Source organism: Rhinoraja longicauda, chromosome 8, assembly GCF_053455715.1.
Source record: "Rhinoraja longicauda isolate Sanriku21f chromosome 8, sRhiLon1.1, whole genome shotgun sequence".
NCBI classification, from domain to species: Eukaryota; Metazoa; Chordata; class Chondrichthyes; order Rajiformes; family Arhynchobatidae; genus Rhinoraja; species Rhinoraja longicauda.
Window position 1 is genome coordinate 69,671,219 of NC_135960.1, and position 71,387 is coordinate 69,742,605.

At 47.9% G+C, this 71,387-nt stretch overlaps 2 protein-coding genes and 1 non-coding gene across 3 annotated transcripts; 1 reads left to right on the forward strand and 2 right to left on the reverse strand.

Moving 5' to 3' along the window:
- Window positions 1–23,058: 23,058 nt before the first annotated feature.
- Window positions 23,059–32,692, forward strand: LOC144596344 (coiled-coil domain-containing protein 89). The gene is made up of 7 exons (XM_078404591.1): window positions 23,059–23,223; window positions 25,901–26,373; window positions 27,241–27,371; window positions 27,796–27,932; window positions 30,219–30,295; window positions 31,598–31,697; window positions 32,534–32,692. Exons 1-7 carry the CDS (start codon window positions 23,179–23,181, stop codon window positions 32,618–32,620), a joined length of 1,050 nt encoding a protein of 349 aa, XP_078260717.1. The 5' UTR covers window positions 23,059–23,178; the 3' UTR covers window positions 32,621–32,692.
- Window positions 32,693–37,194: 4,502 nt separating this feature from the next.
- On the reverse strand, window positions 37,195–45,211 carry atp5f1b (ATP synthase F1 subunit beta). The gene is made up of 10 exons (XM_078404188.1): window positions 45,103–45,211; window positions 43,329–43,511; window positions 42,985–43,159; window positions 41,986–42,107; window positions 41,249–41,433; window positions 39,936–40,094; window positions 39,707–39,829; window positions 39,306–39,518; window positions 37,539–37,740; window positions 37,195–37,427 (listed from the first exon to the last, which is right to left on the reverse strand). The coding sequence occupies exons 1-10, from the start codon at window positions 45,203–45,205 to the stop codon at window positions 37,330–37,332; spliced, it is 1,563 nt and encodes a 520-aa protein (XP_078260314.1). The 5' UTR covers window positions 45,206–45,211; the 3' UTR covers window positions 37,195–37,329.
- LOC144596408 (small nucleolar RNA SNORD59) lies at window positions 39,593–39,665 on the reverse strand. Its single transcript, XR_013547602.1, has one exon. It is a non-coding gene; the product is annotated as a small nucleolar RNA SNORD59 (small nucleolar RNA).
- Window positions 45,212–71,387: the final 26,176 nt, after the last annotated feature.

The following is a 71,387-nucleotide window of genomic DNA, read 5'->3' on the forward strand; positions in this document are numbered from 1 at the left end:
CAGTTTAGTTCATGTTAGTTTAGCTCAGTTTAATTTAGTTCACTTCAGTTTCGTTTATTCCGTTTAGTTTACCAGTTTAGTTTAGTTTAATTCACTGCCATTTACTAAAACAACCCTCCTCAATCTGTTTTGAAATCCAAACTGGAATTCTAATCACACATTAAGAAGGTTATTAAATAAAATATTTATATATTTTCTCTCTCTCTGGGTGTATCGCCTCTCGTTTTCCAGGACATTTTCCCGGGTCTTATTTACCTAGTTTCCCCGGAGTAAATGTGATCAGTCCGTATTGCTTTCTAAATTCGAAGCATTTGATGTTGTTTGAGGCGGAGACGTACTATGCGGGTTTATGAAGGCTGTTTGTTGGCGTTGGTTAGTCGGCCCATTGCAGTGTTAACCGGCTGGTGTGTCTTGTGTCTGCTCTACCTCTCGCAGTGGGCCGTGTGTCGTGTGTCCCCTATACCTCTCGCACTGGGCTGTGTATCTGTCTCCTATACTCTCGCACTGGGCTGTGTATCTGTCTCCTATACCTCTCGCACTGGGCTGTGTGTCGTGTGTCCCCTATACTCTCGCACTGGGCTGTGTGTCGTGTGTCCCCTATACTCTCGCACTGGGCTGTGTGTCCCCTATACTCTCGCACTGGGCTGTGTGTCTTGTGTCTCCTATACTCTCGCACTGGGCTGTGTGTCTTGTGCCTGCTCTACCTCTCGCACTGGGCTGTGTGTCTTGTGCCTGCTCTACCTCTCGCACTGGGCTGTGTGTCTTGTGCCTGCTCTACCTCTCGCACTGGGCTGTGTGTCGTGTGTCCCCTATACTCTCGCACTGGGCTGTGTGTCGTGTGTCCCCTATACTCTCGCACTGGGCTGTGTGTCTGTCTCCTATACTCTCGCACTGGGCTGTGTGTCTTGGGTCCCCTATACTCTCGCACTGGGCTGTGTGTCTTGTGTCTCCTATACTCTCGCACTGGGCTGTGTGTCTTGTGTCTCCTATACTCTCGCACTGGGCTGTGTGTCTTGGGTCCCCTATACTCTCGCACTGGGCTGTGTGTCTTGTGTCTCCTATACTCTCGCACTGGGCTGTGTGTCTTGGGTCCCCTATACCTCTCGCACTGGGCTGTGTGTCGTGTGTCCCCTATACTCTCGCACTGGGCTGTGTGTCTTGGGTCCCCTATACTCTCGCACTGGGCTGTGTGTCTGTCTCCTATACTCTCGCACTGGGCTGTGTGTCTTGTGTCTCCTATACTCTCGCACTGGGCTGTGTGTCTGTCTCCTATACTCTCGCACTGGGCTGTGTGTCTTGTGTCTCCTATACTCTCGCACTGGGCTGTGTGTCTTGTGTCTCCTATACTCTCGCACTGGGCTGTGTGTCTGTCTCCTATACTCTCGCACTGGGCTGTGTGTCTTGTGCCTGCTCTACCTCTCGCACTGGGCTGTGTGTCTTGTGTCCCCTATACCTCTCGCACTGGGCTGTGTGTCTTGTGTCCCCTATACTCTCGCACTGGGCTGTGTGTCTTGTGTCTCCTATACCTCTCGCACTGGGCTGTGTGTCGTGTGTCCCCTATACTCTCGCACTGGGCTGTGTGTCTTGTGCCTGCTCTACCTCTCGCACTGGGCCGTGTGTCGTGTGTCCCCTATACTCTCGCACTGGGCTGTGTATCTGTCTCCTATACCTCTCGCACTGGGCTGTGTGTCTTGGGTCCCCTATACTCTCGCACTGGGCTGTGTGTCTTGGGTCCCCTATACCTCTCGCAGTGGGCCGTGTGTCTTGTGTCCCCTATACTCTCGCACTGGGTTGTGTCGTGTGTCCCCTATACTCTCGCACTGGGCTGTGTGTCGTGTGTCCCCTATACTCTCGCACTGGGCTGTGTGTCTTGTGCCTGCTCTACCTCTCGCACTGGGCTGTGTATCTTGTGCCTGCTCTACCTCTCGCACTGGGCTGTGTATCTGTCCCCTATACTCTCGCACTGGGCTGTGTGTCTTGGGTCCCCTATACTCTCGCACTGGGCTGTGTGTCTTGTGCCTGCTCTACCTCTCGCACTGGGCTGTGTGTCTGTCTCCTATACTCTCGCACTGGGCTGTGTGTCTTGTGCCTGCTCTACCTCTCGCACTGGGCTGTGTGTCTTGTGCCTGCTCTACCTCTCGCACTGGGCTGTGTGTCTTGTGTCCCCTATACTCTCGCACTGGGCTGTGTGTCTTGTGTCCCCTATACTCTCGCACTGGGCTGTGTGTCTTGTGCCTGCTCTACCTCTCGCACTGGGCTGTGTGTCTTGTGTCCCCTATACTCTCGCACTGGGCTGTGTGTCTTGTGCCTGCTCTACCTCTCGCACTGGGCTGTGTGTCTTGTGTCCCCTATACTCTCGCACTGGGCTGTGTGTCTTGTGTCCCCTATACTCTCGCACTGGGTTGTGTCGTGTGTCTCCTATACTCTCGCACTGGGCTGTGTGTCTTGTGTCCCCTATACTCTCGCACTGGGCTGTGCGCTATGTGTCTTTTTTTTCACCAACAATAAATGTAATAAATTATTACAAGAATAATACAAAACAATACCAACAGCCCACCACCATAGTACAAAGTAAAACATATATTATTAATTGCCAAATATATTTAGTATTAAACAACTTGGGGCTGTTGTACCTTTCCCAGTGGGGTGTGTGTGCTGTGCATGTTCGGGTCTGCTCTACCTCTCCCAGTGGGGTGTGTGTGCTATCCATGTTCGGGGCGGCTCTACCTCTCCCAGTGGGGTGTGTGTGCTATCCATGTTCGGGGCGGCTCTACCTCTCCCAGTGGGGTGTGTGTGTGCTATGTATGTTCGGGGCGGCACTACCTCTCCCAGTGGAGTGTGTGTGCTATGTATGTTCGGGTCTGCTGTTCTCCCAGTGGGCTGAGTGCTTGGGTCTGCTCTACGTCTCTCAGTGGCGGGTGTGTGCTATCCATGTTCGGGGCGGCACTACCTCTCTCAGTGGTCGTGTGTGTGCTATGCATGTTCGGGGCGGCTCTACCTCTCTCAGTGGCGGGTGTGTGCTATCCATGTTCGGGGCGGCACTACCTCTCTCAGTGGCGTGTGTGTGCTATCCATGTTCGGGGCGGCTCGGTGTTGGTACGGCACAGCACCGGGGTCAGGTCCTGGCACTGCAGACAGCACGAGGGCCGGATCAGCATATGCAATGAGCTTCCTGACACCTCCCCGTCACCCAGCTCACCTCCCCCTCCCTCCCCATCGGCCGCCCGGCCCGGCCTGACCCGACCCAGCCCCCCACCCCCATACCTCCCAACACCCCTCGGAACTTGTTTTAAAAAGCTCTGTAACTTTGATGAATCTTTGCTTTCTCTTGTTGCCCTTTGGTTTTATTGTTGCCGACTTGATGGAATTCTTGCCCGCCGCTTCACAGCGAGTGTCGGGCTGAGCAAATGTGGCCAGCTGTGTTTCTTTATGAAGCTAGTGATGGAACGGATAATCCCGCGGGAAGGGCCAGCCCAGGGATCGCGCCCAAAGGGGTTTAACGTTATAATGAAAAAGCAAATGCCAAGGAGGTGGAACTTGCGTTTGCAAGTCTGCCCAAGACATGCACAGACGATGTGTCCGGATCAATGTGCAGGCAGAGTTTAAGATTCTCGCTCTCAGTCGGAAGAAAGGTCTCGACCCGAAACGTCACCCATTCCTTCTCTCCAGAGATGCTGCCTGTCCCGCTGAGTTACTCCAGCATTGTGTGTCTATCTTCAGTGTGAAAGATACATTGCCCAAACGACTGACTAGCACCGTTACGGGCTTGCCTGATTCTCATTAATTTGTCCTTGTGTAAATTCGAGATAAAACAACCAACCAATTAAATAATAGAACGATGGAAACGAATCGAGATGCAAAAACGGCATTTCAAAGTACACTACCGAAATGCCTCCATCTAGCTGGACGAACTGTTGCGATGGATTTTGGAGCTGGCGTTATCATTAAACGTGTTGTCCAGCTCTGTTTGGAACCGCGGTTCCTTCACATCATCAGGTCAACGGCGGAGCTAGCCAAGGCTTTGCGAATGGCCCCCAGAGGACTTTATTATGTGTGGGAAGGAACTGCAGATGCTGGTTTAAGCCGAAGACAGACACAAAAAGCTGGAGTAACTCAGCATCTCTGGAGAAAAAAAAATAGGTGACGTTTCGGGTCGAGACCCTTCTTCGGACTGAGAGTCACGGAAAAGGGAAACGAGAGATATAGACGGTGCTTTAGAGAGATATTGAACAAATGAATGAAAGATATGCAAAAAAGTAACGATGATAAAGAACACAGGCCATTGTTAGGTGTGTGCTTAGGTGAGAATGAGTTAAACACAATGAGACTCGACAAGACGACTTTGAAGCTGGTACGACTTGGGTGGGGGAGGGATGGAGAGAGAGGGGATGCAAGAGTTACTTGAAGTTAGATAAGTCAATATTCATACTGTATATATATCAATATATATTGTTTGCTGACTGCCACTCTTCCTTTGCAACAAACTGCATTATACAGAGTCACTTTGAAGTAAACGCTATGAGGTTAGAGGATAGGAGGTAGATAGAAGAATACTTGGATTGCTTTCTCTGGAAAGCCGGGGGTTACGGGAAGACCTGATGGAGATATATAAAATTATGAGAGGCTTAGATAGTGTAGACAGTCAGAACCTACCCCCCGCGATGGAAACATCAAAGACTAGAGTGCATAGCTTTAAGGCGAGAGGGGCAACATTTAAAGATGTGTGGGACAGGTTTTGTTTTACACAGAGGGTGGTGAGTGCCATGGGTGGTGGTGGAGGCGGAAACCAGAGTGGCGTTTCAGAGACATTTAGATAGGCACATGGACATGCGGGGAATGAAGGAATGTAAATTACATGCAGGCAGATTAGAGTTGGTATTGGCATCATGTTCGGCGCAAACATTGGAGAAGAGGTAGGCCATTTAGGACTGAGATGAGGAAATATGTCTTCACCCAGAGAGTTGTGAATTTCTCTGCCACAGAAGGCAGTGGAGGCCAATTCGCTGGGTGTTTTCAAGAGAGAGTTAGGTTTAGCTCTTAGGGCTACATGAATCAGGGGCTATCAGGGAATCAGGGGGAAAAGCAGGAACGGGGTAGTGATTTTGGATGATCAGCCATGATCATATTGAATGGCGGTGCTGGCTCGAAGGGCCTACTCCTGCACCTGCCTATTTTTCTATGTTTCTAGTGCTTCTATTGATTTGGGCAAGGGAATACCGGGTGTCGATTATAAATTTCATCGGAAGATTCTTACCGAGAGATTGATGTTAATGATTTATTTGAAAAAGTAAAGTTAAACCAAATGCCATTATCCAGTTATTTCTAGTGCCTTTTATTGCCCACCCTCGTGTAGTTGCGGAGATTAACATGAAAGCGGGACAATAAACGGCGCCCGAGAACAAAGTTAATTCCAGCTGAAGAAGCCCACGTTACTGGATTAGTGGAGACGGTTAATTATTAATGGCAGCAATGAAGATTCCCTTAAGTCAATCAATGGAATGGACTTGCCCCGTGCCCCCTAGAAGATGCTCTACCGGCAATATCTTCCAGAGAACCCTTACCTTAGCAGAAAGTTTGAACATTATTTGGAGTTTAAATGATAATTAAATGCGAGTCGAAATCGCAAAGCCACTCCGGCGTCAGACGCCAGGGCCACATGCATGACCAGTTATAAGCACTCGTATTCGAGGATAATCGGTTTGCACAGTTGTATTTGTTGTTGGGTCAACGGAATCTGCCTTCGGTGTCGGCATTCGTTAACGAGGTAGATCCTTCCAGTTAAACCTACCCTGAGGAATGAAATAGTCAGCCGTCGTCAAACTACTCACCAGCCACCAACTAACCAGCTAACCATGCTGAAAAAGGGCGGGTGACATTTCAGGTCTGAAGAAGGGTCCCGACCAGAAACGTCACCTGTCCGCCTTCTCCGGGGATGCTGCCTGACCCACGGAGTCACCGCAGCACTATGTGTCTATCTTTAGACAATAGACAATAGGTGCAGGACGAGGCCATTCGGCCCTTCGAGCCAGCACCGCCATTCAATGTGATCATGGCTGATCATTCTCAATCAGTACCCCGTTCCTGCCTTCTCCCCATACCCCCCGATTCCGCTATCCTTAAGAGCTCTATCCAGCTCTCTCTTAAATGCATTCAGAGAATTGGCCTCCACTGCCTTCTGAGGCAGAGAATTCCACAGATTCACAATTCTATGACTGAAAAAGTTTTTCCTCATCTCAGTTCTAAATGGCATACCCCTTATTCTTAAACTGTGGCCCCTTGTTCTGGACTCCCCCAACATTGGGAACGTGTTTCCTGCCTCTAACGTGTCCAACCCCTTAATAATCTTATACGTTTCGATAAGATCCCCTCTCATCCTTCTAAATTCCAGTGTACACAAGCCTAGTCGCTCCAGTCTTTCAACATATGACAGTCCCGCCATTCCGGGAATTAACCTAGTAAAACTACGCTGCACGCCCTCAATAGCAAGACTTTGGTATAAAGCCAGCATATGTGGTTCCACGGTTCTACATCAGCTAACCGCCGTGACTTTAGGGAAGAGACTCGGGTTTTTACTTCGATAAAGTCCAAACCCAAAAGGTATTAAACAGGCTGTAAGGATGCGGGAATGCGCAGAGAAGTGGCGTTGAGGTAGAATATTAGCAAGGAAGCGCAGGTGCTGCCTTCCACAAAAGGACACAAAGTGCTGGAGTAATCCAGCGGGTCAGGCAGCGTCAGACAAATGCCACCTGACCCGCTGAGTTACTCCAGTGCATTGTGTCCAAAGTATCATAACCGAGATCATAATGAATGACAGAATGAGCACGAAGGGCCGAAAAGCCTACTCCTATGTCTAATACACTTAAAGATTAAAAAATAGTTATGAGTCGTTTGCAAATTACCCACCAATTACGTAAATATGCCAGGACGAAACCGTTCTATTTATTCTCCGTGGAGTTAACGGTGGAATCATCCAATTTACGGCTCGTTCGCTAAAATGTTAAAGTTGTGCAGGAAGAGATTGCAGATGCTAGTTTAAACCGAAGATAGACACAAAGTGCTGGAGTAACTCAGTGGGGCGGACAGCATCCTTGGAGAATCGTCTCGACCCGACCCGAAACGGCACCTATCCACGTTCTCCAGAGATGCTGCCTGACCCGCTGAGTTACTCCAGCACTCTGTGAAACGTCACCTATCCATGTTCTCCAGAGATGCTGCCTGACCCGCTGAGTTACTCCAACACTCTGTGAAACGTCACCTATCCATGTTCTCCAGAGATGCTGCCTGACCCGCTGAGTTACTCCAACACTCTGTGAAACGTCACCTATCCATGTTCTCCAGAGATGCTGCCTGACCCGCTGAGTTACTCCAACACTCTGTGAAACGTCACCTATCCATGTTCTCCAGAGATGCTGCCTGACCCGCTGAGTTATTCCAGCTTTTTGTGTCTGTCTTCTGCTAATAAAAGATGATGGTTGGAAATTTCAATCAACCCGATTCTTCTTGGTTTCTTAGATTCCATCTGCTGATAACGTTATCGACTATTTTACACGCGTTAAATCGGTAGAAAGCATCGCCTATCTTCCGTGTATCCCAGCCTTCTTGCAGTCAAGAGTGTTTGATTGTCATATGTACCGGCCACGGAACGACGAGTTCTTACTTGCAGCAGCTTTACAGGCGAGTTAATGCAATAATATATACAGACATAATAATCAATAATACAATAAATTAATAGCAGTAATGCTAGATAGTCATTATGGCAAACATAACCATAATAATAAAACCACAGTCTGTCCTGGAACTAATGAGAGTTGGAAAGTAAGGTATCGGATACTTCTGATGTTTAAAACGTTGTTAAGATACTGCAGCCCAGGAGATAGACACAAAGAGCTGGACTAACTCAGCGGGACAGGTGAGCATCTCCTAAGAAGGGTCTCGACCCGAAACTTCGCCCATTCGTTCTCTCCCGAGATGCTGCCTGACCCGCTGAGTTACTCCAGCATCTTGTGAATAAATACCTTCGATTTGTACCAGCATCTGCAGTTAATTTCTTATATTATCTCCTGGATCTTGTATCTTGTGGTCATTACTTCCGAAGAGTCCACCAGGGACTATACTGGAAGTATCCAATACCCACTAGAGACAATTTTTAACACTATCCTACACCCACTAGGGACATTTTTTTTAAAACATTTAGCAAGCCAATTAACCTACAAACCTCTGGAGAGAAGGAATGGGTGACGAATGAAAAAGGTACCCCTGAGGTTAAATCTTAAATCTCTCCCCTCTCTCCAGTCTGAAGAAGGGTCTCGAGCCGAAACGTCGCCCATTCCTTCTCTCCGGAGATGTCACCTTTCCCGCTGAGTTACTCCAGCTTTTTGTGTCTATCTATCTTCGGTTTAAACCAGCATCCGCAGTTTAGTTTATGCTTGTCGGTGTACCGAGCTGCAGTGATTTTGTTGTGGAAAGACTATGGTGCTTGCATTGAAGCGGATACATGATCAAGGGAATAACGTTTTGTGTAACATTATGTCCAATGGAGTCCGATTAAAGATAGTTCGAGGGTCTCCAATGAGTTAGAGGGAAGGTCAGGGCCTTTCTCTAGTTGGCGAGAGGATGATGGTTCAGTTGCCTGATAACAACGGAGAATAAACTGCCCCCGAATCTGGAGGCGTGCGTTTTCAAACAGGTCCCGCTGCATTAACAGCTAACCGACTGGAGTGTGTGTGGTTCAGGTAGAACGGGCTGCGAGGGCAGCTGATCAAAAATCCCTGAAGAAGCTCACTTGGACAGGCCATTGAAGCCTTGGCCTCACTTACCATGCTTTGCCCTGCTCCTCCTCTCTTCTAGCTTTCTCCCTCCAATCAGCCTCCAGAAGGATCCCGACCTGAAACGTCACCTATCCATGTTACCCAAAGATGCTGCCTGACCCGCTGAATTACTCCAGCACTCTGTGAAACGCCACCTATCCATGTTCTCCAGAGATGCTGCCCGACCCACTGAGTTACTCCAGCACTTTGTGTCTTTCATTTAAGGCTTCGGCGCGCACCTCGTACATTAAACAACCCCCGTCCAATTGTTTCTGGATTTTTTTTCCAGAATCAGTTCTCTGAAGAAACTATTTCTGTAAAGCGCAAAGAACTGGTCGATGTAACTTAGATGTTGTGTAAATCGCATATCAGTCCATCCGTGCCACAACGGCCAAGATATTAAGTGTTCTTTCTGCGTTTAGAATTGTTTCGAGTTTACAAGGACATTTGACCTACGTTTGCGGTTAAAGGACATCTCATTTACGAGTACTGAAAAGATTCAAGAAAGTTATTCAAGGAAGACAATTCAGCTGTCGGAGAAGTAATGAACGTGGAGGTGCTGGAAATCCTGAGCGAAACATCCTGAGCCATTTAGAACGGAGATGAGGAAGAACTTTTTCAGTCAGAGTGGTGAAGGTGTGGAATTCTCTGCCTCAGAAGGCAGTGGAGGCCAGTTCGTTGGATGCTTTCAAGAGAGAGCTGGATAGAGCTCTTAAGGATAGCGGAGTGAGGGGGTATGGGGAGAAGGCAGGAACGGGGTACTGATTGAGAGTGATCAGCCATGATCGCATTGAATGGCGGTGCTGGCTCGAAGGGCTGAATGGCCTACTCCTGCACCTATTGTCTATTGTCTATAAACACTGAGCGCTGGAGTAAATCAGCGGGTCAGGCAGCATCTGTGGAGGGAGTGGACAGACGACGTTCCGGGTCGGGGCCCTTCTTCAGACGGATCGGGACAGGTTCTCTGGGGGAGTGCTGGAAGAAATCTTTCCTCTGCGTTGGCAAGGACGCCACCACCGCCGGCCTCGGCTCTCTGCATTCCTAAATAGCCTGCCCGAGTTTATCTCGCTTCTGAAATCGAGTTTATGTCCGGGTCAAACAATTTACTTGCACCGTTAAATACTCCCTTGAACTTTGTTTATTCCAGTGCAGACATTCCCAGTCGGCAGAGCTTCTCCGTGAGCTTATCACGAGTTAGAGTGAGGTCGCTATTCGTGTAGCACCTTGGCGGGTGCCAAAGGTTTTCACAGGCACCAATGCGCTCTTGAATTGTGATCATTATTGGATAGTTAGAAACATAGAAAGTAGGTGCAGGATTAGGCCATTCGGCCCTTCGAGCCTGCACCACCATTCAATATGATCATGGCTGATCATCCAACTCAGTATCCTGTACCTGCCTTCTCTCCATACCCCCTGATCCCTTTAGCCACAAGGGCCACATCTAACTCACAAGGGCCACATCTAACTCAGCGAGGACCGCCGGCGTCCTCACGTTGTCCCAGAGACTACTGTCTGACGGTGTTCATACGATCGTTTTAGAGGATAAATCGCGGCCCAGACATGAGAGAACAAATCCGCGCCTGTTTTGTTTCCAACAAAAGACATTTCAAAGTCTTTGAATTAAAAGACATTTAGACAGGTACATAGATAGGACAAGTTTAGTGGGACGTGGGCCAAACGTGGGCAGGTGGGACTAGTGTTTTTTTTAGTTTTTTTTTAGAGATACAGCACAGAAACAGGCCCTTCGGCCCACCGGGTCCGCGCCGCCCAGCGATCCCCGCACACTAACACTATCCTACACACACTAGGGACAATTTTTACATTTTGCCCAGCCAATTAACCTACAAACCTGCACGTCTTTGGAGTGTGGGAGGAAACCGAAGATCTCGGAGAAAACCCACGCAGGTCACGGGGAGAACGTACAAACTCCGTACAGACAGCGCCCTGAGTCTCGGCGCTGCACTCGCTGTAAGGCAGCAACTCTACCGCTGCGCCACCGTGCTGCCCTGTTGATGGGGCATGTTGGTCAGTGTGGGCAAGTTGGGCTTGTTTCCACACTGTCCGACTCTGCGAGATAGTTCCTGAGTTAGTGTGCCCTTAGCTTGAGAGATGGCCCCATAGCAGAAGCGTCCACGTCGCGGGGCTGGAAACGGCAAGTGTCCTGAGCTAATCCTGCTACCACCATCATCTACTGTACAAGTGATGGCTCCCACTGATTGTCGCCGGAAGCTTGCGCCCTTTTCACGACGGACGATGACAGTGATGTAACATTTGAATGATGGGCAACACGAAAGAAGAAGCTTGAGGGATTAGTTGCCCCTTTTAGTTGAGAGAGTGAACAGCTTGTTGGGATCCAGAAGTCCACAGTAGGGAAGGGCATCAGATTCGCCAGATCATTGAACTTCTAGCAGCACTGGAAGTGTTTTTCTCTCAGCAAACATTTTCCTACAAATGGCGCGATAACAATGTTTTCATGGATTGATCCCCATTAAAAATCCAATTGTTTCCAGGAAATTTTAAATTAAATTGTATGTGCATGCCCACCGAGTAACCGAACAAAATAACTATCACAATGGGATGAGTGGCTTCCCCTTGCACCTTTCTCTTTTGTACTGATGAATGATGATGTCTTCCTAATCAGTTGAATCTTCAATGTGCATGCACAGCCTTTGGCCATCTGAGGAAAAGAATGATTGAAGACGGAGACCTCAAATCCCATTATAAAATAAAGCTGAGCAAATTGGTAGTTCCTGTGAGTCGTCATGGTCACAATAGCAGCATGGTCCCATGGAACATGGCTCATTCCTTACCACTGCAGGGGGCATTTATTCAGATAGCCTGATTTGTCAACGGGGACAGTGTGGAGAGAGTGTCCAGCTTCAAGTTTCTGGGCATTCACATTTCAGAGGACCTAACATGGTCCAATAACACTGCTGCGCTGGTCAAGAAGGCACAGCAACGACTGTTCTACCTAAGAACACTGAAGAAGTCTGGTCTACCCCAACAGCTGCTGACGGCCTTCTACCGCTGCACCATAGAGAGCATCCCAACACATGTCATCCCTGTGTGGTATCTCAGCTGCACGGAGGCAGAAAGGAAAGCTCTTCAGCGGGTAGTCCATAGAGCTCAGAGGACCATCGGAACATAGCTACCAGCCTTGGAGGGCATCTACAACACACGATGCCTCAGAAAAGCCACCAGCATCCACAAAGACTCTTCACACCCCAGCAAAAGTCTGTTCGAACTCCTTCCATCGGGCAGACGATACAAGGCCTTCTACGCCCGCACCTCCAGACTCAGGAACAACTTCATCCCCAGGGCCATAGCTGCTTTGAACCGGTCCTGCTGAGCCGAATGGTCACATTGCACAGTGAAACGGCACAGATCTACTTGCACTTTATTCTGTTTTAAAACTGTTACAATTTGTTTCGTTGGGTTGTTTAAATTAATACTGACTAGCTAATTAATTTATTGCATCGTATGGGAGGCGCAATCCCAATCTCGTTGTACCCCTGTACAATGACAATAAAGATATATTGTATTGTATTGGTTTTCTTTTACATAGAGCAAGTAATGAAAAACAGTGTTTCCAAGATAAACTTTTTTATCACATCCGTATAAGAAAAGAGAGAACTTTTCTCAAGGGAGTAAACAGAATTTTGTTTCCTGGACCAGTCATACGTGCCTTGATTGTTTAAAGGGGGTGAGAAGATATCCGGATAGCTTTTGGGACAGGGAGGTCCAAGAGTTAAAAGTCCTCAAACATTGAAGCACAAATAGAGCAATACTTGTAACATGAGTTACCGTGGAAATCAAAATTGGAAGCAACAACTATATAATCTTCTAGAATGTTTGGGCAGTACACAGAAAATGTAAAATATGTATTGGGCAAGTGGGCTGAGGAATGGTTAATGGAGTCTAATACAGAGAAGTGCGACGTGTTGCATTTTGGGAAGTCAGAACGGGGCAGCATCTTCACAGGGTAGCACCTTCACAGGGGAGTGTTGCGGAGCAGAGGGATCTAGAAATGCATGTACATAGTTCCTTGAAAGCAGTGTCACAGGTAGCTCAGTTGGTACGAAGGCTTTCGGCACATTGGCCTTCATCGGTCAGAGTACTGAGAATAGAAGTTGGGTGGTCATGTTACAGTTGTACAAAACATTGGCGAGGCCACATATAGAGTATTGTTTTCAGTTTTGGTCACCCTGAGATTGGAAAGATGTTGTTAACTGGGAAAAGGCGCAGAAAAGATTTACGATGATGTTGCCAGGACTCGAGGGCCTGAGCTATAGGGAGAGGCTGAGCAAGCTAGGACTTTATTGCTATGTAGCAGAGGAGGACGAGGGGTAATCTTGTAGTTGTATAAGATCATGAGAGGAATAGAGTCCTTTACCCAGAGAAGGGGAATCAAGAACCAATAGGGCATAGGTTTCAGGTGAGGGGGGATTTACTAGGAGCCCGAGGGGCAACAATGTGTGGTAAGTATATGGAACAAGCTGCCGGAGGAGATAGTTGAGGCATATACTATCAAAATGTTTAAGAAACACTTAGATAAGTACCTGAATAGGAAAGGTTTAAAGGGATATGGGGCAAGCGACCAAGATGCCCCATCTAAACTCGTCCCACATGCCCGTGTTTCACCCATCTCCCTCCAAATCTTTCCTATCCAAGTGCCTGTTGAAATCTATATACTAAAACTCTCGTTTGTTATCTTGTTTGTGACTGAACTTCAGCCAAAACGGTACACGATAGCGCGACAATTTTAGGCCCACCTTACTCATCATTGTCACTTTAGTGATAATGCAAGTAGTTTTATTGAAATCGGTCTTACATTTTTAAAGTTATTCACATTTTAAAGTTTAAAAGGAGGGGAGGGGGAGGGGAGGAGTGAAGGAGGGGGTAGTGGGGGAGAAGGGAGAGGGGACTTGAGGAGATAGGGGAGGGGGGGGAGGGGAGGGTGCTGCACCAATGCAGGAGAGGTTTGTGCCCAACGGGTCCACTTGGTCTAGTATCTTTTAAATGTTGATATTTTACCTGCCTTGACCACTTCCTTTGGCAGCCCGTTCCATACACCCACCACCCTCTGTGTAAAAGTTACCCCTCAGGTTCCCGTTAAATCTTTCCCCTCTCACCATAATCCTATGCCCTTAATACATTTGCAGTTGACTCCCTATATATAATATCATCCCAGCCAATAACTAAACGCCGACCTCACTGTATTGCAATATTTATTGTTTGTATTTTAATAAAGATAGATCCCAAGAAGATATAGACAATAGACAATAGGTGCAGGAGGAGGCCATTCGGCCCTTCGAGCCAGCACCGCCATTTGATGTGATCATGGCTGATCATTCTCAATCAGTACCCCGTTCCTGCCTTCTCCCCATACCCCCCTGACTCCGCTATCCTTAAGAGCTCCATCTAGCTCTCTCTTGATTGCATTCAGAGAATTGGCCTCCACTGCCTTCTGAGGCAGAGAATTCCACAGATTCACAACGCTCTGACTGAAAAAGTTTTCCCTCATCTCAGTTCTAAATGGCCTACCCCTTATTCTTAAACTGTGGCCCCTTGTTCTGGACTCCCCCAACATTGAGAACATGTTTCCTGCCTCTAACGTGTCCAACCCCTTAATAATCTTATATGTTTCGATAAGATCCCCTCTCATCTTTCTAAATTCCAGTGTATACAAGCCTAGCCGCTCCAGTCTCTCAACATATGACAGTCCCGCCATTCCGGGAATTAACCTAGTAAACCTACGCTGCACGCCCTCAATAGCAAGAATATCCTTCCTCAAATTTGGAGACCAAAACTGCACACAGCACTCCAGGTGCGGTCTCACCGGCTGTCTTGACCTCCCAACTACCTCAGTGGAGACCTTTGAACTATCTTTAATTGGACTTACACTAAACATTATTACCTTTATCCTGTATCTGTGCACAGCGGACGGCAAGATTGTAATCATGTGCAGTCTTTTCACTGACTGGATAGCATGCAGCAAAAAAGCTTCTCACTTTCCCTCTGTACACGTGACAATAATAAACGAAATTAAACACATTCAAAGTAGATTCCCTGTTTCTCGTCAGTGAAAACTACCCTTCAGTCAACCTGTAACCATTCCCCCTCTATTCTTCCCCGGTTACTAACGCCCCCGCTCACACAACTGCAATGAATGGTGTACGCAGATAAAGAGCTTTCAAAAGCCATCGAGGAGTCAGAGGGTCTGAGAATGATGCTCCTGATAAAGAACGGAGGGTCTGTGTAACATCTCCACACCAGGCCGTACTCCAGGTCAGGTCGTAGCCTCTGCACCAAGCATCAGCCTTCCATCACCTGCCACACAGGGACGTTTGCTTTCTCTGCTGATCATATTATGTTTCACCATCTAGCTTTTTAAACCAATTGTAATGTCAAGAGCTCAATCTTGCAAGAGTAAAAGAGACTTTTAAAATGAGGGTCCAATACAGCTTCTGTCCTTTTAATGTGATTGCCTTTGACATGTATGTAAAAGACAATCACATCAAACGGACAGAAACTGTATTGGGCCCTCATTTTAAATCTCTCTTTTAGAGATGAAAGGCCTATCACACAAACATTTACGAGTATATGGCCTGTGGTCTTATATTGGACAGTTTTGGTTTGAACAATGGTCCTCAGCAGGCATCTCTGCCAGTGAAATGAAAAAGGTTAAGTAGTAATATACAGAACAAGAACTGTTCTCCAAATTGTCCACAAACGATGGCTACCCAGTTTTAAAAGCTACGTGAGTATCTGCTCCGTGTTATGTAAACTCTTCTCTTTTTTTAAACTGATAAGATCATGGACACTGACTGTTAAGGATGAGGTATGTGCTGTGAAAAGTAAAGAGTTGGGACCTGGTGCACGCTATAAATAAAATAAATGACAAGTCAAATCATACTAGGATCTAAAGTGCAAATATGTGAGAGATGTGGCCAAGAAAATTACTTGAATGCTGTTTGAGAGTCTTGCATAGATAGAGAAAAATAGAGGATAGGTGCAGGAGGAGGCCATTTGGCCCTTCGAGCCAGCACTACCATTCATTGTGATCATCATCCACAATCAGTAACCCGTGCCTGCCTTCTCCCCATATCCCTTGATTCCGCTAGCCCCTGGAGCTCTATCTAACTCTCTTTTAAATTCATCCAGTGAATTGGCCTCCACTGCCTTCTGTGGCAGAGAATTCCACAAATTCACAACTCTCTGGGTGAAAAAGTTTTTTCTCACCTCAGTTTTAAATGTCTCCACTTTATTCGTAGACTGTGACCCTTGGTTCTGGACTCCCCCAACATTGGGAAGTTGGTTAAGTTAATACAGTCTGGTAACGTTTGTTCTGCACTCACCTGGACTGCTCACCTACTGTGCAATGTTATATAAGAAAATAACTGCAGATGCTGGTACAAATCGATTTATTCACAAAATGCTGGAGTAACTCAGCAGGTCAGGCAGCATCTTGGGAGAGAAGGAATGGGTGACGTTTCGGGTCGAGACCCTTCTTCAGACTGATGTCGGGGGTGGGACAAAGGAAGGATATAGGTGGAGACAGGAAGATAGAGGGAGATCTGGGAAGGAGGAGGGGAAGGGAGGGACAGAGGAGCTATCTGAAGTTGGAGAAGTCAACGTTCATACCACCGGGCCGCAAACTGCCCAGGCGAAATATGAGGTGCTGCTCCTCCAATTTCCGGCGGGCCTCACTATGGCACTGGAGGAGGCCCATGACAGAGAGGTCAGACTGGGAATGGGAGGGGGAGTTGAAGTGCTGGGCCACCGGGAGATCAGTGGCGTTAATGCGGACCGAGCGCAGGTGTTCAGCGAAGCGATCGCCGAGCCTGCGCTTGGTTTCGCCGATATAGATGAGTTGACATCTAGAGCAGCGGATGCAATAGATGAGGTTGGAGGAGGTGCAGGTGAACCTCTGTCTCACCTGGAAAGAATGTTTGGGTCCTTTGATGGAGTTGAGGGGGGAGGTAAAGGGACAGGTGTTGCATCTCGTGCGGTTGCAAGGGAAAGTGCCCGGGGTTAGGGTGGTTTGGGTAGGAAGGGACGAGTGGACCAGGGAGTTGCGGAGGGAACGGTCTCTGCGGAATGCAGAGAGGGGAGGGGATGGGAAGATATGGCCAGTGGTGGGGTCCTGTTGTAGGTGACGGAAATGTTGGTGGATGATATGTTGTTCCTTGCAGGTAGGTTAGTGAGTATTACACTAATAATTTCTGTATCAACATTTCAGAGAAATGGGGGCAGCATTTATACAGTTTCTAATAACCAGGACAATTTATAAACTTTTAAAATTTCTGATCCATGTTTTTCCTTTCATGGTCTGCTTCGGAGGCTTCCCAGCTTACTGCCTTGAAACCACTTGGTGTTGTTGAAAATATTTTTAATGGTGTAATTTTATGAACCAATTTGAAATATTATGTAGCCATCTCATTGTAAAGCCAACTGAAAATCAAACCCATGATTGCACAAACAGAAATAAGGTCATATAGCTTGATAAAGCCATACAGCATGGGAACAGGCCCTTCGGCCCAACTTGCCAACGTCGACCTGCATGCCCATCTACACTAGTCCCACCTGCTCGCACTTGGCCCAAGTCATCTAAACCTATCCTATCCACGTGCCTATCTAACTGTTTCTTAAAACAATGTTTCTATTGAACTGTTAATTCCCGGAATGGCGGGACTGTCATATGTTGAAAGACTGGAGCGACTAGGTTTGTATACACTGGAATTTAGACGGATGAGAGGGGATCTTATCGAAACATATAAGATTATTAAGGGGTTGGACACGTTAGAGGCAGGAAACATGTTCCCAATGTTGGGGGAGTCCATAACCAGGGGCCACAGTTTAAGAATAAGGGATAGGCCATTTAGATCGGAGATGAGGAAAAACATTTTCAGTCAGAGAGTTGTGAATCTGTGGAATTCTCTGCCTCAGAAGGCAGTGGAGGCCAATTCTCTGAATGCATTCAAGAGAGAGCTAGATAGAGCTCTTAAGGATAGCGGAGTCAGGGGGTATGGGGAGAAGGCAGGAACGGGGTACTGATTGAGAATGATCAGCCATGATCACATTGAATGGCGGTGCTGGCTCGAAGGGCCGAATGGCCTACTCCTGCACCTATTGTGGACCGCAACATCGGGAGTTCGCAGGTCCCTGGCTGGCGACCGGTTTTTGGGAGCTCCAGCCGTAGCAGCTTCGACCGCCCCGAAGCGCGAGGTACGATCGACCCGCTCGCAGGCCCTTTATCACCCTGCGTGGCTCGGCCGCAGCACTTTCCATCGCCCGGTGGGGGCTCAGGACTTTCATCGGCCTGCTCGGCTCGGCCCTGGGACTTTCCATCGCCCAGTGGGGGCTCAGGACTTTCATCGGCCTGCTCGGCTCGGCCCTGGGACTTTCCATCGCCCGGTGGGGGCTTCAAAAAGTTGGGAGCTCGATCACCTCGTGGCACCACGGGAGAAGAATGAGGAGGAGATAAGACTTTGCCTTCCATCACAGTGAGGGTATGCCTGGAGCAATCGCTGTGATGGCTGTTTGTGTAAAAATTGTATCTGTGTGTCCTGTGCTTTTTGTTGTCTACTGCCAGACCCTGACGTGAGAGGACGCTGGCGTTGTTTATTCGCCGCTTTTCCGTTAGGATAGTTTGTCTGTTTGTTTTTATGTTGATTGTTTTTGTAAAGCGCTTTGAGCACCCGATAAGGCGCTATATAAAATAAATGCTTATTATTATTATTATTATTATATTGTCTATTGTCTATAACATTTACTTGGTTTTAACTAATTTTTAAATAGAACTAAAAGCATTATGCTATTTATGAACAGTCACAGAATTAGAGCACAGAAAGAGACAGCCCGGCCCACTACATTTACATTAGCTCACCACCAGGACAACTCTCGAGTTTCCCCACCACCATTTTCTCTGTATCCATGCAAGTTTTTGAGCACCACATATTTTTCCCATCCTCGGGAAGACCACACAGACCTCCACTATCCAGAGATGCTGCCTGACCTGCTGAGTTACTCCGGCATTTTGTGTCTATCTGCAGGCTGTGCATTCCAGGTTCCAAACACATGCCGCACAAAGATGACTTTTCCTTGCACCGAGATTAACTCGCTTCCACTTTATTTAATACCTCTGGTCCTCAATTTCTCTGCCTGAGAGAACATACGCCCACGGTCCACTCTCTCCTGACCCCAGTTCTATCAAATCTCTCTTCCACCTTCTCTTATCCAAACTAAACAGCCTCAGACTCTCCCAGATCAGTTTGGTTTAGAGATGCAGCGCGGAAACAAGCCCTTCAGCCCACCGAGTCCGTGCCGGCCAGCGAACCCTGCACATTAACACAAGCCCACACACACTAATGACAATTCACCCTTTTCCCATGTATACAAACCCAAGCCAATTAACCTACAAACCTGTACGTCTTTGGAGTGTGGGAGGAAACCGAAGATCTCAGAGAAAACCCACGCGATCACGGGGAGAACATACAAACTCCATACAGACAGCACCCGTAGTAGGGATCGAACCCAGGTCCCCGGCGCTGCAAGCACTGTAAGGCAGCAACTCTACCGCTGCGCCACCATTTATCCTTGTAACTTCAACCCTTATCACAAGAGGAGTACAAAATCATGAGAGGAATAGATCAGGTAAACACAGTGTAGGAAGGAACTGCAGATGCTGGTTTACACCGAAGATGTACCTAAAGATAGATTTACCTAAAGATAGACGAATTGCTGGAATAACTCAGCAGGACAGGCAGCATCTCTGGAGAGAGGGAATGGGTGACGTTTCAGGTCGAGACCCTTCCTGGTGAGTTTCATTGTCTGTATAACTCATTATCACCTAGCCAACAGCCAACAATGGACCACTTCCTTGATCATCGTTACTTTATTTGCATATCTTTCATTTCTTTGTTCTATATCGCCATCTATATCTCTCATTTCCTTTCTCCTCTCAGTCTGAGGGAGGGACTCCCCCGAAACGTCACCCATTCATTCTCCCCATAGATGCTGCCTGACCTGCTGAGTTACTCCAGCAATTTGTCTCTATCTCTAGGTAAACGCAGTCTTTTTCCAAAATTAGGGGGAATTGAGAACCAGAGGACATAGGTTTAAGATGAAGGGGGAAAGATTTAATAGGAACCTGAGGGGTATCTTTTTCCACACAAAGGATGGTGGGTATATGGAATAAACTGCCAGAGGAGGTAGGTGAGGCAGGTACTATCACAACATTTAAGAGGCATTTAGATATGTACATGGATAGGACAGGTTTAGAGGGATATGGGCCAAACGCAGGCAGGTGGGTCTAGTGTAGATGGGGCATGTTGGTCAACAGGGCAAGTTAGCCAAAGGGCCTGTTCCACGTTGTATGACTCTATGATTAAAAGCAATTCTCAGTTTTTTTGTCTGGACCTTCTCCAAAAGCTTCATATTCTTCTTGTACTGTGGTGATCAGAATTGAGCACAATATTCCAGATACTTATAAAACTGCAGCATGAATTCCCTTATTTGTTACTCCCAATGGCGTCACTAATAAAGCCCAGAATGTTGCATTCCTTCCTGATCATTTTCTCAACCTACCAATGTTCTGTGCACCCGTACCCACATCCCTTTTACAACAGAATACTTTATTCTATACCTCTACTCTTGTTACTACACCAGAGCTACCTGCACTTCTCTGCTTTAAAAAATATCCATTGACTTGTCCTGCACTGCCTTCTGGCAATGAATTCCACAGATTCACCACCCTCTGACCAAGAGTGATACAGCATGGAAAGAGGCCCTTGGCCCAACTTGCCCATGCCAGCCAAGATGCTCCATCTATCTGTGGAATTCTCTGCCTCAGAAGGCTGTGGAGGCCAATTCTCTGAATGCATTCAAGAGAGAGCTGGATAGAGCTCTTAAGGATAGCGGAGTCAGGGGGTATGGGGAGAAGGCAGGAACGGGGTACTGATTGAGAATGATCAGCCATGATCACATTGAATGGCGGTGCTGGCTCGAAGGGCCGAATGGCCTCCTCCTGCACCTATTGTCTATTGTCTATTACACTAATCCCACCTGCCCACGTTGGGCCCATATCCCTCTGAATGTTTCCTATCCATCCATGTACCTGTCCAAATGTTGTTATAGTACCTGCCTCAAATACCTCCTTTGGCAGTGCATTCCACTTCCATAACTGCACCGCCATCATATAAATCACATTCATGTCAACATAGCAGCAAATGTGGCACAAACGCCCCAAAATGCAATGGCTGATCCCTTACCACATGTAATTCTGCACTTTACCTCATGAAATGGGTGCTGGGATGTTGCGATTGGCTCCAGATGGCAAAGGTAACACAAAATTTGCCGAGGGGCAGGAACATCATGGAATCTCCCTGTCAAACGTGCAGTTTATTCTTGGGCTGCAATTAAAAGGAAATAAAACTAAAACAATATATTGACCATAAGTATTTGAAAAGATAAAATACATGTTATTGGTTTAGGTAAACAAATCACATAACACTTAGGCCAACTCAGGTACAAACTATACATTAGCAAGGTCACACATAGAGACTTCACTTCCCCTCAGAAGCAAAAGCAAGTAGAGGCATGTGTAGAGTTCTGGACCACGTTGTGACTGAGGGGCCAACTTCTCCTTGCCTGGGCTTGCCTGGTTATTATGCTCACAACCTTATAAAGAATTGGAGTACCCAATGTGCATGGTCAGTGTGACCTGAAAGACACAATTGAAAAATGTTGATGACAAGATATGGTCCACTTGCAGGAGGCTAATTGCAACAGGGAAAAGAAGATAAATTATTTCTTTGAGCAGTAAATAATGGCCAAGTGAGTGGAGGTCGGACCTCTGACTGCAGGCCCAGCCTCTCCCCACCCCACCTCATTGCCATGACACCACCACTCACACCACAGTCTGAAGAAGGGTCCCGACTGAAACATTACCTACCCATGTTCTCCAGATGCTACCTGACCTGTTGCGTTACTCCAGCACTTTGTGTCTGTCTTTGGTATAAACCAATAACTGCAGTTTCTTCCTACACACTCACCCTCACTGGTCTTGATCTACCGGTGCGGAGGTGTGCTTGTCTAGCGGTCTACAGGTGTCGCAGAAGTCCCTCCCTACCTCCCTCTTCTCTCGCCCTCTCTTGCTCCCTCCCTCTCCACCTCTCCTTCCCTTCTCCCAATTCTCTCCCACCCTCCTTCCCTCTCTCCTCCCTCCCTCTTCTCTTGCTCCCTCCTTCTCCACCTCTCCTTCCCTTCTCCCAATTCTCTCCCACCCTCCTTCCCTCTCCTCCCTCCCTCCCCTCTCGCCCTCTCTTGCTCCCTCCCTCTCCACCTCTCCTTCCCTTCTCCCAATTCTCTCCCACCCTCCTTCCCTCTCCTCCCTCCCTCCCCTCTCGCCCTCTCTTGCTCCCTCCCTCTCCACCTCTCCTTCCCTTCTCCCAATTCTTTCCCTCCCTCCTTCCCTCTCTCCTCCCTCCCTCCCTCTTCTCCTGCTCCCTCCCTCTCTCCTGCTCCTTCCCTCTCTCCTCCCTCCTTCCCTCTCTCCTGCTCCCTCCCTCCCTCTTCTCCTGCTCCCTCCCTCTCTCCTCCCTCCTTCCCTCTCTCCTGCTCCCTCCCTCCCTCTTCTCCTGCTCCCTCCCTCTCTCCTCCCTCCTTCCCTCTCTCCTGCTCCCTCCCTCCCTCTTCTCCTGCTCCCTCCCTCTCTCCTCCCTCCTTCCCTCTCTCCTCCCTCCCTCCCTCTTCTCCTGCTCCCTCCCTCTCTCCTGCTCCTTCCCTCTCTCCTCCCTCCTTCCCTCTCTCCTGCTCCCTCCCTCCCTCTTCTCCTGCTCCCTCCCTCTCTCCTCCCTCCTTCCCTCTCTCCTGCTCCCTCCCTCCCTCTTCTCCTGCTCCCTCCCTCTCTCCTCCCTCCTTCCCTCTCTCCTGCTCCCTCCCTCTCTCCTCCCTCCTTTCCCCTCTCTCCTCCATTCTTCCCTCTCTGCTCCATCCTCCTTCCCTCTCCCTCCTCCCCATCCCTTCTCCTCCCTCCTTCCCTCTCTCCCTCCTTCCCTCCCTCTCTCTCTCCACCTCTCCTTCCCTTCTCCCAATTATTTCCCTCCTTCCCTCTCTCTTCTCATTCTCTCCTGCTCCCTCCCTCTTCTCCCAATTCTTCCCCCTCTCCCCCCCCGGTCCTTCCCCCTCTCCCCCCCCGGTCCTTCCCCCTCTCCCTCCCCCCCCGGTCCCCCCCCCCCCCCCCGTGTGTGTGTGTGAGTGTGAGCGGGCCCGGGGCCCGGGGCCCGTGTTTGACGGTGGGGGCCGCCGTAGTTCTCTCTGTCTCTCTCGGTCGCCACTGGCAACGCGACGGGCGGCGGTGGAGGCGGCCATGGAGCGGCGGGACCTGCGGCAAATGGTGGAGCAGACCCGGCAGGTGAGGGTCCTCAGGGTCAGGGGCCTCAGGGTCAGGGGCCTCGGGGTCAGGGGCCTCAGGGTCAGGGTCAGGGGCCTCAGGGTCAGGGGCCTCAGGGACAGGGGCCTCGGGGACAGGGGCCTCGGGGACAGGGGCCTCGGGGACAGGGGCCTCGGGGACAGGGGCCTCGGGGACAGGGGCCTCAGGGACAGGGGCCTCAGGGACAGGGGCCTCGGGGACAGGGGCCTCGGGGACAGGGGCCTCGGGGTCAGGGGCCTCGGGGTCAGGGGCCTCAGGGTCAGGGGCCTCAGGGACAGGGGCCTCAGGGACAGGGGCCTCAGGGTCAGGGGCCTCAGGGACAGGGGCCTCAGGGTCAGGGGCCTCAGGGACAGGGGCCTCAGGGTCAGGGGCCTCAGGGACAGGGGCCTCAGGGACAGGGGCCTCAGGGACAGGGGCCTCAGGGTCAGGGGCCTCAGGGACAGGGGCCTCAGGGTCAGGGGCCTCAGGGACAGGGGCCTCAGGGACAGGGGCCTCAGGGTCAGGGGCCTCAGGGACAGGGGCCTCAGGGACAGGGGCCTCAGGGACAGGGGCCTCAGGGTCAGGGGCCTCAGGGACAGGGGCCTCAGGGTCAGGGGCCTCAGGGACAGGGGCCTCAGGGTCAGGGGCCTCAGGGACAGGGGCCTCAGGGGCAGGGGCCTCAGGGTCAGGGGCCTCAGGGTCAGGGGCCTCAGGGTCAGGGGCCTCAGGGTCAGGGGCGACAGGGGCCTCAGGGTCAGGGGCCTCAGGGTCAGGGGCCTCGGCAGGGTCAAGGGCCTCGGCAGGGTCAAGGTCCTCAGGGTCAGGGGCCTCAGGGGCCTCGGCAGGGTCAGGGGCCTCAAGGACAGTGGCCTCAGGGTCAGGGGCCTCAGGGTCAGGGGCCTCGGCAGGGTCAGGGTCCTCAGGGACAGGGGCAGGGGCCTCAGGGTCAGGGGCCTCAGGGTCAGGGGCGACAGGGGCCTCAGGGTCAGGGGCGACAGGGGCCTCAGGGTCAGGGGCCTCAGGGACAGGGGCCTCAGGGGCGACAGGGTCAGGGGCCTCAGGGACAGGGGCCTCAGCAGGGTTAGGGGCCTCAGAACCGAGTGGGGCACGGACCGGGGTCAGGGGCCTCAAGGACCATGGACAGGGATACCAGAGTGGGGTCGAGGGACTCAGTGACTGGGGTCATGGTCAGGGACCTCTGGGGCTGGGGTCAAGGTCTTCAGGGCTCTGCGACTTTGAGGGTCAGGGACATCAGGGACTGGGGTCATAGTCAGTGTCTTCAGGGCTCAGGGTCTTTGGGGGTCAGGGACTGGGGTCATGGTCAGGGACCTCAGGGGTCAGGGACATCAGGGGCTGGGGTCATGGTCAGGGACCTCAGGGACGGATCAGGGACTGGGGTCGTGGTCTTCAGTGGTCAGGGACCTTAGGGGTCAGGGACAGGGATCTCAGTGTCAGGGTCCTTAGGGCTCAGGGACCGGGACTTCTGGGTCAGGGACTAGGGTGCTTAGGGGTCAAGGACCTCAGGGACCGGGGTCAGGGTCCTCTGCCTCCTGGCAATGGATCCTGGCACACCACGACAACCTATGCCTGGGCTGGGCCACGTGTCCACAGCGATCACAAGGCCGGGTCCACCTGTGCACGGTACTCCCTGACCGCAGGACACTGGGCTCACAATGCCAGTGTCGAACACTCTCTGCAGCTGAACTGGGCTTGGATTGCAAGCCATTATTGCTCACAGTGACTCTTCACTTGGAGCCCAAATGCGAAACAGTGTGCACACTATGGTGTCTGCTCCCGAGATCATGCCTTCACACTGATCACTTAACTTGGCACTCTCACCTGACACAAGTCACAGGAGCACAATTAGGCCAATTGGCCCATCAAGTCTACTCCGCCATTCAATCACGGCTGATTTGTCTTTCCCTCTCAAACCCTTTCTCCTGCCTACATCGCACAACCTTTGAATAGGGAGAATGCACTGATTGTGCATGCAACAATCATGAAAGCCGGCCCCTTGCGGATTGATATGTTCACAATAATCCTTAATTCAGGGTCTAACTCGAGGTAGCATGGTCACTGAATTTAGAGCACTAACCTGAGACACTGAACTCACATAGGTAACTTAACCTGAATCAGTGTGTCCATAATGATCAGAAAACCCTGGCCAGGGGTGGTGGTGGAGGCAGATACGATAATGGCGTTTAAGGTTTAATTAAACGTGGATATGTGGGGATATGGATTTGACTTTAGTTTATTGTCACGTGTACCGAGGCACAGTGAAAAGCTTTTGTTGCGTGCTAATCAGTCAGCGGAAAGACAATACATGATTATAATCGAGCCATTCAAGTGCACAGATACATGATGAAGGGAATAATGTTTAGTGCAAGATAAAGCCAGTAAAGTCCAATCAAAGATAGTCCGAGGGTCTCCATTGAGGCAGATAGTAGATCAGGACTGCTCTCTAGTTGTTGATAGATAGTTCAGTGCCTGATACCAGCTGGGGAGAAACTGTCACTAACCTGAATCTGGATCATGTGTTGGCAGAGGAGATTAGTTTATCGTGGCATCATATTCAGCATGGATACAGTGGGCCAAAGGGCCTGTTCCTGTGCGTTACTGCTCTGTGTTGTATGTTCTATCCCTGTGCCGAATTGATTCAGAGCTTCTTTGCATTGTTTAGGAAAGCGATTCTTTGTCTGTCACATTGGAGAAGTTACGCGGATTGTCCCAAGAAGATAAAACAGAGGCTGCCATGTTGCGATCTAGAATAGATGAGCAGTCACAGCTCATCTGTATACTCAAACAGCGAGCTGATGACTTCATTCGACGCTGCCAAACCTTGGAATCAATTAACGAGGAGGTGGAGAACCAGGGCGAGAAATTGAGGCAGCAACTAGAGGGTGAAATGAAGTTGTCAGCCCGGCTGGAGGAACGCTTCATGGATCTGGCCTTCAATCACCAAGAAATCATCAAATTTAAGGATGAATATAAGAGACAGAATTCGATGCTTAGTGAAGAAAATGAAAAACTTCAGAGAGAAAACAAAAATCTCTTTTGTAAAGCCCTGCAGGAGAAAGAAGTCCAAATGCTGAAGCTGTCCAGTGAAGTGGGAGAATATCTGAAACAACGCAACACTCTTGAACAAGAGTGCAAGTAAGCAACACAAATTACATATTTACAATCCAAAATGGCTAACAATTCAACCAAACAAGTATTCAACTTGTTACTGTAATATTTTTAGACTCAAATTTAAACATAATCCCTAACCATAACTGGAGTAATTCAGAGGGTCCGATTTCTCCCCCCAACTACAAGGGTCCTAACCTGAAATGTCGCTGATCCACGTTCTCCAGAGATTCTGCAAGACCCGCTGAGTTACTCCAGCACTTTGCGTCTTTTTCTGTAAACAAGCATCTTCTGCAGTTCCTGGTGTCTGCATCCCTGACCATAACCCCAACACAGTGCTATCGCCATCTTGTGGCCTGCACCAAACATGATTGTGTGGCTCTAAAGCCAGATTGAATCCCCATTATGACGAAGGCTAAGACAATGAGAGAGTGTGGAGCCTAATTTGGACAAAGTGGATTTGCATGAAGGTCAAAGCGGCAGTCTCCAATGAATCTCAGCACAACAGGGATTATACCTCTGCCCACAGCTACCTTATCCCTGGAATCATGATTTAATGATTGCTGATAATGCTCAGCAGGGAATGGAAGTACTGCACATATCTATTAGCGTTCTTTCCTGAAATAGCCCTTGCTTTCCCCCTGTCTCCATCTGCTCCCCCTTCCCAGTTCTCCCACCCGTCTTACTGTCTCCAACTATATTCTATCTCTGTCCCGCCCACTCCTGACATCAATCTGAAGAAGGGTCTTGACCCGAAAACTCACCCATTCCTTCTCTCCGGAGATGCTGCCTGTCCCGCTGATTTTGTGTCTATCTTCTATCAGTGTTACTTCAGGGGCCATGTAACGTTTCTGCCAGTTCTCACTTTAATATTTTTTTATTCCTTTATTTCAGGCAAATAACACAGAACCTACGACAAAAAGAGAGCGAGTTTTTAAAGAAGCAAGCAAACGCTGAAAAGCTTTATATGGATGAAGTGCTTCATCTGAAGGTAAAACTGGAAGAATCAGAGGATAGGCGTAATGGTATGTATTCAAATAAAGGTCCACTTTAGTAGCACTAGCAATTTCCAATCGAATGAAAGATTTTAAACAATATTTCTGAAATTAATTAAAATTATTGGTTTTGTCACATGGTTAGGTGTTCCTTAATTTTAAAGACTTGTAATTGTTCATGTAGTTAAAATTTCACGGCACAGTTATAGCTTTGGATAACTATCTAAAGTAATTTTATTAAGATCTGAGCAATTGATTAAGAATTGAGCAATTGTTTTAAATGTTGTTGGTAATATTAAAACTTGTTATTCTTTTTATACTTTTAAAATATTATTTTTCATTGATATATTATCAGCAAGAACAGTACATTTGTACTTGCTAACTATATGCTAGGTTGGAAATGTGACAAAATATTCATTCCTTTCTAAATCAGATATCTTGCCCCTTTGTTTAGTTGCTGAAAAGAAGGAGAAAGAAGCCACGGAAGTGAGAAATCACGAGGAAACAGAATCCCAGAATAAATTACTTCTGCTGTCACGAGAGAAGGAAGAGCTTCTTCATCTTTCCATGGAGAGAGGGAAAAATATACAGGTTATGTTGAGAAATATAAACAATTCACTTTCAGCAAACTATTTTCTAAATGGGGAGAGAATCCAAAAATCTGAGGTACAAAGGGACTTGGGAGTGCTGGGGCAGGATTCCCAAAAGGTTCATCTGCAAGTCTAATCGGTGGTAAAGAAGGCAAACGCGATGCTAACATTTATTTCCAAGAGGGATATAATGTTGAGGCTCTATAAGGCCGCATTGGAATATTGTGAGCAATTTTGGGCCCCGCATCTGAGGAAGAACGTACTGGCTCTGAAGAGGGTCCAGAGGAGGTTTTTAAGAACGATTCCAGGAATGAGTGGGTTAACATATGATGAGCGTTTGACGGCACTGGGCCTGTACTCGCTCTAGTTTAGAAGAATGAGGGGGGGCGACCTCATTGAAACTTACCGAATAGTGAAAGGCTTGGATTGGAGTGAATGTGGAGAGGATGTATCCACTAGTGGGAGAGTCTAGGACTAGAGGTCATAGCCTCAGAATTAAATTACGTTCTTTCAGGAGGGGAGTGAATCTGTGGAATTCATTGCCACAGAAGGCTGTGGAGGCCGTCAATGGATATTTTTAAGGCAGAGATAGATAGATTCTTGATTAGTATGGGTGTCAGGGGAGAAGGCAGGAGAATGGGGTTAGGAGGGAGAGGTGGATCAGCCATGGCGGAGTAGACTTGATGGGTCGAATGGCCTAATTCTGCTCTTATCACTCATGACCTTATAAGTAAAGAAAAAGTGACTGCCAGAGGAGGTAGTTGAGGCAGGTACTATAACTACATTTAAAAGACGCTTGGACAGGTATATGGATAGGAAAGATTTGGCAGGATATGTGTCAAAATCGGGCAAAAGGGACTAGCATAGATAAATATGAACTACCTCCTCTGGCAGCTCGTTCCTTGCACCAATCACTCTGTGTGATAACATTGACCCTCATGTTCCTATTAATTCTTTACTCTCTAAATTATTTACCATATTCTCTTCTCTGTGCCCAAAAGTTCCTGTTTTATTCCTTTTGATCTATTTAGTTCTAAAATAAAGGCGCAAAGTAACTCAGCAGGTCAGGCAGTAGTCCAGGAGAACATGAATAGGTGACATTTTGGCTCAAGACCCTCCTTCAGACTTTGTGTCCGACTTCAGACTCCAGCATTTTGTGTCTTTTTTTGTAAACTAGCATTTGTGGTTCCTTGAGTCTCCCCAATGATGTTGTACAACTTTTAGAACAGTCCTTTATTTTTCATTGCATCCCTCCAACCAAAATTCATCACCTCATATTTCTCCGCATTAAACTTCACCTGCCCATACTACCAGTGTATACACACCAGGCTTTATTTTATCACTATCCTGTTTACAGTTCACTATGCTGCAACATTTTGTGCCATTGCAACTGAGCTGTGTTGAGAAAATGAGCAAGGGTAATTACTGAGGAAAAATAAATGTGTAGGAAAATAACTGCAGATGCTGGTATAAATCGACGATATCACAAAATGCTGGAGTAACTCAGCGGATCAGGCAGCATCTCAGGAGAGAAGGAATGGGTGACGTTTCGGGTCGAGACCCTTCTTTTGGAAGAAGAAGGGTCTCGACCCGAAACGTCACCCATTCCTTCTCTCCTGAGATGCTGCCTGACCCGCTGAGTTACTACAGCATTTTGTGATACCTTCAAGGAAAAATAAAAAACATGTTGGAACATTAGTTGGAAAACCGATACAAAGGAAAACGCTCCCGAGTAGACCAGGCAATATCCATGGGCAAAAATAACAATTATACCAGTGGAATATCTTACAGCAGAACTGACCACTTGTGCCACCAACATCAGAGTTGGATTGTCGATACAAGGAATTGCAGATGCTGGTTTATACCAAAGCTAAACACAAAGTGCTGGAATAACTCAGTGGGTCAGGCAGCATATTTGGATAAAAAGGATGGGTGATGTTTCGGGTCAGGACTCTTCAGACTGAAAGTAGGGGATGGGTGGGAGGGGAGAGGGGTAGGTGAAGAGCTGGAGGCGAGAAAAGATCTGGTCCTGATTTATACCAGCTCTTCACCTTCCCCCACCCTTCAGTCTGAAGAAGGATCCCAACCTGAAACATCACCCATCCTTTTTCTCCAGAGATGCTGCCTGACCCAGTGATTTACTTTTTAACTAATCAATTCACCAATTAAAATGTTCTTGGCTCTAAGTATAAAGTTAAATGTCTTTTCAATTATATTGTGGATACAGTGAAGAGTTCTTTTGTTTGCAAATGCCTAATCTCTGCTTCCATGACTTTTTAAAATGTAGGACAAACAAAAAGAAATACAGCTCTTGGAGGAGAAATTAAAATTAACAGAGAAAGCAAAGAAAGATGCAGAAGACAGGTAAAACAAAAAGGAACCGTTCATTAAATATGATCAAAGAAGGACCAATATTGCAAGGATGTAACACCTGCTTACGCAGTGGTGCAGCTTTGAATTTGCTTCTTGCAATTGGAGATGCAGGCATCGATAATGCAAATATTCAATCAGTAACATCCAAAGTTTAGAGATCACGAAGCAGCAACTCTTCAACAAATAGTTATGTTAACTGTCAACTTATCCAAGAAGTTGAACAAAAATAATTCTTTGCAAACATTTTATATACAAAGAAATCGCAGAGAGTTGTGAACACAGCCCAGTCCAGCACACAGACCAGCCTCCCCACCCTCGACTCCATCTACACTTCACGCTGCCTCAGGAAAGCAGTCAACATAATCAAGGACCATTCACACCCTGGTCATTCCCTCTGCTCCCCTCTCCTGCCGGCAGAAGATACAAAAGCTTGAAAGCACATGCCACTAGATTTAACAACTGCTTCTTCCCCACTGTCATCAGACTACTGAACGAACCTCCTGCATGCCTAGGTTGAATTCCTGATAACCCAATCTACCTTTGGTGCAGTGCACTTTGTGTGTAGCTGCAACATCTGTTTGCTTTGTTGGCACATTTTCCAAGCTAATAATGATCTATTCTACATTTTCCTTGAACTCCATCTCTTTTGATGTCTCGTTTTCACACCTTATCCTTCCTATCTCTGTGTCTCCCTCTCCCCTGACTCCCCAAAGATGCCACCTGTCCCACTGAGTTACTCCAGCATTTTGTGTCTATCTTCGGTGTAAACCAGCATCTGCAGTTCCTTCCCACACATTATATTCTGCATCCTGCTTCTTTGTCTCTCTTGTTCATTTCCCCTCCTCCACCTGCTTATTTTGCTTACATTCAGCTGCGGTCAGCGCAGTTAATCCAGTGCAGGCAGCTATTTTAGTCTTGGAGTAGTTGCATTAAGGATATAGGCACTGACTGATAGTTGGGCTATTTGATGATGATCTTTAGCTGGCTGACAAGGAGGAACGAGAAGCACCTGTAGCCAGTAATTGGGAATACAGCCATGTTAGCTGCCTTAAACGGAACCAGATGTGTCAGGCATGATTCGGGTATCAGGATAAAGATAACCTCAGAACAGCTGTAATTAGGTCACGTTTAGTTCAGGTTTCTAACCTCTTGATGAACACAAGATAGACACAAAATGCTGGAGTAACTCAGCGGGGCAGGCAGCATCTCCAGAGAGAAGGAATGGGTGACATTTTGGGTCAAGACCTGTTTTGTACTTTGGAGATTTCATTCAGAATGTGCTTTGTATTTCAGATTTCTATATGAAGCTGCAATGGTAAATGAAAGTGCCAAGGTCAAGGAGTTACAGCAGCAGTATCACAGATATCAAAAGGTTTATACTGACTTGGAACGGGTAAGTAGTTCTCATTCTGACCATCAATGCAACACGCTTCTGTCATTTGACCTATGATACATCATGCACTATTCAAACTGTTTTTCCTGCTTGCACACATACCACAGATGCTGGTTAAAGCAAGATCTTGTCAAAGCAGAAATGAAACTACATCCTTTAGCCACCTAACTTGTTAAGCTGTTGAATAAAATTATTTGTACATAGCTTCAAACATATCAATATTCTCTTTCCATTGCTGAAATTGAAAAGCTGAATGAATGGAAGGCACTGGGAGTTTTTCTTCTCCCTTCACTCATTCCTATTCATTCTCAGTGAATAGGTAGGTCTTTGCAGAACCTTTGGCCATTTCTTTGAACTTGTATCCCCGAAAAGCCTTTGTGTTGGATGCTAACCATCGGGAAGACTACATGATTACAATCAAGCTGTCCACAAAGTCAAGTCAATAGTTTTTGCAAAACACACTTGTGTGCAATTTTTAAACAAAAATAAGGAAGGTTTTGAGACGCTATTGGAAAAGTTAAACGTTCTACAGAAAATGGTAAATAAGCACATGCGTGTAAAAAATATGTAGTTAACTAATTTAAAAAATCATGGCAGAAACAAACCTTCACGGTAGGGTCCATTATTTCACATAATTTCCCACTTGACAAACCTGGTATGTACTTGAAAAGATGAGATGAAAAGGTTCTTGGATGAGCCTAAAATATATATTTTCAACTATCATGGGTCTCCATCACAAATGCTTAAACCATCCATGGCTTCCATCATGTAGGAATACAAAAAAGTTCATTAAAAATCTTATTTTTTTCTTTCTACCTTTTGTCTTCCATTACTAGGAATTTGAAGCTTTTAAGAAGCACAGCAATAACCTACTAACAAAAGAGAGAGAACTGAATGCCAAACTGCGCCATCTAACTCAGTGATGCCAAATTTCAATGTGCATTTAGTATTGTACATTTGCAAAGAAAAGATTCTTTATATCAAGATGCAAATAAAAGGAATTTATAATCACCTCCTTTTGAAGTAATTTCTCATTTTCATCAAAAGTGCTCAGGCCATTAACCAAAGAAGGAGAAAACATCGCAGCAAGTTGATGCAGATTTCCTTATATTTTGAATACAACAGGTTTTCTAAAAGCTTTCCTTAATCCATTGATGCAGAAAAGCAAAAAATCTGAATGTGATACATGTGCACAATAACAGGGAAGGCCTGAATCAGAGCCTGTCCTGTGTAGGAGAGAACTGCAGATGGTGGTTTAAATCTAAGGTAGACACAAAATGCTGGAGTAACTCAGCGGGTCAGGTAACATCTCTGGAGAGAAGGAATGGGTGACGTTTCGGGTCGAGACCTTTCTTCAGATTCAGACTGATCTTGTTTCGGGTCGAGACCTTTCTGCAGGACCTGTCCTGCTGCGTTACTCCAGCATTTTGTGTCTATCTTCTGTTCAGCTAGAAAGCAGGACTGGTCCATGTGTTGCATAGAGCCAGGCCTGCAGGCTCCCATGGCTGTACCTTTGATTTGGAAGAAGCAAGAGAAGTTTTCCTTGAAGTTTGATAAAATTGTAAAAAATTGCAGATGCTGGTTTTATAACCAAAGATAGACACAAAATGCTGGAGTAATACAGGGTCAGGCCGCATCTCTGGAAAATGTGCTGAGTTACTCCAGCATTGTGAGTTATCTTCTTGAACATTCAAAGTACGATTGAGTACATGCAGAGACAGGTGAGTGGAAATTTCTGGGAATGGCATGACTGGGTGTCCTAGTGCATCAGTCAATGAAAGGAAGCATGCAGGTCCAGCAGGCAGTGAAGAAAGCCAATGGAATGTTGGCCTTCGTAACAAGAGGAGTTGAGTATAGGAGCAAAGAGGTCCTTCTACAGTTGTACCGGGCCCTGGTGAGACCGCACCTGGAGTACTGTGTGCAGTTTTGGTCTCCAAATTTGAGGAAGGATATTCTTGCTATGGAGGGCGTGCAGCGTAGGTTCACTAGGTTAATTCCCGGAATGGCGGGACTGTCGTATGTTGAAAGGCTGGAGCGATTGGGCTTGTATACACTGGAATTTAGAAGGATGAGGTGGGATCTTATTGAAACGTATAAGATAATTAGGGGATTGGACACATTAGAGGCAGGAAACATGTTCCCAATGTTGGGGGAGTCCAGAACAAGGGGCCACAGTTTAAGAATAAGGGGTAGGCCATTTAGAACGGAGATGAGGAAGAACTTTTTCAGTCAGAGTGGTGAAGGTGTGGAATTCTCTGCCTCAGAAGGCAGTGGAGGCCAGTTCGTTGGATGCTTTCAAGAGAGAGCTGGATAGAGCTCTTAAGGATAGCGGAGTGAGGGGGTATGGGGAGAAGGCAGGAACGGGGTACTGATTGAGAGTGATCAGCCATGATCGCATTGAATGGCGGTGCTGGCTCGAAGGGCTGAATGGCCTACTCCTGCACCTATTGTCTATTGCTCGAAATAGAAAAGGAGCAGTCAGGATGATGTTGAGAACATGGAGGTAGTCCACTGGCCCTGTGTAAGGAAGCACTGGGACATGTTGATACAGAGGGATTTGACTCGCACGGTGAAAATAAACCAGTTGGTACCAGGAATAGACACAAAGTGCTGGAGTAACTCAGCAGGTCAGGCAGCATCTCTGGCCAAAAAGGATAGGTGACATTTTGGGTCGGGACCATTCTTCAGACTGAAAGTGGAGTGGGTGAGGGAGGGGAAGAACTGGTGCCAGGAAACAGTCCGTTGCAGAGGACATTAAAGGTTTCAGATATATTCATCATTTCTTGTTGGACAGGAATGAGTTAATTTAGCTCCATTTGGGGGTTTTGGGGCTGATGTGGGAACTCCAGACTCATCCAAAGATGAAGCAGGTGGTTACTGACAGGGTGAGTAGCTTTTGAGGTGCTATCTTTCTGCTGCTTCTGCAGTGCTTGTGTCCTCACGACGACACTATCCCAAACAACAAGATTCCCAGCGGTTTTGCATTTTGTCGAGGAATATTCTTACACTTTTCCTATGTCTGGTAATCTACCCCGTCAGAGCCCAGAATAGAATGCCTATTGCAGGTGTCTGGTGTAATATTGAGTGTATCCATAGCCTCAATATAGGTTGCGTTGGCCTACAGAAAAATACTGATTTGTTTATGTTATCCTTCTAGTGAATTTGAAAATTAAGTGGAGACAGCATTGGTGATATTTCCCCAGTGCCTTGAGTGTTGTAGGGAATCCAGGTCCCACACCACACTGGCTCTCTGTAATGTCCAGGTTCAGGAGCAACGTCTTCCCTACAGCCATCAGGCTATTAAACACCACAACCTCCAAATAAGCTTTAAACTACAAAGATTTGGGGGCATTGGTTTTGTCTTTTTGCACTATTATTGTGTTTTATTCATGTGTGTGTGTATGTATGTATGTATACTTGTGTATATATATATATATATACACAGCTTTTGTTTCTCATTTATCGTATTGTTTAGTGTGTTTAACATATTCTGTTGTGCTGCTGCAAGAATTTCATTATTCTATCTGAAACAAATGACAATAAAACACGACTCTTAGAAGCACCCAGAACAGAAAATACGGTTCATATGTTAGGTCTGAAGAAGGGTTTCCAAACCGTAACGTCACCGATCGTTTTCCTCTAGACGTTGACTGAGTTACTCCAGCACTTAGTGTCCATCTTTGGTATAAACCATATCTGCAGATATTTGGTTCTACAGGAAATTCTACTTTTCAAGAGTGGAATTCTCTGCCCCAGAAGGCACTGGATGTTTTCAAGAGAGCGTTAGATTTAGCTCTGAGGGCTAATGGAACAAGTGGAAGAAGACACTTATTATCCTCGCATGCTTCGGTAAAAGTGCTGTCAAAGACTTGAATTTTGATGCACAAGCACATAACGCAAGCAAACATCATCACTTGGTATGCTTCAGTTGCAACTCCAATCCTCTTTGGCCTCATCTGGAATGAGAAGCAAATTGCATAGAACCTCCAAGATGCTCAGTGTGAGCAGAAAGAGACTGTACAAGAGAAAGTATAATGAAGACAGGGAAAGATGCAGAGAAAACAAAGAGAATGTTTGATAGGGAGACCAAAGTTGAGTAGGCGCCAATGTTTTTGGAACAAGGAATCAGCGCTTCCCCATGCAATTGCAGGAAGTGCAACAATTGTCCTTTTACCTTCTGCTTTCTCACTATCCAGGGGCCCTAACAATCATTCCAGTGCAGCAGCCACTCTGTTGCATATCTTCCAGTCGAGTGCATTCTTCAGTTCATTGAAGAAAACCCAAATCAACACCGGGCAACATTTTTGCTGAACATGTCCATTCAGTTTAAAAGCTTGACCAAAGCTTACACTTATTAATCCACCATTCCAGAAATGATTGATTCCAATATTGCTTCAACCAATACACAAAACATGCTGGAGTAACTCAGCGGGACAGGCAGCATCTCTGGAGAGAATGGACGGGTGACGTTTCAGGTCAAGACCCTTCTTCAGACTGAGCCTGGGGAGGGGGATTCTAGAGATATTGTAAGGTAAGGTGTGAAAACAACAGATCAAAGCAGACGATGACCAAGGCAGTAGAGGTCAGGGCCTGCTCCACTGGGCCAGACGCAAATTGAAGGAACAGCACTTTATATTTCGCTTAGCAAGCTTACAACCCAGCAGTATATTGATTTCTCCAACTTTAAGTAGCCCTTGCTTTGTCTCTCTCCCTCCTCCAGTTCCAGTTCTCCCACTAGTTTCACCGTCCTGATTAATTTTAGTGATTGTATGCCTTATTGTCTCCTTCCTCATAGCTAACAATGTACCATTCTACACTTCCTTGGTCATTGTCTGCTTTGATCTAGTGCTCTTTTCACACCTTACCCTACCATATTACTAGTCTCTGCCTCCCGAATGTCAGTTTGAAGGGTTGCGGCCCAAAAAGTCACCCATTCCTTTTCCAGAGATACGGCCTGACTGAGGTACTCCAGTATTTTGTGTCTTTGGTGTACATCAGCATCTGCAGTCCCTTCCTACACACTTGTTTCAACCATTATCAGGCTGACTGGCATATAGTTACCTTTTTTTAAAAACTCCTCTTACAATTCCCAGACACTGCTCCAGAATCCAAGGGTTTTTAAGAAGGCAATCTACTACCTTAACAGCCACTTTGTAGGATTCAAGGAAGCAAATCACCCAGGCCCAGGCATTTGTACATCTTTAGCCCCTCTTGTTCACCCATGATATGGTTAGGTGTGAGGTCATGCACTTCAATAAGAATCAGAATGCTGCTTATCTAAAAGGAGACTCTATCCAATTTGGATTTTTGTTCAAAAGTATCTATTAATTTTGGCCAATTCTGACCTGAAAATAAAGGCATTCAAAACCAGTAAGCTTCTACCTGCTACATTTACTTGCCAAAAGAACATCCATAATTAAAGTATTACAGTCGTCAAGTTTATTTTGGTCATGTTTTGTGATCACTTCCTTTTTACAATGACTCCTTCAGACATGTATTCCAGATTCAGACAGAAGTTTTATTATTCTTCCGATGTAGAAACATTAAATAGCTTTTGAATCTATGTTGTGAAGACAATACATCTGAAGACATTCCATACATGTTACAATAAAGCCAGATGATTGTTACAGCATTACGAGTGTTCCTCAGCCAACCTCTGAGCCTTGGCAACTGCTTCTTCAATAGCTCCAACCATGTAGAAGGATTGCTCGGGCAAATGATCATATTCACCTGCAAATGGGTGAAGCAAAGTGTGAAAAGGAAAGCTCATAACAAGTATTTACACCACACAGCAATGAGGCCAACAACTAAAAAAATAATTCAAACAAGCAAAGAGGTTACCTTTAAGGATCATCTGAAATCCCTTAATGGTCTCTTTGAGGGGCACAAGTTTCCCCAGATGTCCAGTGAACACCTCAGCAACCTGGAAAGGCTGAGAAAGGAAACGCTGGATCTTACGAGCTCGAGCCACAGTCAACCTGTCTTCCTCCGACAGCTCATCCATGCCCAGGATGGCAATGATATCCTGCAGAGACTTGTAGTCCTGAAGACAAACAAATACTGCTTTTAATTTACTTAATATCAAGGAAATAAACACAGTACTATCACTTTAATGAGGAAAAACTAATGTTATGAAGATAAAACATTCATTAAAAAGCCACACAAAAAAACCTGAAGTAAAATGAATGCTCCGAATAGTCAGATCAGGTAGAGTTTTTCTGATTGATGAAAAATTGGTTTGAAAGGGAGAATTATTGTTTATACATGGTGTACCAGACATCAGCTTATGATCTCTGTAGAAAAATTCTGATTAATGCATCACTCTAAGTTATTGTATGCAAGCCCTTGTCAAATACCACTACTGGAGAAATAAAATATGCAACATTAATTCAAGAATATTTCTTAGTGACATTTAAAATCAAAGGGAGATTCTACGTTTGGCATTATCAATGCAGCTAAATTAATGTAATCTAATTTTTCATCTCAAACACAAAAAAGTGGAATATTAGGTTAGGTTCAGATCCAGCTTTGTACACCAGTTAGTCAAAAGGCATTCCCTACCTGCTGACACCGGGTTCTCCAGTCTGTAGTTACCTGGCATATCCTCACTGTCTGTCCAGTCCAACAGCTGCACAACTCAGCTAACACAGATGCAAAAATCTGTCACAGACCAGGCTATCCTCTCCCTTGTTTCCCCAAATAGACCAGGAATAGATCTCACCCACTCTTGAGAATTTACCAGCACAACTAAAACATAAGAAATGCCCTGCATCCCTCCCTGAATTTTCTACTTTACATGTCCCTTTAGTATAGTTTAGAAAGACAGTGTGGATACAGGCATTTGGCCCAATTAGTGCACGCCGACCGGAGATCCCGCACATTAAGACTATCCTACGCACACTAGGGACAATTTACAATTTAACCAATCCAATTAGCCTACAAACCTGTACGTCTAAGGAGTGTGAGAGGAACCGGAGTTCCCAGGGAAAACCCACGCAGATCATGGGGAGAACGTACAAACTCTGTAGACAGCACCTGGAGTCAGGATCGAACCCTGGTCTCTGGCACTGTAAGGCAGCAACTCTACCGCTGCGCCACCATTTTTCTTGTCTGAAGTTGAGAAAAATTATTTTAGGACACATCGCCCATTGGTGTTGAAAAGGACCCACTCTTGCTCCAGATACTGGATGCCCTGGCATTCTCTCCAACCTTATTTGCCAAGGATATTTCCTGGCCCCTTTTGCCCCCCACCTAATTTCTAAAATTATCACCTACCATATCGCTCAAAAGATGCCATTAATCTGCCTTGTCTCCTTACATTCCACTGATCAAATATCCTTGGTCACTCAAATGTCAAACAAAACCAATTCTTCCTTGGCCTTTACAAATCAACCTGAGATAAGAGACTATAGAGAACTCAGGAGTTGCAGGCACCATCAAGGGTTCCAATGCAAAAACATCTGTCCATTTCCCTTTACAGATGCTGCCTGATCTGTCACGTTCCTCCGGCAGTTTTCGGCCCATCTTACAAGATCTAAACTCCAAATTCAAACTGGCCAGTATTGCCCTTAAAATTTTAATTGTTTCTTCAGAGAAAAGGGCACCAACCTGAAGTATTTTCTGCACTCCACGAGCCACTCCATAATGTTCATCTCCTACAATGTTGGGATCCATGATACGGGAAGTAGAGTCCAGAGGGTCCACAGCTGGGTAAATACCCAGTTCAGCAATCGCACGTGAAAGTACTGTTGTGGCGTCCAAGTGGGCAAAGGTTGTGGCAGGGGCAGGGTCAGTCAAGTCATCAGCTGGCACATAGATAGCCTGCAAGAACACAACAGTCTGGCTGTACAAAGCTTCATTTACTGGGGGGGGGAAAAGTCCTGGTATCTACAAAACCACCTCAGATTAGTTATATTTTGCTTCATTACGCTCAGTAGAACGAAAGTCAACTTTCCATCATCACGGGGAATTGATGAGATAGACCGGGTGTTCACTGGTTTTATAGCTACCTGCACTGATGTGATCGACCCTTTCTTTGTGGTGGTGATCCGTTCTTGCATGGTGCCCATGTCAGTTGCCAGAGTGGGCTGATAACCGACAGCAGAAGGAATACGCCCAAGCAGAGCAGATACCTGCACAGCACAAGAGAACATGGTACTACATGCTCAAACACCACTCAATAGCTGTAAAGCCTGTTACAATAAAACATCTCTTGCCAGTGACTAGTAGCAGACTTACCTCTGAACCGGCCTGAGTGAACCTAAAGATGTTGTCAATGAACAACAACACATCCTGACCTTCCTGATCACGGAAATATTCAGCCACTGTTAGCCCAGACAGTGCCACTCTAGCACGGGCACCAGGCGGCTCGTTCATCTGCCCATACACCAGCGCCACCTAATGGGAACAGGCAAAGTGAGGCACAGGCTAGCATGACTATCAAATAAATCCAAACCACAAGACTTTATGGCAAGTTTGCACTCCGTTACGGTCTGGTCATTCAGCAAAACAATATGCAAAACGAGCCCCCACCTCATCTCTTGCTAGCTAATACATAATTCTCTTCCTTGTATCATGTACGCTCGACCCATATTCCTATCTTTCAGATTTCCCTTCCCCTCCCCAGATCTCCCTCTATCTTCCTGTCTCCACCTATATCCTTCCTTTGTCCCGCCCCGACATCAGTCTGAAGAAGGGTCTCGACCCGAAACGTCACCCATTCCTTCTCTCCCGAGATGCTGCCTGACCTGGAGTTACTCCAGCATTTTGTGAATAAATTCCTTTCATCTGAAGTTCAATCCTACACGTCCATAACACTAGCCCTATCTGTGCATGCGTCATGAAATGCTAGAAGTTAAAGTACTGCAGTTTTGCTTTTTCTCCACAAATTCAGAGTAAATTTTCATTCCAACGCTCAGATGTATTTGCTAATGATTTATGAATTCCATAAGGGTGAACTTCTGTCACTGGAACTATGGTGTCGTTTGTACTTAGAAATAGTTCCTATAGTTCCTTAATTTAAGAACAACTATATTAATGGTAAAAGCATGACTTGGATCTCTACCCCACTTCCACTCTATTTTCTCCAACTCTTAATAACGTTCAAATCCAATACAGATGCACAAGGAACATCTCATGTTGCAATTTGACAATTTATAGCCTTCTAGACCAAGGGTTCAGGTCATTTATGCTATTTACCTTACTTTAAATCCCCTTCTTCCTTGCACCATCATCCTTTTTAAAAAAAATTATTCTTGCATCCACACGTTCACAGTACTTGCCAAATATCTGGTTTTAACATCTCAAGTATTCAGTTTTGATGAGGCATTAAACATTTTCTACTTCACACGAGCTGCACTAACAGTATTTCCAGAATGCCCTACATTTTTAAAGATTTTTCAGCAGCACCTAGTTTTTGCGTATCCATAAAGCTCTGGTAGATAACTCCATTTTGATGCCCATGCAGGAAACCTGAAAGCAAAGGGCAGTTATGACTCTTCAATATGTTAGTACAACTGAAACCCGGAACAGTGCAACATTGAGAGGATTACCTTGGACGTCGCGTCCTTCAGATTGATGACACCAGACTCAATCATTTCATGGTACAAATCGTTTCCTTCACGGGTGCGTTCCCCCACTCCAGCAAACACAGAGTAGCCGCCATGGGCTTTGGCCACGTTGTTAATGAGTTCCATGATCAGTACGGTCTTCCCAACACCAGCACCTCCAAAAAGACCTAGGCAGGGACAGGTGGTAAGCCCAAGACTATACTTATTATTTGCAGCAAAATACAAGTTATATTACTTGACTAGGTTCATTTTAAATTATGAAGGCTTATAAATCCAAAATAAACTAAAATCATTTGTTCCAATATAATTAACCGGTTCCCTAAATCCCATGCTTTAATACTCCAGGCACTTATTATTGCAGACCCAGAGTGCCAATGCAAACAAGAAACATTTCACTTAATGTATTTAGTTATACACATAAATGCTGGTAACTCCTCGCATCCTTGTATGCCATGTTTAATTAGTAATTATGTCAATTTTAAAAATGAGCAGATGAAAATAACAAAAAGTTTCACAGAAATAAGTCTTTCCAGAGATATTACACCAGCTGGGTAATAGCAAGAGCTTTGTATGGAACTCCAGAAATCAGGGGTGATCCAAAGTCCATGCAAAGTAAGGACAGATTTCAGGGGATTGCAGGATTGGAGAAGATGCCAACATTTTCTTAAACCGTAAAAATTGAGCCCAAAAGTGAAGCTACATTTTCAGACGATACTTACCAATTTTTCCACCCTTGGCATAGGGAGCCAACAGGTCCACAACTTTGATGCCAGTCACCAAGATCTCCTGCTCAACACTCATATCCACAAATGCAGGAGCTTCAGCGTGAATTGCAGCATATCTAGGAAACAAAAAGGTTCATGAAACCCATCCACTGAATTAAAAACAGAATATATATACACCAATATAAACAAGTGATAACAAGGAAGTGCAAATGCTGGTTTATACCAAAGATAGACACAAAATGCCAGAGTAACTCAGCATCCCTGGAGAACATGGATAGGTGACGATTCAGGTCAGAACCCTTCTCAGACTGATGTGGGGAAGGGAGAAGAGAAAGTTGGAAGAGGGGCAGGGCAGAGCATGACTGGCAATAGGTGAACACCAGTGATTTGATAGGCAGACTGAAGGGTTCAGACCCCTAAACGTCACCTACCCACGTTCACCAGATACTGCCAGACCAGCTGAAATACTCCAGACCCTTGTGTCAATCTTTAATATAAACCAGTGGATGGATTAACACAAAGTCAATTCAAATGAAAAACATCCAGTCACTTGCACTTATCTTGCATGGTGTTTCTTGGGCAATTAACTTTTGTACTTTATCTAGATTGTATTTTAGTGTAGTCAACCATTGTGAGGAATAACAGACAATGAACAAGTTTTAAACCTCGCTTCACAAAGCAAATGAAACCCAAAATACAGAACAAGGCACCAGCACAATTTACTCAATCGCTTGGAACAATTTAATGTTCAATTTAATGCCAGTAATCAAAGTGAGTTATTCGTTAGCTCTAAGACAGGCTCAAATGTCAAGGACAATTTCTGGAATGCAAAGTTAAAATTCAAAATCAGCTTTTGTTCTTGGTGAAGTTAGTCCATCTTTAACAAAAAACATACACGAAGATATATGTTTTGCACTTGGGTTCATACAAACCTAAATTGAAATTAAGGACAAAACCCAAGACATTCACAAACACCAGCATAAGCCTACTTACTGCTTTGTGTTGATTGGCCCTCTCTCATCAATGGGAGCACCGATGACATTCATAATTCTGCCGAGAGTTTCTGGCCCGACTGGAATCCTGATTGGCGAGCCCGTGTCTTGAACCTTTTGCCCTCGCACCAACCCCTCAGTGCCATCCATTGCGATTGTCCGCACCGTGCTCTCACCTACAGAGAGTGAAGACTGTTGGTCACAACATAGAGAAAATCTGATTTGATTATGTGTGTTTTTCTCTCTCAGATAGCAATTGGTCTTCAGACATTTCAGAGGAACGAAAGTCAATAATCTCTTCGCACCGAGTTCTCACATGAAGAGTTTAAACCAAGCCATGCTCACCAAGATGCTGGGCCACTTCCAGCACCAGCCTGCTCTCGCGACCCAACACATCCAGAGCATTCAGGATTGGGGGAAGCCCTTCATCAAACTGGACATCCACAACCGCTCCAATCACTGCAACAATCCGCCCCTTCGGCAGGCTTTCCTTGGCAGATGGATTTGCTTGAGCGACATAGTTTCGTCCTGTAGTGGATAATGAAGTGTACAGATTAAAATGCAAAACACCAGGCTTAACAATCATTCCACATTTTAGAAAACTGCAGACAGCCACATGAAGCCAAACCTTGAACTACATCATACATAGGGCAGTACTGCACAAGAATAGGCCCTTTGGCCTACAATATGCCAAGTCAAACTAATCCCCTCTGCCTGCACATGACCGATATCCCTCCATTTCCTGCATATCCTTGTGCCTCTGTAAAAGGTGTCAAAAGCAGACAAATTTGCAGGCAAAGTCTAGAGCACTTGTGTATTCACCCCGCCCTTTCAACTCACTGGAAAATTGCAATATGGTGTTAACAAAAAACAGAAATAAATAGAAGCAATATCCAAGTTCTTGACCGAAATGTCACCTCCTCCTTTTCTTCAGATGCTGTCTGACCTGCTGAGGTACTGCAGCTTTTTGAGTCTATCTTCGATTTAAACCAACATATGCAGTTCCTTCCCACACATCCAAGTCTGGAATATCTTCCTATTTACTAACACTAAATGCCCAAGGATGCCAGACAAAGAGCAACTCACTGCACTTTATTAAAAAACTTGTTCGCCTCACTGACAAGGTAAATGGCCATACCCCCATCCATTTTGTCTAATATCTTTGCGACATCTAGAGTCAAGTCTTGCTTTCTTATTTTGAAAGTGTCCACAGCCCAATAATGCACATCAAAAAAACAATAGTTCATCACCCAATTTCCACACCACTGTAAAATACCCTCCAGTCCAAAGTCAGCTCTGTTCTGTTTGCCACTTAAAACCCATGACCTTCTGCAAAGGCACGATGGGTCCACACTTGCACTTCACCCAAAAAGCAACTACTGGAATGGTTTCAGGAGCAGGAAAACGGGGCTAACAGCAACAATAAAGACCCGGCACACACTGAGGGCCAAATGGCGTCCAGTGCATTCACGGTTATGCAGATACTGCTTGTTCTGTGGTTGACAGTTAATGTTATTCTGGGTTTCTATCCAGTTGTTATGGGGAAGTTACCTCACCATAAAATTTAGGGTTGGCTTTCCACAATTTACCAGACAAGCGAAGATTGTACTGCAAATGCCACACACGCACAGTATGAAAAAGCACTGGTCAGATCTGATCACTTTTAGCAAATGTTTGGGTACAAAATGCTTAAACTGTGAGGTTGAGGTCGTGTCCGTTTGCCAGGGGCGGGCCCGGGCTCCTCAGGCTAGAGGCCCAAACATGGGGACGGGGAGAGCCGCCCGGCCCCGGCACACAGCGACTGCGGGCTGAGGAGACGTCGGCGGGGAGGAGAGGCCGGGCGGGGAGGAGAGGCCGGGCGGGGAGGCGAGGCCGGGGCTGCGGACTCCGCCGCTATAGGCCGCAGGGCCGAGGACGGGCAGAGGTCAAGGCCACCGCGCCATCCTCCTCCTCCAGCACAGCGGCCCCTTCCCCGTGGAGCTCCAGGCGCCTGCGGCCCGGCTCAAGCCCAGCCCCCGCCCTTGGGCCGGGAGCTCCACGGGGGAAGGGGGGGTGACCCCGAGGCCGAAAAGCCCGCCCACCCACCCGCGAGTCGTGGGTAGCGCGGTGCGATACGTACGCGATTGCAGGCCGGCGGCGGCGGCGGAGGGGAGGGAGCGTGCGGGCAGGGCCTGAAGGCCCCGCAGTGCGCTCCGGCTGCACCGGGCCACAGCTCCCAACATGGCGGACACGGCCAAGGACAAGACAGGGCGCGGAACCGCCAACGTCTCTATATATAGACCCTGGGGCGCGCCAGTGCGCAGGCGCCCGCGCTGCCCGCTGGGACGTGTAGTCTAACAGCCTCGTATTCCCAGGCTAACCCGCACAGTAGGAACTACAACTCCCAGAGCTCTGCGCGGCCCCGCATTCACAGGCTAACCCGCAGAACCGTGACTACAACTCCCAGAGCTCCGCGCGGCTATGCATTCCCAGGTTAACCGCAGACCCTTAACTACAACTCCCAGAGCACCGCGCGGCTATGCATTCCCAGGTTAACCCGCAGACTTTGACTACAACTCCCAGAGCACCTCGCGGCCCCGCATTCCCAGGTTAACCCGCAGGTCCCTGACTACAACTCCCAGAGCACCGCGCATGCCCCCATTCCCAGGCTAACCCGCACAAGAGGGACTACAACTCCCAGAACACCGCGCGGCCCCGCATCGCACTTGGTGACAATAGACAATAGGTGCAGGAGGAGGCCATTTGGCCCTTCAAGCCATTCAATGTGATCATGGCTGATCATTCTCAATCAGTACCCCGTTCCTGCCTTCTCCCCATACCCCCTGACTCCGCTATCCTTAAGAGCTCTATCCAGCTCTCTCTTGAATGCATTCAGAGAATTGGCCTCCACTGCCTTCTGAGGCAGAGAATTCCACAGATTCACAACTCTCTGACTGAAAAAGTTTTTCCTCATCTCAGTTCTAAATGGCCCAACCCCTTATTCTTAAACTGCGGCCCTTGTCCTGGACTCCCCCAACATTGGGAACATGTTTCCTGCCTCTAACGTGTCCAACCCCTTAATAATCTTATAGGTTTTGATCCCTTAATAATCTCATATGTTTCGATACCTTAATAATCTTATATGTTTCGATTTGTAATCCAGGTCGGGTTTCTACTACTAGTGCGCTGGTTCGGCTATTCTTCAGATTTGTATGGGAACTTGAACTAACAGCAGCTAAGTGCATTTACTCTATGTGTTCTGCTAATAAAGAACATATACGAAGCTGAACGACTCAGTGTTTATACGTCGACGAACAGTCAGGACCTTTCTTCATTTCTCCTAACATTTTTAAGAGTCAAGTGTAGCGACCATAGAGAGTGGTCCTGGTCGTCGAACCCTCAGATTGGCCAGCAAGGTCACGTGTGGGCGCGACCGTAGGGATTGGTCCAGAGAGTGACATCGCTGATTGGACAGCGTTGTCATGTGCGCTTTTGGCGCCCGAAAAGAGTTAGTTCGGAGACGTCTTCGAAGAAGACAGTGAGTTTTGATGGTTGTCCGTTATCTTGTTAAGAAACCTTTGTAATCGAATATTGCTGTCGCAATAAACTTCTTCAACAAAGAACAAGTTTCCGGACTCGCCATATTGGTGACCCCGATGTGATCTGGGCGATCACCGACCATGAGCGAACACGACGCCCCGTTGTTGACTGCTGCACCTGGCACACCGGAGTTAAGCGCAGTAAGCGTCCACCTTCCGTCGTTTTGGACACATCAACCACAATCTTGGTTTGTCCACACCGAAGCCCAGTTTCATTTAAGAAACATATCGACAGACGCGACGAAATACTACTACCTCATCAGCGCTCTATCGCCGGAGACGACCACACACGTGATGCGGTTCATCGTCAATCCTCCTGCGGAAAGCAAGTACGAGGCCATGAAGGCACTGTTACTACGAACCTTCGGGTTCCATAGGCATGACCGCGCTAAAAAACTTCTGCACCTACCGGATCTCGGAGATCGGATGCCGTCCGTTCTCATGGCCGAGATGATGATGCTAGCCGGTGAACATACGGATTGCCTCATGTTCGAGCAGGCATTCCGAGAGAAGCTTCCCGAAGATGTCAGACTTCTGCTCACGGATTGTTCTTTTAAGGACCCCGAGGCATATGCAGAAAAAGCTGATGCGCTCATGGCGGCCAAATCGAAAGGAAGCGGTTCGATCAACAAGGTTTCGACACCAGTGACCACGCCACAGCGACATCAAGATGGCGCCGCGTCTCCCGCCAGTCCTCCAAAAGCCCGCCAAAAGGATCCGCACAAGCGCGGCTGGTGCTATTATCATCTACGATGGGGTAGAGAATCACCTTGTACTTTCGCGGGAAATGCCTCGGCCGATCGTACATAGGGGCAGTTGCGATTGGCCAGAACCGATGCCTCTACGTCCGAGATCGATTCACGGACACAGAATTTTTGGTGGACACGGGAGCCATTGTCAGTATAGTGCCGCCGACCGACCTTGAGACCAGATCGGGTAAGACAGGTCCTACCCTCATCGCGGTTAATGGCAGCCCCATCCGCACGTTCGGTACGCGGAAGATGTCCCTTGTTTTAGGCCTCCGCACGTACGAATGGCCATTCATTATAGCGGACGTCAGACAAGCGATCCTAGGCGCAGATTTTCTCTGGGCCTTTTCACTGGTCCCCGATGTCCGCGGTAACGACCTCCGACCCTCCGCCAGCGAGGAGCCCGTCGCTCCGACCATCGCCTCCCCGCCCAGCCCTACTGTCCAGGCCGTTGTCGCGGCCCCTGACTCGTATGCTGAGGTCCTGGCGGAGTTTCCAGAGCTGCTCATCCAACGTTTTGACACCCCTTCGGCCAAGCATGGCGTGGTCCACCACATTCGCACTGAGGGCCCTCCCGTTTTCGCTCGGGCCAGGAGACTACCGCCCGACAAACTGGTGGTGGCGCGGGCGGAATTTAGGAAGATGGAGGAAATGGGCATTGTCCGTCAGTCTGACAGCCCGTGGGCCTCGCCGTTGCATATGGTCTCCAAGGCATCTGGGGGGTGGAGACCATGTGGCGATTATCGGCGTCTCAATGCTGTCACCACGGCTGATCGCTACCCCATACCGCATCTGCAGGACTTTTCGTCTGGGCTGGAAGGGGCGGTGGTGTTCTCCAAGATCGACTTGGTACGAGGATACCACCAGATTCCTGTGCGGCCAGAGGACATACCAAAAACTGCCACGATCACTCCGTTCGGGTTGTTCGAATGGTTGCGCATGCCTTTCGGTTTAAAGAACGCGGCACAGGCTTTCCAGCGACTGATGGACCGTGTGGGTCGGGGTTTACCCTTTGTGTTTATTTATTTAGACGACATCCTGGTCGCCAGCCCCTCAGTGCAGGAACACCAGGTCCACTTGCGGACTGTATTCCAGCGGCTCCAAGACCACGGGCTCATTATCCAACCCTCCAAGTGTCAATTCGGCCTCCCTTCTCTCGATTTTTTAGGACACAGAATCACCCCTGCCGGCGCCACCCATTTGCCCGAGAAGGTGGAGGCTATCCGGGCATTTCCCAGACCCACCACAGTGAAAGGGCTGCAGTAGTTCGTAGGCATGGTTAACTTCTACCATAGGTTCGTTCCGGCAGCTGCGCGAGTCATGCGCCCGCTCTTCCAGTGCCTTGCGGGTAAACCGGTAGAGTTGATATGGTCCCCGGCCGCAGAGTCGGCTTTTACAGCAGCTAAGGCAGCTTTGGCAGACGCCACCATGTTGGTCCACCCGAGCCCCTCCGCCCCCACGGCCCTGACGGTTGATGCGTCTGACGTGGCGGTGGGTGGGGTTTTGGAGCAGCAGGTTGGTGGCCGTTGGCAGCCTTTAGCGTTTTACAGCCGGCAACTGAGTTCGGCCGAGCTGAAGTATAGCGCATTTGACCGAGAGCTTCTGGCCCTCTATTTAGCTGTTCGTCATTTCAGGTATTTCCTTGAAGGCCGCCCATTTGTGGCCTTTACAGACCATAAACCATTAACTTTTGCATTTTTCAAATTGTCTGACCCATGGTCGGCCCGCCAGCAGCGGCACCTGACTGCCATCTCCGAATTTACCACCGATGTCCGTCATGTCGCGGGTAAGCTTAATGCCGTTGCTGACGCCCTGTCTAGACCTGCTTGTTCCCCCATTTCGGCGGTGGACTGCGAGGTGGATCCCCAGGAGCTTGCGGAGGCACAGCTTCTGGCGGATACCGCCTCGGCATACCAGTCCACCACTTCGGGGTTGAAGTTGGCCCAGGTGGCCTGCGGGTTGGAAGGCACAAAGGTCTGGTGTGATGTTTCCCTTTCCCATCCCAGGCCGGTAGTGCCGCCCTCCCTTCAGCGCCGGGTTTTCGATGCCATTCATGGGCTGGCGCACCCGTCCATCCGCTCCACCTCTGCGTTAGTAGCCGCTCGGTTTGTCTGGCATGGCCTGCGTAAACAGGAAGCTGGTTGGGCACGTTCCTGCGTTCCCTGCCAGACTGCTAAAGTCCAGCGCCATGTCCAGCCCCCCGTACAGGAGTTCGAGGTCCCAGCGGTCCGTTTTTTCCACATTCACGTGGATTTAGTCGGGCCCTTGCCTTCCTCCCGGGGCTACACCCATCTCCTCACGGTGGTGGATCGGTTCACCCGGTGGCCAGAGGCTTTCCCATTGTCTGATATCTCTGCAGCCTCTTGTGCCAGGACTTTGGCCCTCCATTGGGTAGCACGTTTCGGAGTTCCGGCCGTTATTACCACTGACAGGGGGCCGCAGTTCACTTCGTCCCTCTGGGCCACGCTAGCAGAGCTGTACGGTTCCAGGTTACAACACACTACTGCATACCACCCCCAGGCAAATGGGCTTGTAGAGAGGTTCCACCGTCAACTCAAGGCGGCCCTCAGTGCGAGGCTAGAAGGCCCGGACTGGGTAGACCAACTCCCCTGGGTCCTTCTGGGAATCCGGACTGCTCCTAAGCAAGATCTCGGTGTTTCGTCCGCGGAGCTATTATATGGCTCGCCACTTAGAGTACCCGGAGATTTGCTTCCGGACCCCTCCGACCAGCTGCCTCCAGTCCCAGCATCGCTCCGGGCACGGGTGGGTTCCCTGGCCCCAGTTCCGACTTCACGTCATGGGTGTCCCATGGTACACGAACCGCCTTCCCTGAAGGACTGTGAGTTTGTGTTTTTGCGAAAGGATGCCCATCGTGCCCCGTTGCAGATGGTCTATGAAGGGCCGTTCCAGGTTTTGCGTAAGGGGACGGTCACCTTCACCTTAGACGTGGGCGGCAGGAGTGAGCTCGTCTCGGTGTCCAGGCTTAAACCTGCACACTTGGATCCGGACCAACCAGTCCTGGTCGGCCAACCACCTAGCAGAGGCCGGCCTCCGGCAGTTCCGATCAGTCCAGGACCCCCCGCTCCGGCTGTTCCACCAAGTCCGGAACCCCCGGCTCCTGTGGTTCAGGCTGCCCCTCTCCTTACTCGTTCTGGTCGCGAAATCCGGCTCCCTGCTAGGTTCCGTACCTCGGGTTCTGGGGGGGGTCATGTAGCGACCATAGAGAGAGGTCCTGGTCGTCGAACCCTCAGATTGGCCAGCAAGGTCACGTGTGAGCGCAACCGTAGGGATTGGTCCAGAGAGCGACATCGCTGATTGGACAGCGTTGTCATGTGCGCTTTTGGCGCCCGAAAAGAGTTAGTTTGGAGACGTCTTTGAAGAAGATAGTGAGTTTTTGATGGTTGTCCGTTATCTTGTTAAGAAACCTTTGTAATCGAATATTGCTGTCGCAATAAACTTCTTCAACAAAGAACAAGTTTCCGGACTCGCCATACAAGAGTGTTTAATTGTTCTATGTATTGACAACAGGACAATGAAATTCTTACCTGCTGCAGCATTGCAGGCCTGGAGCGCAACATTCATAGATTTCAATATAAATTACAAAATATCAATGAATTAAATCAATAGATAAATGTTTGGTTTAGAGATACAGCAAGGAAACAGGCTCTTCGGCCCACAGTATGCTGACACAAAATGCTGGAGTAACTCAAAACGCTGACACAAAATGCTGGAGTAACTCAAAACGCTGACACAAAATGTTGGAGTAAACAGGCAGCATCTCTGGAGAGAAGGAATGGGTGACGTTTCGGGTCGAGACCCTTCTTACGATTTAAACCAGCATCTGCAGTTCTTTCTTACAGAGTTTATGCTGACCATTGATCACCCATTCACGGTAGTTCTATGTTATCCCACTTACGCATCCACTCCCTACACACTAGGGACAATTTACAGAGGCCCATTAACCCACTGAAAAAGGGTCCCAACCCGAATGTCACCCATTCTTTTTCTCCCTGATGCTGACTGCCCTGCTGAGTTACTCCAGCATGTTGTGTTTATCCACGGTATAAACCACAATCTGCAGTTCCTTGTTTCTTCCAACCTACAAACCCACACGTCTAGGGATGTGGGAGAAAACTGAGGGAGACCCACGTGGTTACAGGGAGAACATGCAAACTCCACATAGATAGCACCCAAAGTCATGATTGAACCCAGGTCTCTGGCGCTGTGAGACTACACCGACACCACTGCCCCACCATTTTGTCTCCTTTTCACCTCCAGCCTTTGTCACTTACTCCACCCATCTTCCAATCAACCCCCATCACTGGTATCCACCTATCACCTGCCAGCCTTTGTCCCGCCTCCATCTATCTTTTCCACCTTTCTGCCTCCCTACTCCATCACCTGAAGAAGGGTCCCGACCCGAAACATCATCTGTCCATTCCTTCCACAGATTCTGCCTGACCAGCTGAGATCCTCCCAGCTGTGGGGTGAGCTTGTCCCACCGAGTCCTCACTGGCCAGCGATCCCCGCACATTAACACCTCTCTACACACACTAGGGACAATTTATTTGCATTTATACCAAGCCAATTAACCTACAAAACTCACGTCTTTGGAGTGTGGGAGGAAACCGAAGATCTTGGAGAAAGCCCACGCAGGTCACGGGGAGAACGTATAAAACTCCCTTACGTATAGACAGCACCTGTAGTCAGGATCGAACGTGGGTCCCTGGTACTGTAAGGCAGCAACTCGACCGCTGCGCCACTGTGCTGCGTTATTTACAGCAGACCAAATCTGTCCTAGACCGAGTTCGCTGTTTCACGGAATGTGCGCCAAGTGGACGGAGCGAACCTTGGTTGTGTTAGTTTTAGTTTAGTTTAGTTTAGTTTATTGTCACGTGTACTGAGGTACAGTAAAAAGCTTTTGTTGCGTGCTATCCAGTCAGCAGAGAGACAATACATGATTACAATTCAACCATTTACGGTGTGTCGATACATGATAAGGGTTTAGACAATAGACAATAGACAATAGGTGCAGGAGTAGGCCATTCAGCCCTTCGAGCCAGCACCGCCATTCAATGCGATCATGGCTGATCACTATCAATCAGTACCCCGTTCCTGCCTTCTCCCCATACCCCCTCACTCCGCTATCCTTAAGAGCTCTATCCAGCTCTCTCTTGAAAGCATCCAACGAACTGGCCTCCACTGCCTTCTGAGGCAGAGAATTCCACACCTTCACCACCCTCTGACTGAAAAAGTTCTTCCTCATCTCCGTTCTAAATGGCCTACCCCTTATTCTCAAACTGTGGCCCCTTGTTCTGGACTCCCCCAACATTGGGAACATGTTATCTGCCTCTAATGTGTCCAATCCCCTAATTATCTTATATGTTTCAATAAGATCCCCCCTCATCCTTCTAAATTCCAGTGTATACAAGCCCAATCGCTCCAGCCTTTCAACATACGACAGTCCCGCCATTCCGGGAATTAATCTAGTGAACCTACGCTGCACGCCCTCCTTAGTGCAAGGTAAAGCCAGCTAATTCCGATTAAGGATAGTCCGAGAGTCACCAATGAGGTAGAAAGGTGTGGTAGGATGGTCCAGTTGCCTGATAACAGCTGGGAAGAAACTGTCCCTGAATCTGGAGGTGTGCGTTTTCTCACTTCTATACTTTTTGTCTAATGGGAGAGGAGAGAAGAGGGAGTGATCCAGGTACCGAACATTGATGTTACTTTGTTTCTCCTGCTGTCATTGCAACTAATAGAAGTGTTTTGAATACTTTGAAGAACTCCACCTTTGAGTAGTGTTTTGTGAACCATTTTAGTTGAGTTTAGTTTAAAGATACAGTGTGGAAACAGGTCTTTGAGGCCACCAAGTTCACGCCGAACAGCGACCCCCCCCGTTAACAAGTTCTAGACTACACACGAGGAACAATTTACAGAAGCCAATTAACCTACAAATTTGTGTCCTTTTGCGGTCCGTTATAGCCAGGATTCACTGTGTGTAAAATTATGAGAAGCAACAGTAGAACAGAGGGGCAATGGACAACTGGAGGTTGTTATGAGGTAGTCCTTTGGCGAGGTTTGTAGGTGTTAAAATGAGGAAGGTGGAGTCCTCCCAAACTCCAAAGACGTACAGGTTTGTAGATTAATTGGCTTCTGAAAATTTGTAAATTGTCCCTTGTGTGTACAAAAGTGCTGGTGTACGGGGTGATCGTTGGTCGGCACAGATTTGGTGGGCCGAAGGGATTGCTTTTACTCTATATCTCTAAACTCCAGCGAGTACAGGCCCAGTGCCGTCAAACGCTCATCTTACGTTAACCCAATCCTTCCTGTGATACACACTTAACTATATACACACTTAACTAAAAACACACTTATCTATATATACACTTAACTATATACACACTTAATAATATACACCTAACTATGTACACCTAACTATGTATACCTAATTATATATATTTAACTATATACACACCTAACTATATACACAGTTAACTATATACACACTTAATTACAGATGCTCCCTGACTTACGAAGCTTCGACTTACGATATTTCGACTTTACGATGGTGGAAACGCTGGACAACGGCAGCGTGCCACAGCTCGCTTCCGGTCACATGATCACGTGTATTCAATGCATTTTCGACTTGCGATATTTTCGGTTTACGATGGGTTTCTCGGAACGTAACCCCATCATACGTTGAGGAGCACCTGTATATGCAGCCTTAATGATGTACACTTAACGATACATGCTTAACGATTCACGCTGAATGATATACACGCTTAAAGATACACAGCTAACTATGTACACACGTACCTATGTACACACTTAACGATGTACACACTTAACGATGGACACACCTAACTTTGTACACATGTAACTATGTACACACTTAACGATGTACACACCTAACCATGTACACATGTAACTATGTACACACTTAACGACGTACGCACCTAACGATGTACGTGCTTAATTATATACACACTTAATAATGTACGTACTTAATGGTGTACACACTTAAATATGTACACGCTTAATGATGTACACGCGTAACGATGTACACGCTTAGCAATAACAGGTCCCAGAGATGCCATCCAGCACCCTGGAGAGTCACCTGCATGCACCAAGTAGACAGAAAACTGAGACACATGAAGGCTGACGTATGTCTGACTAGAGCGTGGTCCAGATGTAAAATATCATTCTTCCTTTTAGCTGTGTTATATTAACTATACAAAGACTCAAGACTACAAGCTGTGGTTGCATGACCTCGCACGTTCAATTGTTTATCTCGCTCTGTCACACTGTATACATTCCTAACATCTGCAGTTTGTACCAGTGTTAACCTCTCACAGAGGCAGTCCAACATCAACAACATACTGTGTCAAACAAGCTGAAAAAACTCTAATGAAATTAATATCAAGCCTGGAGATATTTGGAGCAGGAATTATGACCTTGGCTTTCCGTGGGCTGAGAAATGTTCCATTCGGAAATGTTGCAGTGGAGGAGCTGTTCAAATCAGTGTTTATGTTTACTAAACTCTAACCTATCTTGGAATGATGCTTGCAACATTGCTTCAGATAACAGCTCCAGTCAACTGTCTAGGAAGGAACTGCAGACGCTGGTTTAAACCGAAGATCGACACAAAAAGCTGGAGTAACTCAGCGGGACAGGCAGCATCTCTGGAGGGAAGGAATGGATGACGTGTCGACCCGAAACGTCACCCTATTCCTTCTCCAGAGATGCTGCCTGTCCCGCTGAGTTACTCCAGCTTTTTGTGTCGATCTCCAGTCAACTGTGATTGGGAGGGCAGTAGTTTAAAACTTGTGAGGAAATATTCAGTGGAGTGCCTCCCTGTGGCATTGTTTTTGGCTCTCTTCTGTATTTAATCCGAGGAACACTTTGTCCTCAGAATGGTTTCGATTGTTTGGCGTGTAATTCAGATGGTTTTGGCGTACGTCTGCTAAACAGTGTTTCTCATGGCATCTCTGTTCTGGTTCCAGGATTTGGTTTAAAGATACAGCACGGCAACAGGCCCATCGAGTCCACGCCGACCATCGATTATCTGTTCATCCCAGTTCCATATTATCCCACTTTCGCATCCACTCTTTTACACACTCGGGGTAGTGTCCATTCCCCCCACAGACACCGCCTGACCCGCTGAGTTCCTCCAGCACTTAGTGTTTTGTTCAGGATTACAGCATCTGCAGTTCCTTGTGCCTTCAACGGCAGTGCAGGCACAGTTAGTCTCATTTAGCGGCGAGACCTGGGAACTCATCGAGTCATAGAGCGATACAGTGTGGAAACAGGCCCTTCGGCCCAACTTACCCACACCGGCCAACATGTCAAGTCAAGTCAAGTCAAGTTTATTTGTCACATACACGTACACGATGTGCAGTGAAATGAAAGTGGCAATGCCTGCGGGTTGTGCACAAAAAATAATTACAGTTACAGCATATAAATAAGGTTAATAAGTTACTATAGTGTAGACAAAAATTAGTCTCTGGAGTTATAAAAGTTGACAGTCCTGATGGCCTGTGGGAAGAAACTCCGTCTCATCCTCTCCGTTTTCACAGCGTGACAGCGGAGGCGTTTGCCTGACCGTAGCAGCTGGAACAGTCCATTACTGGTGTGGTAGGGGTCCCTCATGATCTTGCTTGCTCTGGATCTACACCTCCTGATGTATAGGTCCTGCAGGGGGACGAGTGTAGTTCCCATGGTGCGTTCTGCCGAACGCACTACTCTCTGCAGGGCTTTCCTGTCCTGGGCAGAGCTGTTCCCCAACCAGACTGTAATGTTGCCGGACAGGATGCTCTCTACAGCCCCAGAGTAGAAGCAATGAAGGATCCTCAGAGACACTCTGAATTTCCTCAGCTGTCTAAGATGGTAAAGGCGCTGCTTTGCCTTACCCACCAGTGCGGCAATGTGTGTTGTCCATGTCAGATCCTCTACACTAGTCCCACCTGACTGCATTTAGTCCATATCCCTCCAAGCCTGTCCCATCCATGTACCTGTCTACTCCATAACTGAGTGAGAATGTTTAAGTACCATCTCATTGTTCAGTTGGTGACTGTTTAGACTGTTTGCTGGGGACAAATAGCAGGAGAGCCAGATTCTGTGGACAGGGAAACAGGTTGGGGTTTGGTTCCAAAGTGTTACCTACCAAAATGCACCATGGCATTTTCTAATGGTCAATCAACACTCTCCGTTGCTGCTCTTATCTCTGCCTTCCCCTTTACCACCACGTTTCATTTAGTCTCATTTATTATTGTCGCCTATACTGAGGTACACTGAAAAGCTTTTTGTTGCGTGCTATCGAGTTAGCAGAAGGACTATACATGGTTACAATCGAGTCATCCACAGTGTACAGATAAAGTATAAGGAGAATAACGTTTAGTGCAAATAAGATCCGATTAAAGATAGTCCTAGCATCTCCTATGAGGTAGATGGGAGATCAGGACCTCTCTCTAGTTGGTGATAGGACGGTTTGGTTGCCTGATAACAGCTGGGAAGAAACTGTCCCTGAATCTGGAGGCCAAGACAATGGTGTCTTGCCCTACGATCAGGCTAAAGCAATGGAGCATGCTAACTTCCCATGCAGACACAAGGAACTTACAAACAAAGACACAAGATGCTAGAGTGAGGATCCCATTGTTGTATGTACCGAAACAGAACAATGAAACTCTCTCCACTCTCGAGTACCTCAGCGGGACAGGCAGCATCTCTGGAGAACATGGAGAGGTGACATTTCAGGTCGAGACCATTCTTCAGACTGATTGTGAAAGACAACAAAATCAGTCTGAAGAAAGGTCCCAAACCAAAATGTCACCTATCCATGTTCTCCATGGTACAGCAGGCAGTGAAGAAAGCCAATGGAATGTTGGCCTTCATAACAAGGGGAGTTGAGTATAGGAGCAAAGAGGTCCTTCTGCAGTTGTACAGGGCCCTAGTGAGACCGCACCTGGAGTACTGTGTGCAGTTTTGGTCTCCAAATTTGAGGAAGGATATTCTTGCTATTGAGGGCGTGCAGCGTAGGTTTACTAGGTTAATTCCCGGAATGGCAGGACTGTCATATGTTGAAAGACTGGAGCGGCTAAGCTTGTATACACTGGAATTTAGAAGATTGAGAGGGGATCTTATCAAAATGTATAAAATTATTAAGGGGTTGGACACGTTAGAGGCTAGAAACATGTTCCCAATGTTGGGGAGTCCAGAACAAGGGGCCACAGTTTAAGAATAATGGTTAGGCCATTTAGAACTGAGATGAGAAAAAAACCTTTTCAGTCAGAGAGTTGTAAATCTGTGGAATTCTCTGCCTCAGAAGGCAGTGGAGGCCAATTCTCTGAATGCATTCAAGAGAGAGCTAGATAGAGCTCTTAAGGATAGTGGAGTCAGGGGGTATGGGGAGAAGGCAGGAACTTACTGATTGAGAATGATCAGCCATGATCACATTGAATGGCGGTGCTGGCTCGAAGGGCCGAATGGCCTCCTCCTGCACCTATTGTCTATTGTCTATACCATTTGACCAGCTGAGTTAATCCACTACTTTTTGTCTTTTTTTAATTAAAATTTTTTATCTTGGATATCTGTTTACCCCTTGATTACTTACTTTTTCACATTTTCTATCTGAATTAAACAGTCAATAAACGTGTCTTTAATCTAAGTGACATGCTGAATTAACCACATTACAGTGCATTTGCAGTGAGATTGCAGTTCCTCTTTCTCCCACACGATGGTGCCATGGAACCACTACAGAGACCTACAGGTCACGTCAATGGTAGGGAAACTATAGGAGAGAATTCCTCAGGCTAGGATCTGCTCTCATAGTCAATAGTATGCCACTAGTGCTTTTCATTGTCACATATATTGATTTTAAACAATGAAATTATTTTCCTCACAAACAGTCCAGTAGAGTATCATCACCCCCACCCCCACGATCCCAGATTAGCAAGTTTACAGGGATAATCTACTGAGGAGGAGCCATGTTTTGTTGCAGTGTTCAAAGTCGACGCTTTAGTTCTTATAAGCGGTGCCTGTACCAGGCAAGTTGGTGAGGGATAGTCAGTTAGGGTTAGTTAGCGATAGTTAGCGATAGTTAGTTAGGGACACAGGCGAGGACAGCCGTAAAGGGAGATGAAACGTTGCTCTGTCATGGGTCAGACTACTTACAAGCGTACAGTGCAGATTTCTGAGAGGAACTTTTAAGACAAAGGCTGTCAGAAGTGGAGATTTGACCAAGCTGATGGAAGTATTGGGAGGATTTGATATTTTCACATTTGTAAAATTGGGCTTGGGCCAAAAGTAAGTTGATCATGGCGTGGAGCATAATGGCAGATTGCTGACGATTTGAGAATATCTGCGTTATATCGGGTAGCGCAGCGGTAGAGCTACTGCCTTACAGCGCCAGAGATCCGGGTTCGATCCTGACTACGGGTACTACGGGATACTAATAACTGCAGATGCCGGTACAAATCGAAGGTATTTATTTCACAAAATGCTGGAGTAACTCAGCAGGTCAGGCAGCATCTCGGGAGAGAAGGAATGGGCGACGTTTCGGGTCGAGACCCTTCTTCAGACTAAGGAAGAAGAAGAAGAAAACAGAAGAAGGGTCTCGACCCGAAACGTCGCCCATTCCTTCTCTCCCGAGATGCTGCCTGACCTGCTGAGTTACTACAGCATTTTGTGAATAAATCGATTTGTACCAGCATCTGCAGTTATTTTCTTATAAACATAGACATAGAAATTAGGTGCAGGAGTAGGCCATTCAGCCCTTCGAGCCTGCACCGCCATTCAATATGATCATGGCTGATCATCCAGCTCAGTAACCTGTACCTGCCTTCTCTCCATACCCCCTGATCCCTTTAGCCACAAGGGCCACATCTAACTCCCTCTTAAATATAGCCAATGGCCGTTGATCAAATGGCGTTTGGCGCATTGGCTTTCATCTGTGAAAGTATTGAGTATAGAAATAGAGGGATAGGTAATAACGAGTTATACAGACAGTGGGATTCAACAAGATGACAGCAGGACTAGCTCGATGACTCGGGTGGGTGAGGGAATCACCTATCCCATAGACAACAGTAGACCATTGTGGGCTCCACATTTCCACCAGTATCGTTGCTTTCTGCATAAGACAGAAGAAGGGTCTGAAGAAGGGTCTCGACCCAAAATGTCGCCCATTCCTTCTCTCCCGAGATGCTGCCTGACCTGCTGAGTTACTCCAGCATTTTGTGAATGAATACCTCTGACTACGGGTACTATCGGTACGGAGTTTGTACGTTTTTCCCCGTGACCTGCGTTTTCTCTGACCTAATTTTCTCTGAGATCTTCGGTCTCCTCCCACACTCCAAAGACGTACAGGTTTGTAGGTTAATTGGCTTGGTATAAAATGTAAATTATCCCTAGTGTGTTAATATGTGGGGATCGCTGGGCGGCGCGGACTCGGTGGGTCAAAGGGCCTGTTTCCGCGCTGTATCTCTAAACTAAACTAAACTAACGAGTCACAACACGCTGCATCGCCCTCTGTATTCGTTTAGAAAACCTGCGAGAATGCACGTGAGATGCCTTATTTATTATTGCATGGTACAAATATTAATTGTAGACATTCATTGAATATGTATGATGATTTTCACGGAACAATAGTTTTTCTTTTCTCCTCACAAAATAAATATAATTTGAAGATAATCTTCTTGAAGCACTTGCCAAGTAAAGAGTTTACTGGACAATGGGAGGGTGAAGAATGCAGCCACAGTCTCCATTGAGCCGACCCACATTCTCGGCCTCCCCGTTATAAGCACAACCAACATGGGAAACGTTGCTGCAACTCTACGGCAGCAGAAGCCGACAATGGCCCTGTACAGTGAGCAGAAAACAAATTGCTGCCATTGTGTGGGGACTGGGAGCACACAGTGGTGAGGTGGTCGGGTGAATGGGTTCAATTGAAATGCAGCTCCTGAATTCTTGCTCTGCATATCAGATTAATTACTGAATCTGCGATGATTTCACAGCAAGCGTACAAAGAGTTGCTTCAGCGAGGGGCCATTGTAACACGCCCACTGAACTGGATGCACAGCACACAATCCTTTGCACTAATCACCACTTTCATCACACTGCCCCATAATTTAGTGTCTAGTCAGTGCGCTTCTCGGCTCACTTAGGTTCCAACTGCAGTTTGCCACAAGCACAGTAAGCGCAAGACTTTCTTTTGCTAATTATTATTTTGTGATTCTTTTCCCTCTGGGAGGGGGACAACAACTGCTATAGACAATAGACAATAGGTGCAGGAGTAGGCCATTCGAGCCAGCACCGCCATTCAATGTGATCATGGCTGATCATTCTCAACTACTATTCTAGTTTGAGTTTGGCTGACTAACCACATTAAAATGTTGACCGTGCACAAATGCCATTTGAAGTTGTAGCAGGGAGGGTGGGGTTTGGTAGAAATACCGGTTAGTCCGCTGACTTTAACTGTGGTTGGGCGGCACAGAGGCACAGTTGGTGGAGCCCGCTGCCGCACAGCGCCAGGGAGGTCCAGGTTCGATCTGTTTGTGTGGAGTTTGCGCGTTCTCCACGTGGGTTTCCTCCGGGCGCTCCGGTTTCCTCCCACATCCCAGGGCCAAGGACGTGCGGGTTCAGGGGTCTAAAACTCACGCCAATACAGCACCGCCACGTCGCTAATCGATCAGCATTGCGACCAGTTTTCAGTGGCCTAGTGAGCACGTTAATCAGTGCAAAAACGTGGGTGCATTTGGTCTACCCCATTCTTCACCCCCTTTACTGATTGCCAGCAGGCACTAAGAACTGTAGAGCAGAGGGAAAGGGGGAGGGGAGGGGGAGGAGGGAGGGGGAACAGGAGAGGGGAGGAGGGAGGGGGAGGGGGAGGAGGGTGGGAGGGGATGTGATGGAGGGGGTGGAGGGAGGGGGAGGAGGGTGGGAGGGGACGTGAGGGAGGGGGGGAGGGTTCGGGAGAGAGAGGAGGGGGGAGTGGATCAGGGGAGGGTGCTGCACCAATGCAGGGGAGGTTTGGGCTCTATGACAATACTAAGTGAAAAGCAACAAGACACACAGCCACATAAAGTCAAATGTAACATAAACATCCACCACAGCGGATTCCACATTCCTCACTGTGATGGAAGGTAATAGAGTCTAAGCTTCTTCCTCTTCGTTCACCCGCGGTTGGGGCTGTTGAACCGTCCGCAGTCTCCGCTGCCGTCTGTCCGATGTCCGAGGCCCTTGCGTCGGGATGATCAAAACTCCTCCCGTCGGGACGGTTAAAACTCTCTCCGCGGCGTGGAGCTCCCGAGTCCATTGATATGGATAGGAAGGGTGTATGGGACAAATGCAAGCAAACGGGTCTGGCCCAGTGTGCCAACTTGGTCACACACCACCAGATTCATAACAAGAGCAGTTGAGTATAGGAGCAAAGAGGTCCTTCTGCAGTTGTACAGGGCCCTGGTGAGACCGCACCTGGAGTACTGTGTACAGTTTTGGTCTCCAAATTTGAGGAAGGATATTCTTGCTATTGAGGGCGTGCAGCGTAGGTTTACTAGGTTAATTCCCGGAATGGCGGGACTGTCATATGTTGAAAGACTGGAGCGACTAGGCTTGTATACACTGGAATTTAGAAGGATGAGAGGGGATCTTATCGAAACATATAAGATTATTAAGGGGTTGGACACGTTAGAGGCAGGAAACATGTTCCCAATGTTGGGGGAGTCCAGAACCAGGGGCCACAGTTTAAGAATAAGGGGTAGGCCATTTAGAACTGAGATGAGGAAAAACTTTTTCAGTCAGAGAGTTGTGAATCTGTGGAATTCTCTGCCTCAGAAGGCAGTGGAGGCCAATTCTCTGAATGCATTCAAGAGAGAGCTAGATAGAGCCCCACCACCCTCTGAGTGAGGAAGCTGTCCCTCACATTCCTATTAAATCTTTCCCCTCTCACCTCTGGCCTATGTCCTCTGGTTCCTCATTCCCCTAGATAAACACAAGATGCTGGAGTATCTCAGTGGGTCAGGCAGCATCTCAGGAGAGAAGGAATGGGCGACGTTTCGGTTCGAGACCCTTCAGTCTGAAGAAGGATCTCGACTTGAAACGTCGCCCATTCCTTCTCTCCTGAGATGCTGCCTGACCTGCTGAGTTACTCCAGCATTTTGTGAATAACTTCGATTTGTACCAGCATCTGCAGTTATTTTCTTGTACAATCATTTTGGTCGCTCCACCTCCCCCACCTCCCTCTTGTCAGCTGGCCTCTCTTCCCATTAGGGATAGATTATAGCCTTTGCTTTAATTTAACTGTCCAAAGATGGGTCCCAACTCGAAACATCGCCCATCCATGTTCTCCAGAGATGCTGCCTGACCCGCTGAGTTACTCCAGCACTCTGTGAAACGTCACCTATCCATGTTCTCCATAGATGCTGCCTGTCCCGCTGAGTTACTCCAGCACTCTGTGAAACGTCACCTATCCATGTTCTCCAGAGATGCTGCCTGACCCGCTGAGTTACTCCAGCACTCTGTGAAACGTCACCTATCCATGTTCTCCAGAGATGCTGCCTGACCCGCTGAGTTACTCCAGCATTTTGTGCCTACCTTTGGAATAAATCAGCATTTGCAATTCCTTGTATCTCCTGTAATGGGAAACGTTTCTGTCATTTAAGAGTTTGGAAGATTAAGCAGTCCAACAGTGGTGCCATCTTTCCAGCAATAGTCTGAACCGTTGTTGTGCTGAAAGCTGTCAGTTTAGTTCAGAGTTATGGCATGGAAACAGGCCCTTCGGCCCACCGAGTCCACGCTGACCATCGATCACCCTAGTTCTATGTTATCCCACTTTCTCACCCAGGGGGAATTTACAGAGGGGCCAATTAACCTACAAACCCGCACGTCTTTGGGATGTTGGAGAAAACCAGAGCACCCGGAGAAAACCCACGGAAGTGACGGGAAGAAGGTGCAAACTCTGTATAGACAGCACCCGTAGTCAGGATGGAACCCGGGTCTCTGGCGCTGTGATGCAGCAGCTCTACCCGCTGTGTCGCCCTCCCTGTTGATGTTTCCAGTGTGAGCATTCTCAGCCTTCCTCAGCTCGGGGGTGCAGCGAGCTGTAGGTGCACCCTAACTTTATTGCCTCACAGAAACCTTGTTGATCCCTTCAGACCCGGGGCTGTCTGAGTGAAATGTACAGGGACTCTGGCCCGGACTAAATTGCTCATCGCAAGTGAAACAAAGACTGTGATCTGATGGAGGAGGGGGGTGAAAGCTGGAAGAGAGGTGGGGGCGGGACAACGCCTGGTGGGTGATAGGTGGATACAGGTGGGGGGGGTGAGGAGGGTTGTTTGGCAGATGGGTGGAGTAATCCTTCTAGTGGATTGTAATCCCTTACAGCCTATAATCATTATAGTCTTTCCGCTGATTGCATAGCGCGCAACAAAAAAGCTTTGCACTGTACCTCAGTTCACGTGATAATAATTAAATCAACTAAACGTAAGGGCGGCACGGTGGCGCAGCGGTAGAGTTGCTGCCTCACAGCGCCGGAGACCCGGGTTCGATCCTGACTACGGGCGCTGTCTGTACGGAGTTTGCACGTTCTCCCCGTGACTGCGTGGGTTCTCTCCGGGTGCTCCGGTTTCCTCCCACACTCCAAAGTACGGGTTTGTAGGTTAATTGGCTTCGTTAAAATTGTAATTGGCCCTAGTGTGTAGGGTAGTGCTAATGTACAGGGTGACCACTGGTCGGCACGCACTCTGTGAGTCAAAGGGCCTGTTTCTGCGCTGTTATCTCCGAGTCTATAGTTTAAAGCCTAAACTAAGCACAGAAACGTTGCCCTCCACAGATGTTGCCTGACCCGCTGAGTTCGTCCAGGGCCTGCTTCCACATTCTGCTGCTCCTTGACTGCAGTGGTTGGATGTAAAACTGTTTATGGACTCTATAAAGCTCCCTGATTCCCTGGCTCTCAAAGTGCAATCGTGGAGCCTGGGACCTTTGAGCTTTGTCCCTGTTTGGGCAGCAGTCTGAGCCTTCCTGATGAGGTCACAGGTGCAGCTGTGTGGGGCGGAGGGAGGGAGGGAGGGAGGGTGGGAGAGAGGGAGAGGGAGAGGGAGAGAGGGAGAGGGAGAGGGGGAGGGGGAGAGGGAGAGGGAGAGGGAGAGGGAGAGGGAGAGGGAGAGGGAGAGGGAGAGGGAGAGGGAGAGGGAGAGGGAGAGGGAGAGGGAGAGGGAGAGGGAGAGGGAGAGGGAGAGGGAGAGGGAGAGGGAGAGGGAGAGGGAGAGGGAGAGGGAGAGGGAGAGGGAGAGGGAGAGGGAGAGGGAGAGGGAAAGGGAGGGAGGGAGAGGGAGAGGGAGAGGGAAAGGGAGAGGGAACAGGAGGGAGGGAGAGAGAGAAAGAGGAAGAGAGAGGGAGGGAGGGGAGAGGGAGAGGGAAGGAAGGGGGAGAGCAGGAAGGAGGGAGGAAGGGAGCAGGACAGAGCAGGAGGGAGTGAGAGAGGGAGCAGGAGGGAGCGGGAGGGAAAGGGAGCTGGAGGGGGGAGAGGGAGAGAGGGAGGGAGAGAGGGAGAGAGGGAGCAGGAGGAAGGGAGGGAGAGAGGGAGCAGGAGTGGTGAGAAGGTCTTTTGGCCACATGTCCTGGCGTAACCCGCTGAGTTACTCCAGCCTTTTGAGTCTATCTTCGGTTCCTTCCCACACATGTCCTGGCCTGTCAGTGTAGCGCATTAGAGAGGCTGCCAGCTCTCTGGGATAAGAGCCAACTGCTAGCTCACACTTTGCATTCACGGAAAATGAACCAGTTAAAAATAAAAATCAGAAACACACATAAATACATGTGGATCTTTGGTAAACTGTCTCAAATCTACCCGAAGAAAAATGGATCCAACCAAGGTCTTCAACATGTTCAAAGTTTTGAATAATGCGATGGATTTTCATCCATTTTTATTTCTTGCCAGAAAGCTGAAATCGTTTTCTTCGCACGCCAGTCACTTTATGGGCCTTCATCCTGAGTTGTGGCCGCACATCGCAGCCCTCTCTCTGTTCATTAGTTGCTGGACCTGCCACAAAAATCTGGAGCAACTCAGCGGGTCAGGCAGCATCTCTGGAGAGAAAGAGTGGGGGACTGAAGAAGGGTCTCAACCCGAAACGTCATCTACTCCCACAATGTGCGTGCCGAACACGATACCAAGTTAAACTGGTCTCCTCTGCCTATACCCTTCCATTCCCAAAATGCTGGAGTAACTCAGCGGGACAGGCAGCATCTTTCGAGAGGAGGAATGGGTGACGTTTCTGGTTCAAGATTCAAGAGTCACGAGTGTTTTATTGTCATATGTCCCAGATAGAACAATGAAATTCTTACAACAGAATATGTAAACACAGTACACTGTAAACAATATCATAAACGAGAGAGTGAAAATAAATTCAGTGTGTGTATATGTATACACATACTCTTCTCTGTGGATTGTCACCTTGTCATGGTGGAGAAGCTTGTGTGGTCCTGAGATCCTGAGAGCAATGCCGTCTGGAACTACGCTCCTGGTAAGCTCTGGGGTGACCGTGCTTTTGCGGTTGCAGCTCCTAGACTGGAACAGCATCCCTCTCCCCATCAGAACTTCCCCCTCCATCCACTCCTTTAAGTCCAGGCTCAAAACCTATTTCTACTCCCTAGCGTTTGAGGCCCTCTGAGGGGGCGCTGTGAACTGTTTATGTATGTGCTGTTATGTTTGTGTGCCATTGTATGTTCGTTCTTAGTACCTGAACCGATGTACAGCACTTTGGTCAACGTGGGTTGTTTTTAAATGTACTATACAAATAAAATGGACTCGACTTGACTTGACCCATGGCGGTAAGGTCGAGGGGGAGGTCCCTGACAAAGAGCAATCCAACCAAGACCTCAATGGTGGAACAGGCGGAGGATGATGGGTGACTTTAGTGGAGTGTCACAATGGCTGGGAAGGCGGATGGATGAAGGCTGCAGCAGAAAAGGGTCCCCGGTGGTCTTGGACTCCACGCCACTGGATCCTGACCCAGATCTGTCAAGGACCGTGTGGTGGCTGTCTGTGCGCCAGTCTCCCCACGTTAAACAAAGTCACGCACAGGCGTCCTCCGAGAGGATAGTCATACTCGCTTCGAGTGACCGCCGATGATACACATACTCCAAAATACACATATATATAGATCATAGAACAAACAAAAACACAAACAGTAATAGCGCAATAACAGTAATAATAATTGGTCGAGACAATAGACAATAGGTGCAGGGGGAGGCCATTCGGCCCTTCGAGCCAGCACCGCCATTCAATGTGATCATGGCTGATCATTCTCAATCAGTACCCCGTTCCTGCCTTCTCCCCATACCCCCTGACTCCGCTATCCTTAAGAGCTCTATCCAGCTCTCTCTTGAATGCATTCAGAGAATTGGCCTCCACTGCCTTCTGCGGCAGAGAATTCCACAGATTCCAAAGGTACTAGAGGAGCCAAGATGAACCACTCCGTTGAACTCGCCAATACTGAAGTGTAGTACGCAAAGGAGCGTATCGTCCGCCATTTTAGTAGGCAAACCCCGCTGTTCGCTCTGCCCTCGCAGTGTAATCAGTGTTTTGGGGGAACAGTATGTGTGATGATATCATGAAAATGCAGAATGTATCTCATCTATCAATTCACAGATTTTTGTTATTTTTCTTTTAAAATGTTTCTGCAAGTTTCTGCTTACCAAAATAGCGCCGTAACATACTACGGTTTTTAGGGTGGAGTGGTCTATCTTGCTCTGCTCTGGTCGAGACCCTTCTTCCCCATTCCTTCTCTCCAGAGATGCTGCCCGTCCCGTTGAGTTACTCTAGCATTTTGTGTCCACCTTCGGTTTAAACCAGCTTCTGCAGTTCCTTCCTGCACGTTTTGCCTGGACCTGCCAAACTTGGTTTCACAGGGTTGTTAAAAATAAAAATTGGGCCTGTACACGTCAAAATGCACACTTAAAACTCTGACACCTGCACATTATCGGGCTATCTTTTGAAGTGAAGATAAATTCCTTTCGGTTTACACCTGCGTCAACAACTATTCAGCTTGCAGCACTCTTTATGTGGGGGAATATCATTGTCACTTACAGATGATTTAACCATGCCATTGTTAACCTTTTTGCAAAAGCTTCTGATTCCGTTCCACAAAGACTATTTCTCTCTCAATGAGGCCGGTACTTCCAGCCTGTCGGTTCCTGGCTGCTGCAGCTTGATCACTTTTCATTCGTGTTCCAACTCTACAATGCTTTCCTGTACAATGCTAACTCTTCCCAAGCAGATTAATCCACATATAACTCCCTGACAGGTCTGGGCAGGGTGGATGGAGAGACAATGTTTCCCATTGTGGGAGAGTCTAAAACAAGGGCCCACTGTTTAAAAACAAGGAACCGCTCACTGAAGCAGAAATGAGGTGAATCAGTCTGAAGAAAGGTCCCAACCCGAAATGTCAACCAGATCGATGAAGCGTCCCGACCCGAAACGTCACCTATCCATGTCCTCCAGAGATGCTGCCTGACCCGCTGAGTTACTCCAGCACTCTGTGAAACGTCACCTACCCATGTCCTCCAGAGATGCTGCCTGACCCGCTGAGTTACTCCAGCACTCTGTGAAACGTCACCTACCCATGTCCTCCAGAGATGCTGCCTGACCCGCTGAGTTACTCCAGCACTCTGTGAAACGTCACCTATCCATGTTCTCCGGAGATGCTGCCTGACCCGCTGAGTTACTCCAGCTTTTTGTCTCCATATCCATCGTCGGTTTAAACTAGCAGTTCCTCCCTACAGAGTTGTGAAAGCAAGTTGCTGTGAAGAGTTAATGCAGCATTTCAGTTGGCCGCCTGTGGCCAGTGGAAGATTCCCCCCCACACATTGGCAGCGACAGGCAGCCACTTGTGTTTTGATTCCAGCGTTGAGCACAATGGCACCCTTGTCAGAGGTGGTGCACCCGGGGCGTGGCACGGAGGAGACCCAAGCGGCCGTTGGCAAGTGGCTTCGCATGGTAGCTGGGCCAGCCTTGCCCCTGTGTGTCCCGCGGGCCGACTGAGTGGATGCTGTGGAGTCACGAGAACTGTGTGCGGTGCCAACTGGGGGCAGCAGCACCAGCCCAGAGGCCAGTGCAAGCGGAGATAAGAGTCCGGGGATAGGGCCAGTGTGCACCTGGAACAGGGGTCGTTCAACATCCCCAACAAAGAGGCAGGCATAGCTGGGGCCCAGGCGAGTGCCCGCGGCTACAACAGACAATAGACAATAGGTGCAGGAGGAGGCCATTCGGCCCTTCGAGCCAGCACCACCTTGGATTTGCAGGAGGACTCAGAGGGGAAGTTGTTGAGAGTAAGGACCAGCTCTGCGAGGCGGAGGAGAGTGTTAGTAGAGGGGAATGGGCTGGTTCTGCGGTCGAGGTGGAAACGTAGAGGCTTTAAGACCTTCCTGGTGGGGGATGGAGGTGCAGAGTGACTGGACGTTCATAGTAATCATGGATCATCCATGAGTGAGTGGAGGATATTTAGGATAGCGGAGTCACTTAAGGATAGCTGAGTCACTTAAGGATAGCGGAGTCAGGGGGTATGGGGAGAAGGCAGGAACGGGGTACTGATTGAGAATGATCAGCCATGATCACATTGAATGGTGGTGCTGGCTCGAAGGGCCAAATGGCCTCCTCCTGCACCTATTGTCTATTGTCTATTGTCTATTGAGTGAGGGCCTGAAGAAGGGTCTCGACCCCAAACCATTCCTTCTCTCCAGAGATGAGATGCTGCCTGTCCTGCCCGCTGAGATACTCCAGTGTTTTGCATCTGGGTTGCAGTGACCATCCCAGGGAAATACAGGCCGTCACGGAGAAAATAACCCTCTGGGGTGGCTGGGATTCAAGAGGCAGCAGTGTTTTATTGTCATGTGTCAGGACACAGAAAACTGAAATTCTTACTAAACACTTGAACTCCCCTCCCATTCCCACACTGACCATTCTGTCGTGGCCTCCTCCACTGTCAGAGTGAAGCCAAATGCAAATTGGAGGAACAGCACCTCTTATTTAGATTTTTTAGAGATACAGCGGGGAAACAGGCCCTTCGGCCCACCGGGTCCGCGCCGCCCAGCGATCCCCGCACATTAACACTATCCTGCACCCACTAGGGACAATTTTTACATTTTACCCAGTCAATTAACCTACAAACCTGTATGTCTTTGGAGTGTGGGAGGAAACCGAAGATTCCGGAGAAAACCCACGCAGGTCACGGGGAGAACGTACAAACTCCGTACAGACGGCGCCCGTAGTCAGGATCGAACCTGAGTCTCCGGCGCTGCATTCGCTGTAAGGCAGCAACTCTACCACTGCGCCACCATGCCGCCATTTCACTTGGGCAGCTAACAACCCAACGGTATGAATATTGATTTCTCTAATTCAAGTAACCCTTGCGATCCCTCTCTCTGCAACCCTCCCCCAACCCTCGGCATTATACAAGTTTCACTGTCATCCTGTGGAGTTTCATTGTCTGTATAACTCGTTATCACCTAGCCCACAGCCAACAATGGACCATTGTGGGCTCCACCCTTCCTTGATCATCGTTACATTTGTGCACATCTTTCATTCATTTGTAGACACAAAATGCTGGAGTAACTCAGCGGGACAGGCAGCATCTCTGGAGAGAAGGAATGGGTAACGTTTTGGGTCGAGACCCTTCTTCAGACTGATTTCATTCATTTGTTCTTTCTCTCTCTCTATATCATCGTCTGTATCTCTCATTTCCCTTTCCCTTGACTCTCAGTCTGAAGAAGGGTCTCAACCCATTTCATTACCTATTGCTTTTCTCCAGAGATGCTGCCTAACCTGCTGAGTTACTCCAACGTATTGTGCCTATCTTTGGTTTAAAACAGCATCTGCAGTTCCTTCCAGCACAGATATGTAGTGGTGGACTTAAGAGAGGAACACCCCCTGTCCCCTGTCTCCATCAAGTGTGTGGATGTGCAGTTTACCAAGGAGTACAAGTACCTTGGAGTTTACCTGGACAGCGAACTGAACTGGTCCAGGAATGCTGAGGCCCTGTACAAGAAGGGACAGAGCCGGTTGTACTTTCTGAGGAGGCTCCCCTCTTTCAACATCTGCAGTAAGATGCACAGATGTTCCATCAATCGGTGGTGGCCAGTGCCATCTTCTAAGCTGTCGTGTGCTGGGGCAGCAGGGCGAAGGCCGCGGACATCAATAGAATTAACAAACTCATCAGTCGGAAGAAGGGTCTTGACCCGAAACGTCACCCATTCCTTCTCTCCCGAGATGCTGCCTGACCCGCTGAGTTACTCCAGCGTTTTGTGTCTAGCTTCAAACTCATCAGGAAGCCTGGGAGTGGAGTTGGATTCATGGGAGGTGGCCTTGGAGCGGAGGATGCTTCTCAAACTGCAGAGCATCCTGGACAATACAGCTCACCCCCTCCATGACTCTCTGGTCAACCTGAGGAGCACCTTCAGCAACAGACTGGTTCCACCAAGATGCAGCACAGAACGCCACAGGAGATCCTTCTTCCCTCTGGCTACCAAACTTACAACTCCTCCCCCTTCTGTCATGGGGTAGACTGTCTCCCCATTCCCACCCCCACCCCCCTCTCCCCTCCCCTACCCAATCTTTGCACATCCCCAACCCTGGACTTTCCCCCATCACTATAATTTCATGTTGTGTTTTATGACTGTTGGCAGACCAAATTCCTTCCTGGGTTAAATAAAGTTCTATCGTACAGGGCTGAAAGAAGGTGTCCCGACCCAAAGCGCCACCCATCCTTTGTCTCCAGAGATGCTGCCCGATCCACTGAGTTACTCCTGCACTTTTGTGTCCATCTTTGATATAAACCAGCATCCACATTTCCTTGTTTCTACCGGAGATTTAAATGTGGTACTCTGCAAACACCATAATAAACAACCAAAAAGAGTTCAGTGTATAAAACAAACAAAAATAGTACAAAGATAAAAACCATTCCCCGCAAGTCTATGCAGTTCAGAGTTTAGTAGGAGGTTGTAGCTTTTCATAGGCGAGTGGATGTAGGGAGGTACCCATGAATTAGCACTGAATGTTACAGCAAACAGTCTGGGCTGCAGCCAGAAGCTGTGTG

Coding starts and splice junctions, on each gene's coding strand:
- LOC144596344 (XM_078404591.1), top strand. CDS start 23,179: ATGGAGCGGCGGGACCTGCGGCAAATGGTGGAGCAGACCCGGCAG. Junction 26,374..27,240: donor ACTCTTGAACAAGAGTGCAA/GTAAGCAACACA, acceptor CCTTTATTTCAG/GCAAATAACACAGAACCTAC. Junction 27,372..27,795: donor ATCAGAGGATAGGCGTAATG/GTATGTATTCAA, acceptor CCCTTTGTTTAG/TTGCTGAAAAGAAGGAGAAA.
- atp5f1b (XM_078404188.1), bottom strand. CDS start 45,205: ATGTTGGGAGCTGTGGCCCGGTGCAGCCGGAGCGCACTGCGGGGCCTT. Junction 42,108..42,984: donor GGGCCAATCAACACAAAGCA/GTAAGTAGGCTT, acceptor TTTGTTTCCTAG/ATATGCTGCAATTCACGCTG. Junction 37,428..37,538: donor ATTTCAGATGATCCTTAAAG/GTAACCTCTTTG, acceptor ACCCATTTGCAG/GTGAATATGATCATTTGCCC.